The sequence below is a fragment of the Glycine soja genome, chromosome 1 (assembly GCF_004193775.1).
Source record: "Glycine soja cultivar W05 chromosome 1, ASM419377v2, whole genome shotgun sequence".
Classification (NCBI taxonomy): Eukaryota; Viridiplantae; Streptophyta; class Magnoliopsida; order Fabales; family Fabaceae; genus Glycine; species Glycine soja.
The window spans coordinates 1614653-1686741 of NC_041002.1; the positions used below are offsets into that span (position 1 = coordinate 1614653).

Sequence of the window (72089 nt, forward strand, 5' to 3'; positions counted from 1 at the left end):
TATTATTAATTGAGAATTCTAAAGAAGTTGATAGTGTATCTGACATTTATGTACAAGAAATCTACATGAAAACGAAAAATTAAGAAAATGCAACACCCAAACCTTGATTTTAAATGGTTTCCCTATTCATTTTCTTAGTTATTTTCCTTATGTAGGTACAGTCATAGTACTAAGTCTTAGTCACCGACTCATCCAAGCCCAATTCAACTTATTGGAGCCTACATGCTTATATATAGCAAACTCCAACAACTCTCTCTCAATGCAATTTAATGCAGAGGAGAGAGACAGAGAGAGTGAGTGTGGATTTCTATGGCTTAGCTGCAAAAATCACAGCTCATCAGTATATGAACCAGTCACGCAATGACCCAAGAAAGAGCTAAGTTATAACCGCAAAAGAATCAAACACAGAAGCAAGTTTTAAGCTGACTTCAATAAATATTATTATTATAATTATATGTCAAGGTTATTATCACAATCTTAGTAGTAACTTGAATGTGAACCTTGCATTCTATATCTAATCCTTAATTATAATAAATATTCCATCTTCTTTTCTACCTTGTATATTATGACGCATCCACCACCCCCTACCCCATCATTCCTACCTTCTCCACTCTAGTTTCTTCCCTCTTTTTCCTTCTCATCTTCACTTTTTTGCCTTTTGCAACGTACATTGCAGTTTGCAGTTGCAGGACACCTTGTAGTGTTAGCTGCTACTACCTTTTTTTTTTCTTGTTTTTAGTGAAGGGATTGTTCCTTTTTCTTCTCTTTTTCAGGCCAAAATGTCAGACCGGGGTACCCTCTCCGGTGACTCGGCCGTGGATGATGCTAAGAGCAACAAAAAGGAACACAAAGTTTCTCTGCTGAAACTCTTCTCTTTTGCTGACTTCTATGACTATGTTTTAATGGGTGTTGGGTCTGTTGGGGCAATTGTACATGGTGCTTCTGTTCCCGTTTTCTTTATCTTCTTTGGAAAGTTGATCAATGTCATAGGCTTGGCCTATCTTTTCCCCAAGGAAGCCTCTCACAAAGTTGCCAAGGTTTGTGTTGCAGTAACAAGTAAAAACCTTTTTTTTTTTGTCTTTGTCCACTTTCTAATTGAACTTTTAAGGTTAGTTGGAAAAAAAAAAAATACCATGATGCTTTTTCATCGATTGAAGGGTAATTTTGACTTTTTTCCATTCAAGAAATGCTATTCTCTTATTAGCTGCATGTGCCTTAATGTGGTATTTTTTTTTTGCAATTTTGCAGTACTCGTTGGATTTTGTGTATCTAAGTATAGCAATATTGTTTTCATCTTGGACAGGTATGGAAGTAGCCTAGTAAAAAAAAAATTATATATATATATAATCTCAGCTGATTTAATTTTTCAGTTTTATTATAGCTACTAAAGTATATATTGCTGATGGAGTGATTATATAGAGGTGGCTTGTTGGATGCATACTGGGGAACGTCAAGCTGCAAAGATGAGAATGGCTTATTTGAAATCAATGTTGAATCAAGATATTAGTCTATTTGATACCGAGGCTTCAACAGGAGAGGTTATTTCTTCCATTACTAGTGACATTATCATTGTTCAAGATGCACTATCCGAGAAGGTATGCATTTGCCTTTTGAGAAAATATTTCATATTTTTATATCATCATTAAAGTATAAATTACTAAGATGTTGTGAAACGACAAGAATGTTATTTCCCGGTCAATTTCAACTTTAACCTCGTTAGTTTTCTTTCTAGCTTCTTCAATCTACCTATAATTGAATGGTTTTCATTATTGTGACCTCAAAAATGGTTTTCATTATTATTTGTCCTTCACTTTTGCGCTGTCAATTGGAGTATTAATTTATGGCGCCTTCCCCAATTCTTCATCTTCTCCAAAGCAAGAAAATAAAGAGAAATATTTTTTAACATCATTTTTGTTTACATAATTACATTATGTACTTTTGGTAAAATATTAAATCACCTGACGGAGAATGAAAGAGACATTTTCTTTAATTGATACGGAGGTAGGTAAAATCACCAGCTAAAGAGGAAAAACAATTACTCTTTTTCAATAAATATGACGGTGGATAATTTTCTTAACACTTTTCATATAATTTCTTAATAGTATAATTTTATTAGTTATCTGAGGAAGAAAATGTTAAATGTGTTTAACTTTTTAATTTAATACCACCTTTGTAAAATAGGAGTATTAAGAAAATTATTAAAAATAGTACTCCTTTACAATATTAGGATTACATTACCAAAGTGTATTTACCAACAACTTTCTTGGCATAAGTGATAATGATTAAATGATTTAGAGTTCCAATTTTAATTGACCTTTAGATATGTAATAAATTATATTAAAAAAATATATTCATCTTTTATGTGTTAATAGTTTCCGACAAAAATTAATAATTGTAGGAAGACTATTTCCTATAATATTTTCTATCAATATTATGCTTAAAAAAAAAGACAAAAAGTGTCCTTCAAATATTAATTTAAAAACAAAACATACAATAGAGGCATTAAATCTATTAAATGTTTTGTAGTTATGCAATTAAGATTTACATATAGTCTTAAATGCTCATTCATTATCACGCACACTGGTTTGGGACTCTCACTCGAAGCGGTAAAACAATCACTACACCTGTTGACGTTCTTTATAGTCATTGTTCATCCCTTCCTCTGCTTCTGCCTTTGTTTTGTTTCGTACACCGTAGAGTTGATATATGTATGTATATATAAATAAATATATATATATATATACATATATATATATATATATATATATATATGTATGTGTATGTGTATGTGTAAGTCGAACACAGTGGATTTAATGCAGCATTTGATAGCTGCATTTATAAGTCTGGTCGATATGGTTGCGTTGTTTTTAAGGTTTTGCGCTTTTTAGCTGAGCTGCATGTGCCTCGAATATATGCACACTTACTCCAGGATGCATGCAATTATGATTAAGCATCTACCAACACTAGCTGTGTGACCAGTCAGCAAACACGTACCCACAACCAAAACATTACTATTGAGTTACAAAGCCATTTCAATGGTTTTAGTTTCTTCTCTTAATCTATATGATATAATGTAGCAAGCTCAATGGTTTTAGTTTCTTCTCTTAATCTATATGATATAATGTAGCAAGCTTTTTGTTGTTTTTTTTATCGGCATAAAATGTTAGTTTTTATTTTTATTTTAATAATAGACTAACCCAATATTTATTTATTAAAGATAAATACTAGCAAGTGCTCTTAACTCGTTAGAAATCATTTTTGTGTAATTTTTAAGATAACTATAAAAATTAATAAATTTATTATATATTACGGTACTGAAGGGGAGTAACTTGATGGAATAGAATGCGTATGTTGTTATAAACTTTCGATATTTGTTTTTTATTTTTATGGATAAAAAATATTATACTCCATTAGAGTTTATAATGAAAAATAATATAATTCTATTAATAAATGTGCAATGGCAATAATTTAATTTGTGAGAGAGAGTATGTTATCAACTTTGGTACTAAGATTGATCATTGAAGGTTGGTATTTACAGGTGGGGAACTTCATGCACTACATAAGCCGATTTGTAGCGGGCTTTGTTATTGGGTTTGTTAGAGTGTGGCAGATCAGTTTAGTGACACTTTCAATTGTACCCTTGATTGCTCTTGCTGGAGGTCTTTATGCATACGTCACAATTGGGCTCATTGCAAAAGTTCGAAAAGCCTACGTGAGGGCTGGTGAAATCGCTGAAGAGGTAATTCACTCAAATTTAAGAAAATATGTTGAACTTTCTTGTACATAATTAATCAAATTGTATCTTGCTTACGTAAAAAAAATTGTATCTTGCTACCTATGGTTTGATATTTAGTGTGTTGCCAAAGTTGATTAAAGAATGATAACAACACACTATTTATATACTCCCCCGCCCTTAATTATAAGATTATTTTTAAAAATTTATTTGTTTTTTTATAAGATTCTTTTTTAATTTCTAGATGTATTAATTATTTTTTTCTTACATATCTTACTTAATTATTTTCTCTCAAAAAATTAATGAGAAATAATTAAGTGGATAAAGAAATAAGAAAATGATAATTTTAGAATGATAGTATAATTAATTGACAAATTTAATAATTAAATTAGTAATTTTTCTTAAAGGACGTGAATTAGTTGAAAGTGTATTAGGGACGGTATATGTTATTTGACACATTAAAGAATGCTAACAACATACTAGTAATTGACATTGACTTTCACTACATTAAGAGTGAAACCTGTCTCATTTACATGAATTTCAAAATGGCAATATAAACAAGAAAATTGTTAGCCAATATTCTAAGGGCATTGATAAAGAAACTTAGAATAATGTTTTGTTTATGAGGCGTAAAATTATATGGTTCGTTATCTTTTTTACGCTTTCATATGATTTACACATTAAATATTATTTTTTTTAGTTTCTTAACCATTGTACTTTTTAGTTAGCATGACCCTATAAATAATGTTTTGCTAATTCTTTTATACATGATCCATTAATACTTGATTTTATTAAGTGAATGAGTTGCACTTTTTGTGGGTTTCAGGTGATTGGCAATGTTAGAACGGTTCAAGCATTTGCGGGAGAAGAAAGGGCAGTAAGATCATATAAAGCTGCACTCATGAAAACTTATGTAAACGGTAGAAAAGCAGGTTTGGCAAAGGGCCTGGGCTTGGGCTCAATGCACTGTGTCCTTTTTCTATCATGGTCTTTGCTTGTTTGGTTCACTAGCATTGTTGTTCACAAGAATATTGCCAATGGAGGCGAGTCTTTCACTACCATGCTCAACGTTGTGATCGCTGGCCTGTAAGAACTTACTATCTTTTCTCATATTTGGCCAAAGCTATTTCATTGTATTTTACAAGGCATACTCTGAGAGTTATTTATTGTGCATGATAGAATTAGAATAAGTTGTGTGTTTTCTTTGGTTTTAATTTTCATGCAGAAAGTGCCACATGCACACACATGCAATGAAGATACATTGAAATTCAATGATAGTACATTTTGCTGTTCTTCACTAGAGTAAATTACTTACTATTAGAACTTTTGCTTTTAATCTTAAGAGTTTAATTTCTATGTATTGTTACAACCAACCAGAAATCATAATTTTTAAGATAATTATTATAAAAATCAACAAATTTTTCTTACTTGATAGTTTTCGATTGAATAAAAATGTAAAACTTATTTCGATTGAATAAAAATGTAAAACTTATTTACATAGTCTGTGCATAGACTATTTAATTTAACACTTCCTCGCCAATTGTTAATCAACCGGACTATAACTGACATTGCACTTGTGGATTTTATCTAAGTGGTTTAAGGTTGTATTTCTTGTTTTAAGATTACTTTTTCCTAAATTAAGGTATGTATGTGAAGGTCATGTTTTGTTTCTCAGGTCACTGGGGCAGGCAGCACCAGATATATCTGCATTCATTCGAGCAAAGGCAGCAGCTTATCCAATTTTTGAGATGATAGAGAGGGACACAGTGAGCAAAAGTAGCTCAAAAACCGGTCGCAAGTTAGGCAAATTGGAGGGTCATATCCAGTTCAAGAACATCTGTTTCAGTTACCCGTCTCGTCCAGATGTAGCAATATTCAACAACCTGTGTCTTGACATTCCTTCAGGGAAAATTGTAGCCCTTGTGGGAGGAAGTGGTTCTGGAAAGAGCACTGTCATATCATTGATTGAGCGCTTTTATGAACCACTTTCTGGTCAGATACTATTAGACAGGAATGATATCAGGGAACTTGATCTCAAATGGCTTAGGCAGCAAATTGGGCTGGTTAATCAAGAACCTGCGCTTTTTGCTACAAGCATCAAGGAGAACATACTTTATGGAAAAGATGATGCCACTCTTGAAGAACTAAAACGTGCTGTGAAGCTTTCAGATGCTCAGTCTTTCATCAACAATCTTCCTGATAGACTAGAAACTCAGGTAAGATATTTGATTTGTGCACATTGCTTATATATAACAGCATCCAAAAAAATTCTTAAATATGTGGCTATACATATATTCAGTAGTGTTTTTTTTCCCGAAATGTAATGTAACATTGAAGGAAGAGCTAATTAAGGAAAAATCAGAATGATTGATGATCATACTGGTTTGATAATAGTTGAAATTCCTATTGGAGTGATTCCAACAATGAATTACAAGCTGTTGAAGAAAAATATCTATAAGTAATCTATTTTAACATGTAGCAACTGTAGCTAAGATTTAAGTTCTTTGAAACAAATTACAGGGATGCATATTGGAATATAGAAATAACATTTGAACAAAACTATATGGTAGATACGAGTGTTTCAAGGGCTGAAAAATGGTTTCTATAACAAAGTAAAATATAGTGGATCCTTTCTTTTCCTTAAGAGGTGATACTAAGTCATTTTTTTTTCAGGTTGGTGAGAGAGGTATACAACTTTCAGGAGGGCAGAAGCAAAGGATTGCAATATCTCGTGCAATCGTGAAGAATCCATCAATCCTTTTGTTGGACGAAGCGACTAGTGCTCTGGATGCTGAGTCTGAGAAGAGTGTGCAGGAGGCTCTTGATCGTGTGATGGTTGGGAGAACAACTGTTGTAGTGGCACACAGACTCTCTACCATTAGGAATGCAGATATGATTGCTGTTGTGCAGGGAGGGAAGATTGTGGAAACTGGTAACCATGAAGAGCTCATGGCCAACCCAACTAGTGTTTATGCATCTCTTGTTCAACTCCAGGAGGCTGCTTCTCTACAGCGCCTCCCATCAATTGGTCCTAGCATGGGACGCCAACCAAGGTTCTTCATTCTCATTGTGACATTTAGGTCCAATTATTTTATTTAAGTTACTTCAGTTAGCTTTTTATTTATTTATAAAAGCTACTTTTCCCCTTTTCCTTTTATGAAATATAAGCTCTTTGGTTTTTTAAGAGTTTTTCTCTAAATGTGTTTGTCCTAGATTCTGAGAAGAAAAGCTAGAAAAAAGTTGGGCCAAATTACTATCTTAGTACACATGCAATTGTCATTTACTCAACTGCAATTATCTGAAATGAAATTTATTACTTATGTCAACATATGAGGTATTGACCCATACATTAATAGTATTTTTTGGAAAATGCATGTTTATCTGTCTAACTTTTGTGTTTACTGAAGTGACTATAATGAATAAATCAGATATTAGAAATCTTTTACATTTGCTACTTGGTACAATTCCATTAACATGCAGCTTATGATTATATTTTTCTTGTGATTGTAGCATAACCTACTCAAGAGAATTATCCCGTACAACAACAAGCCTTGGTGGTAGTTTTCGATCAGATAAAGAATCTATTGGCCGGGTTTGTGCTGAAGAAACAGAAAATGCAGGCAAGAAAAGGCATGTTTCAGCAGCAAGGCTGTACTCTATGGTTGGTCCTGACTGGTTTTATGGGGTTGCTGGGACCTTATGTGCATTTATTGCTGGAGCACAGATGCCACTTTTTGCACTTGGAATTTCTCACGCACTTGTATCATACTATATGGACTGGGAGACAACATGTCACGAAGTTAAAAAAATTGCATTCCTCTTCTGTGGAGCCGCAGTTATAACTGTCACTGTCCATGCCATTGAACATCTTTCTTTTGGAATCATGGGAGAGCGACTAACCCTTCGTGTGAGAGAAATGATGTTTTCTGGTAATTTTGATCAACTGATTATTACTTTCTCCATCACATACTCAATTTTCTTGCTATGAAATATTTCCTTCCAAGCTTCTTACAATCTTACTCAGATCAATTTTACACTGCATGTGAATGTATGCGAAAAAATTGCATTATTTTGTAAATGGATGTGTATGCTGTGTTACATATTTTAAGGATTCATTATGTTCATGGTCTATCAATCTTCTGATGAATTCTATTTTAAAGGTGCTTTTGCACTTGCTGATTATTACTTCTCTTGTTCATCTGTCTGCAGCTATCTTGAAGAATGAAATTGGCTGGTTTGACGATACAAACAACACAAGTTCCATGCTTTCATCGCAGTTAGAGACTGATGCAACATTATTACGAACTATAGTTGTTGATCGTTCAACAATTCTGTTACAGAATATTGGTTTGGTTGTTGCTTCATTTATTGTTGCCTTCATCTTGAACTGGAGAATAACACTTGTTGTCATAGCCACATATCCTTTGATCATTAGTGGTCATATCAGTGAGGTGAGGTTCCTTGCTCCACATTTCAACATTATGGAACTAGCATACCTGTTTGCGTTTTAATACTTCCCTAGGATCATTTCAGAAACTTTTTATGAAAGGCTATGGTGGCAACTTGAGCAAAGCATATCTAAAAGCCAACATGCTGGCTGGGGAGGCTGTGAGCAATATACGCACTGTTGCCGCATTTTGTTCTGAAGAAAAGGTCCTTGACCTTTATGCTAATGAGCTCGTTGATCCCTCCAAACGCTCACTTCAACGAGGCCAAATTGCTGGCATATTCTATGGCATTTCCCAGTTCTTTATTTTCTCATCTTATGGCCTTGCCTTGTGGTAGATGCTTTAACTTCATTTTTATCTTAAATAGGTTTCTTATTATAGGATAAATGACTCATCAAATGGTGGTTACCCATGTGCTGAGAGTGTATACCTTTTGCAGGTATGGATCTGTTTTAATGGAAAAGGAGCTTGCTAGCTTTAAATCAATTATGAAGGCATTTTTTGTTTTGATAGTAACAGCACTGGCCATGGGGGAGACATTGGCCCTGGCCCCAGACCTTTTGAAAGGGAATCAAATGGTTGCATCAGTTTTTGAAGTGATGGATAGAAAGTCAGGAATATCATGTGAGGTTGGAGAAGAGTTGAAGACAGTGGATGGAACAATCGAGCTCAAAAGAATCAATTTCAGCTACCCTTCAAGGCCAGATGTAATTATTTTCAAGGATTTCAATCTAAGAGTTCCTGCAGGCAAGAGTGTTGCCTTAGTGGGGCAAAGTGGTTCTGGTAAAAGCTCGGTGATCTCCCTTATACTCAGATTTTATGATCCAACATCCGGAAGGGTGTTAATTGATGGTAAGATATTTGAACTATCACTACTTCATTCATTCAATCCATGACTAGTTCAAAAGAACGAAGAGTAGCATAAGTTAAGTTTTCCAAAGTAAAATGACTAAGGCTCAACATGCATTTGCATGCATAAGTCAACCATTCTAGAGATGGCTTATTGATCACATTTGCATTCATATGCCATGTGCATGTAACATATTTCTAAGTTCTATCAATGATAAATCAAATTCTTACAGGAAAAGACATCACGAGACTTAATCTGAAATCTCTTAGGAGACACATTGGTCTTGTACAACAAGAACCAGCTCTTTTTGCAACATCAATTTATGAAAACATACTTTATGGAAAAGAAGGTGCCTCTGATTCAGAAGTGATTGAAGCAGCTAAGCTTGCCAATGCTCATAACTTCATCAGTGGTCTTCCTGAGGGTTACTCCACCAAAGTAGGTGAAAGAGGAGTGCAACTATCTGGTGGCCAAAGACAAAGGGTAGCCATTGCAAGAGCAGTTCTAAAGAACCCTGAAATCTTGCTTCTGGATGAAGCCACTAGTGCACTTGATGTTGAGTCAGAGCGTATTGTGCAACAAGCATTGGACAGATTAATGCAGAACAGAACTACAGTTATGGTGGCACATAGGCTATCCACTATAAGAAATGCAGACCAAATCTCAGTTTTGCAAGATGGAAAGATAATTGACCAAGGGACTCATTCAAGTCTTATAGAGAATAAAAATGGAGCATACTATAAATTAGTCAACCTTCAACAACAGCAGCATCAATTATAGTATATTGGAAGAACATAACAAACGAACATGGATTTTTTATACTGATTTTGTATTTTTTTAGTTTTTCCCCCCACGTTTATAGAGAATGATGTGGGTTGGGAAGCTGATGTCGGATCCGAATAATTTCATACTATATATATATATATGTTTGTAAGTGCTATAAAAAAAGTAAAATGGCTTCATGTATCTAGTTCATGATCCTCATTTATTAAGCATCACATCTGGTTATTATAGCATCATAGAACCTTTGTTTAAGTGTAGAGAAATCATATTAATTCGGACAATAAGGTGTATACAATTTATTTTACGACCACGAGAGAAATAGGAAGAGAAAAGAAAAATATAAGATAAAATGAGTGATGATGCAATAAAAAAAAAGATGAATAGAAAAAAGGATTATATTATAAAAATAATATAACTCTTAACTTTATTGCTTAAATATTATTCAAAGTGTTAATGATATCATACATCCACGTTCAAAACATAATTAAAATTATAATAAATATGAACATTATAACTAAAATGTTTGTTAACATTACCTCAAACAAATGGCATCCTCATGCTGTACTGTAGAACTGCTGTTACTGGACTCTCACGTGAACTATGCGATATAATTTTGTCTCGCTATGTCTGAAATATAACTTCAAGGATCAATAAATTTTGTAGCTCGTGTTGAGTTTTCTCTCTGTAAATTTTCTTGTAATCAGTAATACATTTTTTTGTTAATTATTATTTTACTTCCTGTATCCGATGCTATTTTTTCCTTTAGTTCCTAAGTGATTTTTTTTCCAGTTTGGTCTTTACGTAAAAAGTTAATTACAATTCAGTTTCTACCGCTTATTAAAGTTATAACAATGTTAGAGTTATTTTCATTTAGAGCCTAAAACGAAAAACTATATGTCAAGTGTAAAGATTAAAAACCAAAATATAGTGTTTTTTTATGACTAAAACTAAAAATAGTGTCACGTAGGACCAAATATAGTGTTGTTTTAAATCCGACAATTAACAGGGATCAATTCGTGAACGATGTTTTTATGTAATTCTAGGTTGGCTTGGCTTAGTGAGAAATTTGAGTAATTTGCATGAAGTCTCAGATTTAAATTTCATTACCACTATTTAGAAAAAGAAAACTTTTTTTTTATTCAAGAACAAAAATGTATATTTTACAAAAATTAATTCAAAAATGAGGACCAAATTTTTATTTTAACCTACATTTTTTTTTGGGTATATGATTACAGTAACACTTAAACACTTTTGTTATCACTTTCTAATATTCAAAACACACTTCACAAAATACGCCCTTTACTTCCGGGTTCTTTTTTCACAACATTTTATGTGACAAAATGTGTTCAGTCCTTACATTTGTCGCCCAAAATATTTGCCTCCGAAGCCCAATATACGCCAGCCTTGCACTGCACAATGGTCCACACTTGGGTTGGGTGTTCGCTTGACATGACTCTAATTCATAAACTCAAAACCTATTTAAATAAATTTCTTCATATATAAGTAATTAAAAAAGAAGAAAATGAAATAAGTTTCTAGTAAGTTAAAACTAGTTTATGCAGAAATTAAATTGTAAAAGTTCTCTCATATTAGCTTTTGCGAAAACTTACTTTTAACTTATAGATAAACTTATTTTATTTTATTTTCTCATTTTCTTCTTTTACAAGTGATTATAGAAAAATTTATTCAGATAGACTGTTTTTTTTATCATGTTGTTTATTACTTTGTATTTCGTTGAGTAGAGTTGAATAAACAAATTATATTGTGGTTTCCTAGCTCAATTTGGGGGGTAGGCATACATAGAACAAACAAACCATTTGTAATTGTAAATTTAGATATTACCATTGATATATTAATGGCAGTACCATCCAAGTAAAATTGCAGTGGCCAAATTTGCAACTCCAACAAAGATAAACAAATTTGAAAGGGTCAAAAGCAAATTAGAATACTTGAGCATAATTTACTTTTGAGTGTTGAACTATTCAACTTCTTTTGGTATATCAAACCTACCATATCTATCTAAATTTCCACTCACCCATAACCACCGTAGAACGCCTATGTAATGTGGCCAAATAATCCAACTTTAAGAACACTACCGTACGTACTCTGATATATAAGTTACTATCTTTTGATTCACTTATTCATTCATATTCACTTATTTCATATTCCCATGGTTAAATAATCTCAATCGATGGCAAGTTCTAAACTTCCATGTCCTGAAACATTCTATATTTCCATGATTTGTTTGACTTTCCTTTTTTCCTGTTTCAGCATGATTTTCTAATAAAACAAGAGAAAAAGTAAAGAACTCTCACAAAAACTTCTAGCTCAACAAAATTATATAATCGTCAGTACAGAAAATTTCATATGCTAATTAATTGTGGTTAATTTCTGAACGTGCTTCTATCAATATAAACTCTTAAAACTGTTAACATAGATACTATAGGTTTATACTGCAATATAATCTTCTTTTAACATCACACTTGTTGTGAAACAGGTGAACGGGATAAAACAGGAAAAATCTAGCCACGTCAATGAATATGTTGGTGGTAATGGTTATGCTCTAGAGGCTATTATTGTATTAGTACTCTTACATGAAAAAGACTTTAGCTTGAGAGAAAGTTATCATAAAAGAGATTAACACTTAAGGAAAAGATAATTAAAATTCAGGTGTAAAAGTGAAGTTTCACAATAGATAAAAATATGCAAGTTGAATTACATATAAGTTTAATTAGTCTTTATAATTTTAAAGTGAGTAAAAATAATTTTTCTTAAACAATCATAGTTTTTTATTTTACAATACAATTTTGAATTATTTTTTTTATTTAAGATGTGAAACTTATCTCATTAAATTTACTGACATGAAAACTACAGATTTCAATTGATGTTTGAACTTTAATGGCTATAAACATTATAAAAATCACATGGGCAAATGAGTCTCTTGGACAATTAGAAAAGAATATAATATTAAACTTTTTATTTTTTCGGTAACTCATTGGATTCATTTTTCACGCAAACTTCATTATGTTTATGCCAATTTTTTGTTTGAACATTAGTTAAGTTTTATAATTTTTATGTATGTGAATCTAATAATTAGACAAGTTTCACATCTCAAATAAGCTGAACAAGGGTTCAAAATCATGTTTGAAAATTAAGAAGGATGATTGTTTGCAAAGAATTAATATTTTTGATTCATTTTAAAAACATAAAGAACTGAATTAAACATTTTAAAAAATAAGATATTATACGGAATATAATTGAAAATATAAAGCACTAAAAGTATATTTTATAGAGAGAAAAAAATAAAAACATTGAAAGAGAAAAAGGCAACAAAGAGGGATTGCCTAACTTATCTTAAGTAAAAACGGATTAAACGATCTCAGCATACTTAATTTGGTGCAATACTACTCTACGGAGTTATTTAACTCCATTTTTGCATTGAAAAGATTATACAACTTCGAAAAAGGAACAGGGTAGATAAATGTCATACAATAACCAATGCAATTGCCCTAGTTGGGGAAAAACCATTGGCCCTCATTGGTTTTAACCGATAAATATCATATTTGAAATATTTGATAAATGCATGTGGCCGGCTAGATATAGATTACATAGAATGACTGCTTAAGTTAGTAGTAACAAGTTTTTGTAGGACTTTATAACCTATAGTCAAATGCCTAACCAGTATAATTAATTACCTAAAAATTATAATACTGAAGATGAATGTCTTTCCTATAGCTAGCTAGAGTCGTCCAACCATATGTGGCGGCACTAAGAAAAGTTCGAGCGCCACTTAATCAATCTTCAATTATAAATAGTTTAATTTATAAATATTATACTATTTTATTTTTACTCATGTTTTTCTTCACTTTTTTTTTATAATTTTGTTATCTCATTTTATTTCTACTATATCACTTGTCTCGTATTTTTCTCTATTAATTATAAAGAGACAGCTATATAAAACATGCACAAGAATAGAATTTTTTTTTTACTTTTATTTATAGTATAACTAATTGGTGGGTCTGAGCAGCCTATTATGGTATGTCTATATATAAGGAACTCGGATTCTCCTATGCTTTACCAACAGCAGTCAAACATTTGACCGTATATTACATTCTTTCTTCTTTCTTCGGATTATTGTGCAACAATAAGATAATGTTCGAAAAATTGATGCAAAATAACGTTTGATATAAAAATAATTTTACCAAAAAATCAAAACTTTCAATTTTATTTTATTAGTTGAATCTACATTTAAATATATACCATAACAATTTTAACTATAAACCAAACACATGCATTAAACATGTATTTGTATTTCCATCCCTACATCTCAAACCTCCTTTCATTTCAATCCAACTAGAGACAAGTTTTTCCATTTATTTGCATTGGAATGTGGGCAGACTGTTATTCAAACACTGCCTAAGTGATACCTTCAAGATATTGACCGGAGAAAAACTCAGCAAAAGAAGTTCGAGATGGAGGTCTATAAAGTTTAACTCAGAAAGAAAGAAAAAGAACTAAACACTTTTACTTATACCTTGTTTTTTAAGACCACAAATATTCTTTTACAGAAGATGTCCGGCTGAAATTGGACAAAATTATGAATGACAAAAAATTTCTATGAATATTGAATATAATTACTATAAAATCTTGAACTGCAGATATATTTAATTTCCTTTTTCACTTGCTCAATTATTTCTCTTGCAATTTTCACGTAAAAATTTATCCCCCTCTGTTTCTGATAAGTATAGTTGCTTAAAAAAGCAGGTTTGCCTCCCTCTCCCTCTTCATGTTGCATAAAAAATATTGTTTTATAAAGGTATAAAGAAATTTTACGTTAATATAACATTATAACACACTTGTTTTTTTTATCGATTAATAATGTTAATGGTTAATTTTTTTTAATGACTTCAAATTTACAATATTTTTTTCCTTTATATTTTTTTATCATCAAATTAATCTTATGATTCCGATAATATAACGCACTTAATATATTTATTTGTATAAGTGAATTCTAACTATATGGGAAAGAAATTAAAAATCACAAATAATGGATAATAGATTTGCGAAAACTTGTTTTAATTAATTGATCAGATGCCTAGCTCCATATTCTCTTGTAAGTGAAATCTTGTTCTGAGACTCTTCTTTCATACTCTTTTTAATATTTTCCTTTTAATACTGTATTACTGGATTTTTTTTTTTTATAACTTGTAATATTGCATGTATTACTGGATGGAATTTTGTTTGAATATCTTTACTAGTAGGATCTGATTGAGATATTATCTATATAATAACAAAAGTATAAACACGTGTTGTTAGCATTTTTGTAAGATATATTATTTGAGTTGGAACTTCATACATTTGCAGTTACTGTGTACTTGACTTTAAGGCCCTGAGGTTTCGCAATCAAAATAAGAACAAGGAGTTACAGAGAAGATATCTGCCAAAGAGTCGCTCAATGCATAAGAATTTGACATTCTCCTATGATAAAAAAATTACATTCTCCTTAAATTAGGTATATACCGTTATATATATGATTTTTTTATTTTTGACCGAATTATCTATATGATTATATATTATTTAATTAAATTAAGACATACCAAACCTCGGTATTGAGCAGTGCAATATTTAGAGAAAGCTTGCGTTCATGCGTGGGGAAACACGTTACCTACCTAATTTTCCAAGTTTCTATATATATGTTCTCTTCGATCGAATTCTCTTGTTATTATGGAAAGGGACAAACAAAGCACAATATATAATGTAGCAAGTGAAAACCTTTTTTTATTATTATTATTGTAAGAAATTGAAGTCGTGTGTGCATTTTTTTGACTTTTTTTAAAAATAATCTTAAGTAATTATATGATTATTAACTAACTTTTAATCTTAATCAATCAGATATGGTTATGCAAAAGAACTCAAGTAAAATAACTTTTGAAAGACATTTTATCAGATTGATAATGTTAGTTAACATAATAAAATGGATGTCAATCATTTACATAATGATAAATAGTTATTTTTATCTTTTAATATGCAAAGCTGTTGATAAATTTATTTCTAAAAGATAAAAATTCAAATTTTAATTGACGAAAGTAAAAAAAAAATGCAACAAATTTATTCGGTCATTAACTTTCGTCTATTAATGAAAGAGCTTACGTGATACTATGATATAAACATGTTATAAAAATAATTATCTACATAACTCTTGAATAGATTTGACCAAAATATCGGTAACTTTTCATTGAATTAAAATGTCAATAAATTTTCATTGAATTAATTTTTCAAACTCTAAATTTCGTTTCACTTAAGGGTAAAATATAATTTAATCTTCATCTTTTCTCTTCTTTTTATCGTTGCAAATATAACATTATAGTAAACACTTATAACAAAATAAGAAAGCAAACATTAATCAGAATAAACATAATAATAGGCATAATCTATTTTTTTTTCTGAAAATTTTATTATAACAACGTTAGATAATCACGAAATCAAGTTAGATCTTATTTATTGTAAAAATTAACTCAATAATTATGTATTTTTGTGATTGGTGTTAATTATTCTTATGGAAGGAAACCAAGTTTGATAAGTAGAACAGTTCATAAATGTCTTTAAAAATGTTGGCAATCTATACTCTGTAGCTTCGTTTCATTGCTGCTTAATTTCAAAATTGTTCTAGCTGTTGAGTAGTGTACGGTTGGTCATCCAAATAAGCGTAAAATAAAATTGATTGAGTAAATTAATGAGGTAAGAAGTTGAAGCATTGCCGGCATATCTTACCAAGTTCACAGTTTTATGGTTGACAAATCTAGGTTATGATGTCACTCCCTCTTTGACGATCATGTCAACCCTGGACATTATGATTTGAGAGGTCAGAATCAAACTGTTATCAATAAAATGTCAAACATTTTAAATTTTCATAAAAAAAAAAGATGTGGGTACGTGTCCCTCCAATTCGATCTCGTATCCGTAACTTCAATGACATTTTATCTGTTCGCAATTATTTTCTACCTTTTTCCTAGCTACCTTAGTAGTATGTGTTATGTGTCTGAAATGGATACGTGTTTTCAATATTTATGCAGTACACGGTGAGCACTTTTCAATTAATGTTGAACTTGCATTGGGTTAATTAGATTGACTTCATGCGTATCAAATCCATCATTGGTAAAATGACGTTTTGAGGTGCGCAATTTGATTCTTGTGTAAAATAACCATATCTTCTGTAAATAATTGTATGGGGAAATGTTATCCTTTCTGGTTCTGGCTAGCTAATCTCGTGCCCTTTTATACGAAAAAGGAATAAAGTAAAGAAAAGTAATAAAATTCTCGCCGAAAAAGGAACAAGATTGTAAATTTCGTATTCAATGAAGAAAAGTAATATTAAAAGTAATAATTGTATGGGGAAACATTATAATTTCAAATATTTCCTATTCATGTAAAAAAAATCTTCTTGTTTTTGAAAATATTTTCCAATTTTATTACAAACTAATTTTTTATTCGGCAAAACGAGTAACTACTACTTGTGCGTACAATTTTCATCCCTGGTTAAACTAAAACTTATAACTTTATGCTTACAGTACCCAAATTTTCCACTAGGACCCTAGCTAGTGGTAATGTGATTACCATAGAACATGATTTGATTACAAATTACTCTTATCTTAAAAGGGTTAGCTTTGATATCATTTGGATAATATTTATTGAAAATCTCCTCTCTTAATTGCTTTTAATTTTGTCCTTTGACTACGTGCTTAATGGGTAATAAATTTTGTTCAGTAACAGGATCGTATTATCAACAAAAACCCAAAATAATAAAGAAAAGTATAGTACTAAAAGAGGATCATCTTTACAATATCCTAATGAATATAGGCAATTGGAGAAATTTTTGCACGCGCCCTCTTCTCTTTTTGTTTTAAAGTAGATATTTTATAACGTAGTAACTGTGGAGAAATTAAACACTACTGTTCCGTCGTCTGAGAAATTTGAATCCTTGAAACGAGTACAATGAATGAGGAGCAGGTGGAGAATGGTTCTTGCTTGAGAATTATTATCAAGCAGACGTTCGTCATGACAACACGCATGCTCGAGGGCATGCAAATATAAGAAGAAAATGACAAAGTTGATGACCACGCTGATGAAGAAAATGAACAACGACCTCAAGATATATATTGTGACTGAAGAAGGAACATAGGAAGCATCCATGCATGTTACTTACGACAATGATTTTACACCACCTACGCACTCGGATGGACCCACGAGGAGACCTTATTTGCTAGGGGATTTTCAACTTCAAGCTTCAAAAAATTTTCAATGTCATAAAATGCACTTCTTCTTTTTTTGTTTCCCCAACATAATTTTTTTACTCTTCGAACTCTTATCCTGATAAATGCTACTCACCACATCGTCAAATATGAAGTTTGGATATATAGAAAATTCCATCATAAAAAAAGATATTATGGTCTCAGGCTAGTTCCCAGCACATGCAGCTTGCAGGACCGAATATATAGATATAATTCTAAGATCTCTTTACAATGTAATAAATAATTTAACTGCAGAATTAATATCGTGTGTATGTATATACATGCAAGACTAGCTAATTTTATTTTTTTTATATTGAAAGGAGCAAGACAAAAGCTAGTTGATGGTGCAATTAATATTTCAGGTAATTTATACTACAATAAAACTTCAGAATCTCACTGAAAAGGTAGGGCACACTACAGGGTCATTAATTTTGATGACAAGCTAATTAAACAACAAAAATTCATTTGATTACACTGTAGAAAAAAGGCACTGTTCCATTAATACAAGAGAAAATTGAGGCATCGATCTCATATTTATACATTTAACTAGCAAACAATCAGATAAATTTTACCTACGCTAGATTTAAATTGGATGCAGTTTTGTAGATGTTTTTAGTATTGTTTTTTAATTAGAATTGGATCGAGTTTCGACTCGGTAATCTGCTTAATGAAGATTTTTATTAAAGGTTAATGTAAATTAGTAAGATAAAACTCTAATTATAGGTAGAGGATAATACCAACAACACTTGTAATCGTTTTAAATTCATTTGGCGCTAGCACACTCTTTTTGCATGGTTAAACTTTTTGTTTGTAGTAGTCCCAATTCAACTGTAGTATATCATAAGACATAACCCCCCAAATTAAGTGCCAAACACCCCTCCATTCATGGGCTATCCTACTACTTAAAAAAAAAAGGTTTTTCTGTTATTCCCATGTCTCGATTGTATCGAAGATCTTCAAACGCTGAACCAACAGGTCAAATGCAAAATAACTTAATGAAAAAACAATGGATATTTCAAACCGGATTCAAACCTTAATTATATGTATAGGTACTTTAGGAAATTCAACGAACTTACCTTATGCTTAAACGGCACTTGCCCTACCTAATCCTGATTTTCGTTATAACTTATCTGACAATAAAGTTCTCCGTGTGGCGGAAAATTGCCAAAGGGTAATCTCTAGGTAACTTCTTTCACACTGCCAAACTAAGCCATTTCCCTGGTATATACATGTTTCCCATTTGGTTTCTCAATTCAAAAAAAATAATTAAACCTAATTGAAAAAAACAATAATAATGATGACATCATTTCTTGAATATGCACATCCCCTCTGCACCTATAAAACCAAATATCACGAGCAATTAACCTATGCTATACGGTCCTAGTTAACTTAGCTTTTCCCCAAGAGCATACACTTGCTAATAACTGCTAACTATTCTTTGCCTTAGAAAATATATTCGCTGTGCCACTGCCTTATGGGAAGGTCACCATGCTGTGAAGAGAATGTTGGTGTAAAGAAAGGGCCATGGACGCCAGAAGAAGATGAGAAGCTGATTGATTATATCAGCAAACACGGCCATGGCAGTTGGAGAACACTTCCAAAGCGTGCAGGTCTCAATAGGTGTGGTAAGAGCTGCAGATTAAGGTGGACAAACTATCTGACGCCTGATATCAAGAGAGGCAAATTCAGTGAAGAAGATGAGAGGATTATCATCAACCTTCATTCAGTTCTCGGAAACAAGTATGTACATGTTTTCTTACTTTGTATATATACATGATAATTATTATTTAGTTGGAAAAAAAGCGTTTTCTATTTTAATTACTTACATAATAAAAAGTTTACCTTATTTTTAAAGGATATTCATATGGGAAATAATGAAACCAAATCTTTATTTGAAAATAAAAAATAAAATGAAAATAAGGTAGTGTTTTTGTAATTATTTATCAAAAACATCAAATGAAGGAGAAAATTTTCTGAAGCTAAAATGACTATATATCCCTTAACAAATTGAAAACTATGTAAGTAATATTTTTGTTGTTGTTGTAGGTTTTTTTATTATCAAATGTTAGTTTATTATATTGGTTAGAAATGTTAATCGAAAGAATTCGAACATGTGATTTATTTTTTTTTTTCTTTCACTCTTCTTCAATTACATATTAAATCAATCTTATGTCTGTGTTGTTGTTTTTGTAGGTGGTCAAAGATTGCAACCCATCTGCCAGGACGAACCGACAATGAGATCAAGAACTATTGGAACACTCACATAAGGAAAAAGCTTCTGAAGATGGGTATTGATCCAGAAACTCACAAGCCAAGGACAGACTTGAATCACCTCATGAGTCTTTCTCAGTTGCTTGGCACGTCAAACTTGAGCAGTGCCATGAACACTACTTGGGGCAATAACCCTCTTGGTTTACAACCAGATATCACTCAGCTAGCCAAAATTCAACTTCTGCAAAATCTGTTGCAACTTATGAACAACTATTCATTTGTTAACGTGGGTAATAACCCTTACCTCTTATCCAATCCCAACCTCAACCCTTTATTTCTGAACGGCACAAACCTCTTCCAAACTAATAAGGAGCCTCATGTGGTGTTCAGTGGTAGTGAAGAATATGCTAACCCTGGTTTATACTCTCAAGCACAAAGTGAGTGCTCTCAGCAGGATGTATCAAAATCATGGGCAGATTTAGAGGGTGGATCTATTCCACAAGATACTGATTACAACAAAATTAGCAACACTACTACTTCACGTGAAAATCAAGCAGAAAACCCTCTTCCTGCATTAGTTGCATTCTCTACAAAGATGGGAACGGTCAACCAAATGGACAGTAACATAGCTCAAACGTCCACAGAGTCACCTTCCAACACTTTCTTTGATGATTGGGAGAAGTTGCTTGATGATGAAACAAGCGGTCGTTCCTATTGGAAAGAGATTCTAGAGTAAAAAAGACCCTATTCTCAACTGCTTTTTTTTTCCAACTTTTGTCTTAATAGCTCTAGGTTCTACACATGCTTCCATGCACCTTATGAGAAAATATTTTCATGAACACACATGTTTATGTGATACCTAATTTAAAATTTTTAATTTGTTAGAAAGAATTAATAAAAAAAAATTACTCATCGAGTAAAGATTGATAAAAAAAAAAACTATGATAATCTTGACCCATATAATAATTTCTCTATAGGTTATCACCAAAAAGGGAGATTGCAGCTTCGTCAAAACTAATATATGTATTCTTGGCTAATTTTTGTGTGAGCACAATTCTTATAGCTACAATCAATTAGAAGCTCAAGACAACATTAAAATACTAGTTATTATGATATTCTTACACACACAATTTTACAGATTTACTGCACTTTTTTATAATTTATTTTTTTCTTATTCCTTTTATCGCGTCACATACCAACCTTATTAATTATTAATCACTTCTCCCTTATTTTCTTATGTCTCTCCTAACTGTAGAAAAAGTTATACAAATTATAGATATATTTTTTCTTTAAAAAATAATACATCCTATAATATTATATTATTTTAACACATTTTGAGCTTTTGATTAGTTATAGTATTTTTGATAACTTGTTTTCAGACTTTTTTTTACCATTGATCTTTCTCGGTTAACCTGGCATTTTCCTTTTTATTTTGCAGCTTGACATCCACTTCTGCGTCACCAATTTTGTGGTAGAAGAATCATCGGTTCATCTCTTTCAGGATAATCCCATCAACTTATGGATATACATCACGTACCGAAGAAAATAGTTTTATTCATTCATGGTTTTTAATTCATTGTTTAGAATCATTTCTATTTTTATACATGTATACAAAACATATACTATAAAAGACACACGAACATGCATATTTATATATTTAGTTTTATGTATTTCTAGAAACAGACTTGTACTTAACAAGATTTGATTCTATTTTCTCAATAAGACATCTTTTGTAATTACAATTCAAAATTCTAAGGATTTCTTTTAATATATCTTTTAATATATGTATGTACGTTATTTTTTTTTTTGCTGCTATTGAAATGTGACAAACTCAAAAACCTCTAGATGTTTTCTACAGTGAGATAGTCTAATTAATCCATGAAGTTAAGCTTTTGACTTTTTTGTATAAAGTATAAGTCAACCTTGTCACCACAATTTCTCGCCGACTAAAGAAATATTGGGCTGTTACTTAAGTATCACGTCAAATAATGAACATATATATAGAAGATAGAAACTAATCCAAATGACAATTTGTCGTTGGAATTATTAAATTTGTCCAGATTCCAGACCAACTGTTAGGTCAGATTAATTAATTGTTTACGTCTGGAACAAGATAAAAAATAAAAACGAAAAAAAAAATATGCAAAGGGCCACATCCAATGCAACCACCCATTTGTTTTCAATTACACTAAAGAAAACTGTCTCCTTTGAGATAATGTTTTAGGTAGGGGATTTGATGCAAGGAGAAGTAATTAATCAAGGACACGACACGACACAAGTTATTCTCCCTTCAAAAGCTTTGTTTCTAGAACAATCGTAACTTTATACAGTGTCCAGCTATTTGATTCTAAGAAAGTTCATTTTCTATCTCATATTCGTTTAAAAGTAAAATATAATGCTATGAACACTATTTGATATGATGGCGAGATCTTAAAAATAGATAACTAAAGTAGACTAATTTGAGCATAAATATTTTTTACATGATACTGTGTATTATCTATATACATCGATAACCTTGATTAGATTATAAACTTGAAAAATAAATCCATCCAAACATAGGTAGTAGATATTATTGTCTTAGTTATTAATTGGGTAGGAAACTCTTATTTTTCTTTTCCTTCTTCTTACTATTATAATTTTGAAATGTTTTTAGAATGTGATTAGAGTATTTGATATGGCACATATTTCGATAAGAGTTGATGTTGAAGAAATAGGTTTAGATATTCTAATAGAAAGGGTGATATCTTTACAAATTAATGTATTAGGAGTTTGTGGTCTAGATATGAGGTTTATATATGTGTTACTTAGGTGGAAAGGATAAACAAGTAATTCTCGAAAATTATGAGATGTTTTGCGTTGTCAAAATTGTCTCAAAATTCCAAATGCTAATATCATGAAAATGATACTTTATTATTTCATATATAAATGGTTTTTTGTTTTTAAAACCAATGTATATAAATACTTTCTTGTAAATGAGAAATATACAAACGGTCTTGGATTTCTAGCACCTTATCGAAGAACTAGATATCATCTTAATGAATGGGTTGGAAATACCCCTCAAAATTATAAGGAGTTGTTTAATTCCTGTCATTCAACGGCAAAGAATGTAATTGAAAGGTCATTTGGTATATTGAAGAAAAGATGAAGTATATTAAGAACTCTTTCTTTTTTTTGTTATAAAAATTGATATAATTATTAATGCCTGCTTTGTGCTACACAATTTCATAAGAGATGAGCAACAAAGTGATTCAACTTTGGAGGTCCAAGGTTCAGAATGTTTATCTGTTTTTGATGTCGAGTTAACCAATCAACAAGGGAACAAAGTTAGAAACAATAATGTAGATGAAGTCACAATTATCCAAGCAACTGAAGAATGGACAAGATTTTGTAACACTTTAGTAATGAATATGTTTGCTAGTTATCAAGCTACAGAAAATTTTATTTAGGGAGAATTTTTTAGTAGACTTTTGTATGTTGGTTCCTTTTATGAATAATTGACTCTATACCTATGTATCTGTGATACTTTGGAATTTGGATTTTACTAGACAAAGATTGCATAGTGAACTACCAATTTGACATGTCTTACCTTTATGTTTATGCAATTATATATTGGTGATTATTTTTCTTGATCTAGAGAAATAGAGCCAAGCAATGTAAAGAACAAGCCAATTGGAAAAGAAAGATAACAAGCAACGACAAAAGGGAGGACACATGAAGTTACTTTTCATGGAATTTGGATATGAAACATGTATTAGTTGAAGTTCTTATAGACCAAAGGAATAAAAGTAACAAAGGTGACGGAAATGGGAAAGCAATAACATACAACAGTGCAGCTCAAGTTTTGTCTAAGCGTTTTGGAGTTCAACTCATAGGAGATAATGCTAAGAATCACTTTAAACTTTAGACGCAATGGTATGGAATTGTTAGTGATATTCTTAGTCAAAATGGGTTTGATTGGGATAGTACAAAATACATGATTAATGTTGAAAATGAAAATGCATGGAATGAATATGTCAAGGTAATTATCTTTTTAATGTTAATTATTATTCAATTGAACTTACTTTGTATTATTATTATTATTAACATGTTTTCTTTTATTTTCAAGTCACGTGATGAAGCTAAACAATTCCTATTCAAGGTCATTCCTAATTGGGATGATATTGTAGGCTTATGTGCCAAGGATAGAGCTACTAGAATTGAAGCAGAGAATGCATTGGATACAAATGATCTCATGAGCAAGGAAGCAAATGAAGATGAAGGAATTCATAGTATGAGTGTTGACTTAGAGGAATCAAGTTCTGCAACAAAGAAAAAGACTTGCACAAGTAGGAGTGGAGAGAAAGAAGGGATAGTTGCCTCAATAAATGAAGTAGCTTCATCATTGAAAGTTTTTGCAAAAGTAACTATGCAAAAAGTGGAGATTAAAAAGCAAATGGTGATAAAAGAAGCTAAAGAAATGGTAGAGGAAATGCATAATGAATTAAAAAATGCGCCTTATCTTGAAAGTGGACTTCGACAAAAAAAAAATCATTGATTGATTGATAGAAAATCCCAATAAATTAGTAAGTCTAAAATCTCTTCCATTGGATGAGAAGGAGATATACATCATGAGTTTTATGTCTTGATGCCCACTTAGAGATGATTCTAAAATCTACCAATTGCTTACTTAAAAGTGTGCAACTAACACAAATTATTTTGGTTGTAGGATTATATAATTTAGTAATATTAGGGGTAGGTTGAAGAATTTTTATCCCCTTCATTAACCATATCTAAATATTTTTTAACATGTCTCCCCCCTTGTGGCTTCCCTCTTGACATGGCTGAAGAATTTATAATTTTACAATCCTTAAATGGCAAATCTTATGTATTTGAAATTAATCCAATTTTTTTTGTGTGTAATCACAAAGAAAAATATGTATTTGTAGAGCTTAACTAACTAGCCAACATCTATATATAATCCTGCATAAATAATGAACAAGTTGCTTGACTATAATTGTTATGACTTTCTTTTTGACAATTTATAACTTTAAATAGTCACAAAGTAAATAAGGGTTAACTAATGACAATAGCTTTAGTTTAATTTTTTTGACTGATTATAACTTTGAATAGTTACCAAGTAGATGAGGGTCAACTGATGACGACAATTTTAGTTTAGCTTTTAAACTTGTGACTAATTTTGATTATATAATTGAGATCTAAACTAATTTTTAATTGTTTATCATGAACTCAGTTACATGAAAGTTTATTGAGAATGAATATTGGAAATGAGTTGGATCTCATATTTACATATGTGAGCATTTTTTCATTTTTGTGATTTTTAAAATGAAACTAATGATGAAAAAAAATGATAGAAGTTGCTTGATTTATTTTTGTTTTTCTTTCTAGTTGGAAAGTATACATTTTTTTATGTTGTAGTTCTAAGTTTTATTTTTAATATATGATTGGGGAATATATATATATATATATATATATATATATATATATCCAAAATAAAATAATTATCAAAAAATTAATTACTTTATTTAAATAATAAAATTTATAAGTGAAAGTTTTAAATATTTTAGTCTAGGTAAAATATTTTATAAATGAAAATTTTTAATTATTTTATTCAAATACAAAATATTAAAAATATTTTCATCATTTTATCAAAAATAAAAAAATTAGAAATAAATAAATTTAATTATTCTATCAAAATACAAGATTTTGAAAATATAAAAAAATAATTTTTTTATCCAAACAACAAAATATAAAAATGATAAAATTTAAATTGAAGCAATTAAAATTTTTGAAATTTAAAATTTCTTAAAATTCTAAAATTCTCCCTCCAAACACAACATAAGATAAATTGCAATTACTTTCTGTTTTCATACATCTGGACATTACAAAACATTTACATTTATGTCCATTCCAAATCCTTACAATTTTTCTCTAGTGCTTATGTCATCAACGACTACTATTCTCATGTTCAGTACTCAATTATGTCCCTGATTATAGATAGTATATGATTACAACACAATTAGAAAATCAATGGCAAACACTGACATAATTGAGTACACCACAATGCACAGATCAAAATGTAACGCTGCTATTTTCCCATGCATAATGGGAGTCTGATACATGAGCACAAGAACACTTAAACAGATGCACATTGCAATAGTTACTAGAAAATAAACTCAAAAAAAATCTATTTTAATATATCCTTTTATGACAAGTCATCAATATAGTCTTTACTCATTAATCAAAATCTTTCACCGATCTTTCCTAAACAACCCTTTTCGAGACCTTCACAATCAGCTTTAACACCACTCGACTTGTTTCAAATCATCAACTATACCTACAAAGTAATACAAAATTTTTCAGGTACTTTGTCCTCACTCACTTTTCAAAAAACTTTCTAGAAAGTCACTCGTTTCATAATTATTCTAAATCAAACACATTTATCCATGTAGTTCTTATATGATGGGTTATCAAAAAATAAATACATCTTGTTGGTATATCTAACACTAATTAATTCCTTAGTCATTCTCATTTGTCTAGTCTCATACCTACACAGCTTCTAGATCTTTCTTATTCCGATGTGATTCATCCCGGGTGTTACATGACTCATCATATACTCAAGTTGAGTCATGTTAAATGAGAATCCAAACACATCCTAAGCTTCCAAAAATGTATCATATAATCTATACATGATGAAAATTTAAAATTTTACATTATTGGACATCTCTTTTAAAATGCAAAAAAGATAGAGATTTTCCTTTATTTCATTTATATGACAGTTAATTAGTTACCAATCCTAGATCAGCGGGAAAAGCAGCCAACCCCAAAAAACTTTGGCAGGACAGCACAATCAGACATACACAGAGAGACACAGTGACAAGTCAAAGACACAGAGACAGAGATACACACGCAGTTAATTAGTTACCAATCCTAGATCAGGATAGCGCACACAGACAGCGAAAAAACACACACACATAGAGAGACCTGTGAGCTGTTAAGCATGAATAGAGAGTGTGAATATCCAGTATCTTACAAACATTGAATCTTAGTTGGCGTTGCAGATAATTTGTGAGTTTTCAACATCTTGTGTGCCAAGGATTCTCCTCTTTTAATTAGACTTCGGACAGAATTAGTCAACATCCTGTTTTCCTTATTCTGATAATGTTATTGAATATTCATTAACAACTTTTTTATTTAGCCAAGAAAAAATATTCATTAACAATTATGGAACCTCGGGTCAGGATAGAATAAACCAGCAATCAGGTATAGTTACATCGCGGAATAAAAGAAATCATAAACAAATAATGAAATCCTAAATGAGAATAGATTAATAGAATTAAGGCATCATTGAGTGAAAAGGCAAAACCACAACTTTAAAGAGTTTCCAGCTTGAACTTAAACCTCAAAATACAACTTTCCTAAAGTTTCAGGGTATCTGAGAAGCGCCTATATCCAAAAGCAATGGTATAAAAAAAATACATGATAAGAAGTTAAATTAGTCACAAACAACCATCTAATCTCAGCACTGTCTCGACTAGAATGTGCAACTGATGCCTACCCAGTACCCACCAATTGGCTAATGAGTCCATGGAGCAAAATCTGGTTACCAATAAAGCACCATTAATGACAATATAGTAGAATGAGATACACACTCAACACAATTTTAAACAAATACTAATAGTACCACTTATGCAAAGGCACCAGGTTTTCGTCCATGGCATCTAATATAGGAACTACAGTCAGTTTGGTCAAACAAAAACAATTGAAAAAGTATATATGGCTTTCACCTGTTCGTAAATAATAACATCAAGCATGTGTCCTGTCTCAACCCAGGAACAGGAAACAGAAAATAGACACATGCAAGTCAGGGTTTTAAATATTGCACTATAGCACTGCTATAGCGGCAGAGCGGCCTCTACCCGCTACAGGGGATGCTGTAGCAAAGCGGTTTAGTGTAGCAGTAGTAGTGGACCAAATAGCAGTTGTAGCAGCACTGTGTGCTGTTTCCAAAAAAGCCTTCTAAATAACCAGAGACATTAAGCTTTTTAGGGACTCGTATTTGACTTTTGTTGGTATTTACTTGCATCCTTTGTTTAAGATACCTATGACTTTTTATTGTTAATTATGCCATTAATTTTGAGTAATTTTTATCATTTATGAGAATTTATACAGTGTATAGACTATATAAAAAATTTCAAAATAGCGGCCATGCGGCTATGCCACTATAGCATTTTCGGCCGGCTGCTGTAAACCGGTATCCGGGATTTAAAACACTGATGCAAGTCCAATTTTGTCAGTTAACCATATCCTAGTCATAGTTGCTAAGCACATTTCCTTCATTGCCCAGCAGAAGACAGTTTTCTAAAGAACCTGTGGGTTTGCATTTTAAAAAGACAGGCTTAAACTAAGGCTTCCAGAAAGATATCATATTCAATCTGACAATGTTTACACTTTACATGTTGAAAATTTTACATTATTGGACATCTCTTTTAACATGCACAAAAGATAGGAATTTTCCTGTATTTCATTTATATACTCTAGTTACCAATCCTAGATCACCGCGAGGAGCAGCCAACCCCAAAAAAACTATTGCAAGATGGCATACAGAGACAGAGAGAGAACACACACACACAGACCTGTCAGATGTTAAGCACGAATAAAGAGTGTGAATATCCAGTATCTTACGACATTGAATCTTAATTGGCATTATAGATAATTTATGAGTTTCATCGTATTGTGTCAAATCTTTAAGCATTCTCCTCTGTTATTCAGGCTTCAGACAGCTTAAGAGGTGTGGGCGGCAAAAATAGTCAACATCTTGTTTTCCTTATTCCGATAATTTTACTGAATATTAGCAACTTTTTCATTCAGCCTAGAAAAAAAAATTCAATAGCAATTCAAAATATATAAGAAACCTCAGATCAGGATATACAAAACCATCAATCAGGTACAGTTATATCGCTTAAAAAGAAAATCATAAACAATCAATGAAAGAAAAAAAATACAAGAATAGAATAACAAAATGAAGAATTAAGGCATCATTGAGTTAAAAGGCAAAACCACAAAGTAAATGACTTTCCAGCAAGAAGTTGAACCTCAAAATACAATTTTCCTAAAGCTTCAGGGTATCTGAGAAGCACCTATCTCCAAAAGCAATGGTCTAAGGAATATACATGTTAAGAGGTTAAACTAGTCACAAAACAACCTTCTAATCGACAGCAGCCTAAATAGAATGTGCAACTCATGCCTACCCTGTACCCACCAATTGGCTCATGGGTCCATTTAGCAAACTCTGGTTACCCAAAAAAACACCAATTAATGACAATGTATCAGAACGAGACACACATTATTCAACACAATTTTCACACTTGAACATAACTATCTTTCTCTTCCACACTGAGAGGAGAAACCTGGAGACCACCCTCATCACCATCACCACAACAAGTATTGCTCATAATCCGCCTCACATCTTTGTTACCCATCACACTATCAAAACCAACATTCTCAGAACAATCCTCACCCCATTGCTGTTTCATGCAAAACACATCACAGAAAAAGTCTGTCAAAACAGTCTCATAGCCGGGCATTTTAGCGTACCCGGGGAAGTAATTGATATCAACAATAAGGTAACGATTCCCGCATCGAGAATCCTGAATAACATCGAAATTAAACAGGTTCAGCCTCATCACACGTCTTAATCCCCGAGCTATCTGAGTAATGAAGCTCAGGGGAGGCATTTCGGTATCATCCAAATGCATCATCTTATAATACCTATCGTCAGTTCCCTCATCGGTGGCCAAATTCGACACCTACGAAAACCTCCGCAAGTCCTCCGAAGCCCTTACCAACTCATCCTCTCCGACGTCCGGTAGGGACTTCCGCTTCACGCACCTCACGCGCTCGCCGGTGACGTACACCTTGAAGATCACGCCGCCGTGGTTCACGAACTCCTGCACCACCACCGGCGGCTTCAGCGAATTCAACCCGTCATGGTTGAAAACCAGCGCCATCTTGTGCGACTTCGCCCTGCCGTCGGCGACCAAGGGCTTCGCGATCACCGGAAACTTCAGCGCCTCCCAGTTCCGCCGGTCGAAGAGCGTATCCTTGTTGTATATCACAATCTGCTTCGGAATCCCGAACGTCTCGCTCCGGTCGTCGACGTTCAGCTCCGATACCACCTGCAGCATCGAAATCCGGTTGTGGAGCCTCGATCGATTCCGGCGAGTCCAGAACAACGGCATTAGGGTACTTAACGGTGAAATCCGTTAATTGACGCTTCCAATCGTCGTCGTAGAGCTTGTGGAGGACGCAATCGAATGGACCTTGATCCGTTAGGCTCCGGTTCAGGTCGACCCGGATCAGGTCTATCCCGCGAGATCTCGCGAGATTCACGAGCGAGTCTCGGATGAAGCTGTTTTGCTTCTTCGGCAACAACGCGTACCCTATTCGGAACCGTTTTTCCTTCGCCATTGGATTTTTTTTCTTCTCTTCTAAATGTCACGAACGAATCGCATTTGCGAGGGAGAGAAAAAAGAGACGAGCTGCGAGGTTTTGGTGAAATTGTTGGATTAGGGCTTTGTTACGATTCGACGTCGTTTTGGTGACACAGAAATATGCAGAGTTTGGAAAAAAGAATGAAGAATGAAGAATGGAGAATGGCAAAAAGAGGAAAAGTCGAAAGGATATGTACGGAGTGGTGTGGATGGATATATATATATATATAGCTTAGACTAGGGTTAGAGCGGGAGGGGGTGATAAAAGGACCGGGTGAGTTTGAAAGTAGAGGATCGGGTACACGTGGCGAGGTTCTTTGGGGCGTTACGTGGATTCACGCCGCTTAATGAAGCGCGTGGGGGTGCTGAAACGACAATGGAACTGGAGAGTCAAAGTCAAACCGGGATAAGATTTTGGTGGTGTTTGGTGACAACACGAAATAGATAGGAATGGAACCAACATAACGGGACATTTTTGTGCTACTTTTTTTTTTCTATCTTTTTATCTTTATGGGATGATGACCCAGACAGTGTATCTGTGTATGTATTTTCTTAAAAAATAAATAATGTAATATATTAATCCCCTTCTTCCCCTTATATATTATATAAAAGTCTAAATTTATTTGTGCTTTTGTTGAATCTTCTTTCTCTCTCTTATAAGTATTTTTTTATTTGAATATTTTTCTCTCATAGAGTAGTGAACTTTTTACTCTATAGTTGAATATTTAAAATATTTTTTTATATTATTGTAAGGAAAAAATGTTTCTTATTTTATAAAGGCTAATTATTTGTTTTATTTGTCCACCTTTGTGTTGGATATAGTGCTTGAGACTATTATACTTTTAAAGTTTAATCTTTGATAGTTTGTTATTTTTTTATTTGATAATAGAGGAATATTCAACTATTTTAAAATGAAACAATTTTCAGGCTTAATCCCATTAAATTGGCACTTATTTTTATATGTCAAATTGTCATTTTTAAACCCTATATAATTAAGGTGAACATATAAAAAATTTATTATTCTAATTACTTTATTATTCATTAAAATTTTAAGAATACATATTTTTTTCTCAATAGTGTGACTATTTTAAAATATATGTATGATAAAGGATAAGGTTTCTTTTTTTTGCATATAGGTATGACTAATGTAACTTGTTTTTCCTATAAGATAATAGTGTTAAGAATTTTCTAACAAACTCCTTTAAACACATTTTTTATAGGTAGCTTAAATTTATTAAAATTTATACAATCAGAAGAATAAATTGGTAAATATGATTTAAAATTCAAAACTTTATCCTTTTTAAAAAATCTTAACCAATAAAAGAAATTATGTTGAAAATAATATGTCGGAAAGAGAGAGTATATTCTTATAATTTCTCTTGCCTAAAAATATTATTTAATTTCCAAATGTCAAAAACAAGGATTAATTGTGGAAGCATTAATGGAATATTGGAATACATAACCAGTTGTATAGGGTGACTATTAAAGCCTCGAAAGGACCAACTACCAAATATGAGTGGGCCTGCTCAATGCTCTCATATTTTGCCAAAGATCGTAACATTAGCATATGCAAATAATGCTTCCCAACAGATGCTGGTTCCTGAATTACTGGTCCTATGATGTGAAGAGTGAAATGAGGTTGGTCCTTCTAATGTTTCTATACAAAAGATTAAATCCCTTTACTTTATGGCTGCCATTAAAGTCTCCATCACTTGGACCAATCTTTGTCTCCCGATCACTTGAAAAGTTTGAAAGTAACCAGAGATTCTAAGTATAATTCTTTCCTAAAGCACAGTAGTCTTTGCAAAATTTGCCTTCGGTTTGCTTGACAAAATAGGAAAGGAAAAAGTAAATAAAATATATGAATAAAGGAGTGAAAAAAATATATTAATATGCTAGCTATATATTATTTCAACATTAATTTTTCACTATCATATTTAATAGTAGTGCATGTCGCTGTTGTCACTGAGCAACTTGAGAAAGTGATTTGTGAAGGATATGTTCATTGTATATTGAATTTCTCATATCTAGCTAGTCCCCATACCTAGCTTCATTGATGTTGTTCTAGGATTGGCTATGCACCTAGCTAGAGTCTCAAACCCTAAGGAAAAAAAAAATAGAACATCTTTATCATGATTTAGTTCAGTTTTCAATTCCTGTTATTAAATTTAAACTAGACTAAACCACATGTTCTATAAAATCTCATTATCTTAACTTCAATCACGACTCGATTTTATTAATAATAATATTATGTGACAAGTGGACTATGGAATGATTTGTAATATATTTAAAACAATAAACTCCATTATCACTTATCAGTATGGCTATCACAACTGAAAATCTTGAACCCGATCACTTTACTTGGAGAATATTATTGGCCTGCGGCCCATTTTTCCTCCGCGTGAGATATATTGTGATCCCAAAAATTTTAAGATCCTTTGAACCCATTAAACAAACAAATGTTGGACCAAAGAAAAGAAACATGCCGTTATCTCCAAAATTCCCAGACTTAGAAAGGTTAAAACTTCCTTCACTCCTCCTCCTATTGTTTTATGTATTTTTTTATTATATTTTAGAAAGTTCATTTTAAAATATAAATTTGTATTTCATAATGAACGTTGTGAGATATAATACAAAGTACATGAAGCAATAGAAGGAGTGTAAGAAATACCAGCCCTTAAGAAATCCATGAAACCGTGCCCAAACCGATTTATTAAAATAAATAAGCTTAAATATAATTTGGGTCTTTTTATCTTTTTATTCTGTAAATTTAGTTCATGTATTTTAAAATTGAAATATTTGATCCTCCTATTTATAAAATCTACGATTTTAATCTTTCCATTTCAAAATAGAGATTTTTCTATTTTAAAAAATTTACAATTTTGGTTAAAATCTCAATTTTGTCTATCTTTTATTTCTTTTGGTTTGGTTTTATTGAACCCTAAACCTAACATGTTCATTTAAGGTATCGTTAAAAAATTATTTAATTAACTATAAAGTAAGAAATAAAAGAAATAAAACACAAGCAAAATTAAATATTAAACCAAAATTATAGATTTTCTAAAATACGGGAATCAAAAATTAAGGATTTTCTAAAACATGGAAACCAAATGTTTGTATTTTAAAATAAAGGGACCAAAATTATGAATATTTTAAAATAAAAGAATTAAATGCCTCAATTTTAAAATAAAGAATCAAAATTAGGATTAAGTAAAATTGAAGAATCAAAATTACATTTAAATCAAATCAATACTTACTTATGTCTTTACTTTCTCAAATTGGGAGGATAAAAATTATAAATTTTTTAAACTTATATAAAATTAAAGCTTAAATCAAAATTAAATATTTTAAATTTGGAGAACTAAAATTGTGGAGAAAAAAACAACTAGACAAACTAAAATTATATCAAGAATTATAGGAAGATCGATGTAATCAATCATTTAAAAACATAACATGCATTTAGATAATAATAATTACTATTTAATAATAACATAACATGCATTTAGATATTTGGTATACATGACTATTTTAAGATGATATATGACGTGAAAGGTAATAATTACATGCCATATTATTACTAAATAGTTAAAAGACTGTTATAAAAAATTTACAAATTTATAAATAACAAAATCAATATTTTTTTAAAAAATAAAACTAAATTTCTTCTTGACTAAAAAAAATTTAATTGTTATATTTTGTCAATGTAGAACTTTTATATTATTAGCTAATTGCAATTCATGATATTATAACTTTTAAGATAATTAAAAACAAAATCCGGAGTTTTTAAAACATTTTATAATTGATTGATCGTATAATTTTTTAGATCATCAGTTAATGTAAATTAGATCCAAAAACATTCTTTAAAAAAAATCAGATTAAAAAAATATTACACTATTTTCTTTTTTCTTTTCCAAAAGAGCCCATAATACACTTTATGTTGCCATCGTGCTTCGTTTTAACCGCTAAACCAGACAAGACTTGATGTCATGGAGCGCATCTTACTCTACATGTTTTAATTATTATCATTGCAGTGGACCCCAATCATGATAATTGGAGCAAAATTTACTTATTCCATTTGAAAGTACAAAGTGTCATCAACCTTAATTAAAAAATAACGACCATGTAATATGATTTAATTGGATGTACCATAGGATAAAAAAAATATACGGCGTCACATAACTTGTTTGTTGTATTCTTTAAAAGCTTGATATTTCATTAAGTTATTAATAGAGAAAAGTGGTTAAATAAAAAACTATAGAAAAAGAGACATCAAGATAATTTTTAAGTATTTTATTTTTATTCAATCTTTCATAATGTAAAATAATTATTAATTTATCGATTAATTAACTTGACGGCTAAATATATGTAAAGAACTAAATTAATCTTTTTTTAAAAGCTAAATTAATATTTTTTATAGTACTTGAAATGATAAACATAAATGACATTCTAAATCATAAAACACCATTGATATGTTGGAGAAATTATTATGAGCTATTGAGCTAGTCTAAGGAATATTTCCAGATCTAAGTTGTGTGGTAGAGATTATTAGTACTTTTATAACATTGATCCCAAAAAAAGGAAGGGGTGTGCTTTATAAAACAATTTATGTAAGTTTTGTAGAAGATGGTTATTAAGATCCTTGTCCAACATACACGTTCTTTGATGGGAAAGCTGATGAGGCATTATCAATCTAGCTTTAATTTATCTAGACAAAGCGATAATAACATAATATGTCTAAGAAAAATTTCATTTCATATGAAGGAAGAGTGAACAAATAAGATAGACGATAATTAAGATTCATCTTAAAAATGAACTATGATATGTTAGGTATATGTTTGAGATATCCTAATAGATATTGGTTTTCTTCCAACCTATAATAGATATTGGTTTCCTTTCAACCTATTTAATCTTATATAATACTATATTTATTCTTTTACTATAAGAGTATGTTTGGATAGAATATTTTAACTGAGAAAAGTAATTTATCAGAAAATTTAAATTTCTGTAATTTAGAATTCATTATTCGGATGTTTTTTTTTGTGAAAAATTTAAAATTTTGGAATTTTAAAACAGAATTTTAAACAACTAAAAATCTGGAATTTCAATTTCCTTTTAAAATGTGAGAAATTGAAATTCTCTTCTTATCGTCTTTTTCAAAAATCACCGTATGATTGTGAAACATCGATCGGGTATGAGCGTAGAGGAACACATATAACTAGCACACCAATCATATATTTTCTTTTTTTTCATTCATTTTTTTTTCACCTCATAATTTTAACTTTTTTTATTCAAACACAAAATTTTAAAAATAAAAAAATTTCAATTGAAATATTCAAAATTCTTAGAATTTAAAATTTCTTACCCAAACACACTGTAAAAGTGTTATGGAATTAGGAAGGGTTGAATGAGTTCAAGCCTTTGAGATAGATTAAATACGAATCTCTCTTTTCTTATAACTTTGTGTTGTACATTAAGTGATTGTGAGTTTACATGGTTTTTAATGATTTATCCGCTTGATGGATAAAATCTCCCAAGATATAGGTTTATTCCAACAATAAAAACTAACAAATTATGATTTAGAATGACCCACAAATTCACACAAGAAAAAATGAGTAAGAAAAGATGTGGGAAAGATTTTTACCAAAATCATATAAATTATAATATAACGAAGAAGATAAACTTTCTAAAACTATCAAAGATCAAGTCAAATAGACTAAATCAAATAAAGTCAGCTAATGATCCAAGCTAGTCTTTGCTTAAATTTGTTTATTCTGAAAACCTGGATATTTTACTCACAATAAAGTCAGCCATCAAAAAGTGAACAATAAAGTCAGCTAATGATCCTTTATTCACAATTTATATCCACTGAATATATTGAACCAAAGACTAGCTTGGACCGAAATCAATGAGAATGAGCACCTTGAATAATAAATAAAATCCGTCGATATATCTCTTCATTTATCTTATCTTATTATTTTAATATCTTTCTTTGAATTTTTAAACTTCGAGTGTGCTTTTATATATGTAGTAGTACTATTTTCTTTTAGGATGATGATGTAAATGTTTTACTTTTCTGTGATAAATGCTTAATTTATTATTCATTAATGTAAAATTATTATTCGCTAATTTGTTTCTTGTTTTTTAATGCTTATTAATGTTGGACCTAAAATTTCCACGGTTTAATTACTCCCTCCGTCCTATTATAACTATTGTGTAAAAAAATATATACTAAAATAATTATTATTTTAGATTTTTAATATTAATTAATTTTTTACTTATATTCCTTATAATGTTAAAATTAGATAACATAATATATAAATAAATTAATGATAATATAAGATTAATTTTATAAAATTATTATTCTTTTTTATCTATTTTTTAATATGTATAAAATAACATAAAATGACAATTATAATAAGATGGAGGGAGTAATTTATTAGGTGAATGATTCAAAAGATAAACAACATACTGTATTTAGTAGAAATTAATTTTAAGGATAAAATTTCTTATTTGTTTAAAAAAGTGTCTAAAAACATAACATACCTTAATTAAAATATTATTGGTAGAGTAAACTTTTTATATTGTTATCCACTTACAGATTATCATATAATTAAAAATTACTAAATTTTATAATAACCATTTTAAAAACTACATGTAAAGTATTTTTTAATTAATTGACAATCTATTTTTTTTTTAACTAACATTGCATCAAAATAAAACTCATGAAATAAATAATTATATTTTCTAAAAGAAGTTATACCAAAATATAATTTCAAAAATCAATGAATTATACTCTAGACATAATAGGAACTCCTTATTAATATTTGCCAATATGATAATAATATTTAATGAGAGGAAAATATAAAATAACTAAAAATACCATTTTTTACATAATGTTTTATTGTATTTTTTTATAATAAACACCATACATGGGATATTCTAAATCTCAAAAGTGAATATGCTTTGGAACATATAAAACTTCGACCACAATAAATAAAACAAAAGAAAGAGTGTTACGACAACAAAAAAATTTAAAAATAAAAATTAGAAAACGTTTGAGCAAAGAGACAAGATGAAGGGAGGGTTTATTATGGGGGGCAAGAGGTGTGAGCTGTTGCGTGAAGAACCCCGAAAAGCACGTTTGACGTTAATTATGCCGCATTGGACCTTCTTCAATAATTAACTTCCTCTACGATACCACGCCTTTTGTTTATTTAGGATAAATTAGTTCTGAAAAATAAAAATTTTAAATTTTAAATATATAAAAAATGAAAATAATAATAATTATATAAATAATTTAATAATGAATTAATTACTAAAATTTACATTCAAAATTATAATTTATTATCAAATTAATTCTTAAATATTATAATTTCATGATAAAATGATTTAAAATTTAACAATAATATTAATTTATCATATTTTTATATATTCAAAAACTAAATTTATATTTTTTATTTTTTAAAAATTATTTTGTTACGGAATCACACCTTCATAGATATTTATTCTTCATCTTCACACTCCCCACATTCTTATTATTGCGTGGCACTTTCACCGCACAAATTAAATCAACACAACACTCCCATCGCATAAACAATAAAACCATAAATAAAACGCGGCCATGTGGGGTCGTTTTATGGAATCCACGCCCACGCCATTCACCTGCACAATATAAATCTCTATTATTATTTATTAGTGTTTTCTTTCCTTATTTTTTTTTTCTCAAACTTACAAGTCACACATATCAATTAATGAATTCAATACTATAGCTTTTGGTCCAAAAGATACGTCGCCTAAAGAATTACCCTATTTGTTATTTCAAAATAATGAAAGACCTTTTTTTAAGCTTCACCCTTATCCAAAACCTTTCTTAAATAAAGTAAAAAATTATGAAATATTTATAAAAAATAAATAGTTTTAACATTAAATAATCTTATTTTGTTATATATTTTCTTAACTTTTATTTGTTTAAAAAAATATTAAAATAATAATTATATTTAATGCGTATTTATTCTTATATTTTTATACATTTTAAGATAACTGAACCTAATTAAAAAAAGACTAAATTAACAATATTTCAAATAAAAATTTAAAAACGCCTTTAATATTTTGAAAATATAAAACCTACTACTAATATTTACTATATGAAGAAAGTAAAGTATGATTAACAAAAAAATGTAAAAAGATTAATAAAAGAATGTTAAGAATTTCAAATTTTGAAATTATTCTTTATATTATTATTTAATTATGGATTATATATATATATATATGATATGATATGATAAGTTTGTTAATTTTTATATATATAATCCATAATTACGTGGAAGATAAAAAAACTTTCTTTTATTTCAATAGGGTTCCATTAGTGACAATAAAATTGGGTTCCACATAATTTGCAAGTAAATTTTTATAATTGGCTAATAAAGTATAATTTTTTACACCGATGAAGGAAAATTAAATTCAATGAGTATTTCCACTCAAAATTTAATAATAATTTATTATTTTGAAAAGAAAGAGAGAAAAAAATACTAAATTGTGTGGGATCTGATTTTTTTTTTTTTAAAAATCTGTTTTGATTTTTGTTATATGTTTATGTAATTTAAGAATAAAAAAAGATGAGTTAGTTGATTGGTTCCTTTGATACATATACTCCTCCAACCACCAATATTCTTTGTCTCTGTAAAAACTCTTGTCTCTCTCTCTCCTGAAGGTAAGGCAGAGAAGAGAAGAAGAGAAGGAAAGAGGCTTGTCCCTGGAGAAAAGAGGAGGCAAATACATGGAGAACGAGGGTGTAAACACGGTGGTGGTGGAGCAACAACCTGTGGCATCCACGTCCAAGTTTCCGTTGAGCTTTTGGGAAACCACGGTGGCTTCAACGGTGGCGCTGGTTTTCGCGGTGGGCCTTCTCGGCGTCTACCTCACCATGCCCGATTCCGATTACAGCTTCCTCAAACTCCCTCGTACCCTCCAAGACCTTCAACTCCTACGGTAATGTTCCAACCAACATTCCCCCTATTTTGTTATATTATTATACGTGAATTTGAAAGAAAAAAAAAAACAACCTTGGCCTCGTTATCGCGTTTTGGGGTGATACCCACCAACTTTTCACGATGATTATTTCGTTTTAAATGTGATTGATGTTTAAATGAATGTTCTAATTGACAATTTGGGTTTTATTCGGTTGAAAAGATCTGACTTTGAACCGTGGTTCTGTCAAATCATGGTGATTGCACAAGATCGTGATTTTGGGAATCTGGTACATAAGGGTTCTTTGTAAATAGGATTTGGCAATTTTAATTTGGGTCTTCCTTTTCTCTTTTTATCGCTTGGAAAAGCAGATCTGGAAAGGGTATTTGAGTTTCGGGGGGATCCAGCAGCTTGGAATGAGTATGAGAAAATTGGGTTTGTTATTATTCATAGGTGCTAATCTGTTAGTAATAATTAATTGAGGATTTTGCTTTGAGTCAACAAGCTGGCATCTTTTACTTGCAACTTGCAAGTGTTTATTGGTTGATGGCTCACGTGCTATTTTGATAGGGTTCCATTAATGACAACTTGTATAGTTTACAGTTAGTCCTAGGTTCTAACTTGTTTTCATTTTTTATTTTTTTTGAAAACTTGTTTCCATCTTTAATAAATAAAATAATAGTTGCAAGTTGCAACCCCAACCGACTCTTTGTGCGGCTGTGACTGAGATCAAGCGATATGTATTTTTACGGTTCCATTGTGTTTGACTTGGGAGTATGAGCCTTGGTGCAAAGGTATGGTTTATGCCTTGTGACTTGGAGCCATCTACTCTCCCCAACTCCACCATATGGGAGCCTTGTGAACTGTTTCAGTGTCACCCTTTTGTTGTGTTTGACTTGCTTCCTATTGGGTAATAATACACACTACACAAGTCATGTGTTTTGCTTCAAATAAATGCTACTCATCATGGGGTGGTTAAATGGAGAATAAAAGAGACTATATGACTCAGCCTTTTAAATTTCGACCAGATTTAACAAACCTATATATGTTTTCTCAATCATTTGATCTACAGTGGGAGCAGGTTTAAATGATGGAATCTACCATGACTTTGCTTTTCATTTCAATGTGTGGAATGTGGATATAATTTCTCCTGCCTTGTTTTTTCCTTTCAAGTTTCAAATGTTTGTGCTTATGTAGAAATGGGAATGTAGTTGATCTGGGAAGTTGACAAATGACAACATAAATTGTGCAATGCTTTATCTATCTTTCATTTACTTCTGTAGGGATAACCTTGAGAGCTATACAAGTGACTACACTGCACAAGTCTTGGTGGGGTACTGCGTGGTATATATTTTCATGCAGACTTTCATGATTCCAGGGACTGTGTTCATGTCATTGCTTGCTGGAGCACTCTTTGGAGTCTTTAAAGGTGTGGCTCTGGTTGTTTTCACTGCCACTGCAGGAGCTTCTTCATGCTATTTCCTGTCTAAACTTATTGGACGACCTATTCTGTCCTCTCTCTGGCCTGAAAAGTTGAAATTCTTCCAAACCCAGGTTTGTTTTTAACTTCCCATTACAATGGATTTGATTTAATCTAAGCATGGAATTAAATTTCTAGTTTTATCCTCCAGGTAGCTAAAAGAAGAAAGGGTTTGTTGAACTACATGCTTTTTCTAAGACTGACTCCGACCCTGCCCAACACATTTATTAATTTTGCTTCTCCAATTGTGGATGTGCCTTATCATATTTTCTTCTTGGCAACTGTTATTGGGCTGATACCTGCTGCCTATGTCACAGTCAAGGTATGTAGCTATGGAAAAAACAAATCTTATTTAGAAATTATATTTGTAAAACAAATTTTACAATAATGGGAGAAAAAGAGAGAGGAGAGAGAAAAGTGTAAAATTTAATTACTAATTAATGATGTGATAGTGATAGAGAGAGATAGAAAAAAAAATGATATACAGATTGTTGTACAAATAGCTAACTCGTTTTTATTATTTTTTTTGCACTTCAGTTTTTGCAAATTGAGTTGTTGTGCTAACAGCAGATTAATGCTCTCAATTGGAAACTGAAATGAAGTTCACACTCTAGTTTCTGCTATAGCTTTCTGTAAATACTCCGCATGTTGGATAATTTCCTCTGCCTTTTCCCTTTTGAAAAGGGTCCTATTATCCTAATGAATCATACACATTTTTATTTCAACTGTTACTGTGATTGTATTTGAGTTTCTGGCTGGTTTTGTTATGCAGGCTGGGTTGGCTCTTGGAGAGTTACAATCCGTGGGTGATCTCTATGATTTCAACTCAATTGCTACTTTGTTTCTCATTGGTGTAGTTTCAGTCACACCCACACTAATGAGCAAGAACGAATCATAGCATTTCAGAAGCCAAGAATCTTTGTGAATGAAGGAAGCCCTTGTTCTCCTGACAACTAATATCAGCTCAGTATTTGTACAGATCTCCAAAACAAAAAGAAAAAAAGGAAGAAAAAGAACAATTGCATTGTGATTCTTTGCTATTAGATTTATTGCAAAATGCTGCAGTAGTTCAAGACAAGCATATGATTGGTCGGATCTCTGCCAGTGGCAAGTAACGACGTTTGGCTGAATTAGTTATGTACATTGTTTATGAGTTGATTTGTGTAAAGCATTTACTTATTCAATGGTAGTTGCTTTGTCATGTTTTTTACATGCACAAAAGATGTTTTCCCTGATCTCTCCTATCATTTGGTAACTTTGGTTACACAGTTACTTTTCCACTTTCTGTGTTTCCTTTTATAATATTACGCCCATAGGAGTTATAAGGACGATTTAATGATTGAAAAAAAAAAAATCGTGGATTTGAATTCCTTTCACTTATAAAAACTAAGAACTGACGTTTGCGGATAAAAAAAAAACATAGAATCATCAGTGCACCATGTGCAATGGTGGCAGGTGGGATATGGAACCTACCGTCCCAGCTAAGTATACGAGGAAAATTAAGTAAGCATGCGAGTTGCTTAAGTAGTTTTTACAACTAAGGACCACTTCTGAGTTGGGGCACCATTAGAGTTGTAGTGGGTTGATTTGGCTGTCATGTGAAATGGTTCTCATACATATTTAATGAAGCAATTCAATTAAGAGCATGGGAGTTGTTACACTATATATTTCATGTTTTTTTTTTTTATTTTGTGATGTTATACCACCTTTCTAATTTCGAGCAATTCAATTAAGTTTTTTCTTCAACTAAGGGACTCACGAAAGTTTTTAAATGATCTCCATAATATATTTCCTTTTTTATATTTTATTATTCATCTTATTTTTTAATTTAATATATTAATTGAGATTATATTGATTAGAATTTATAAAAAAAGTATAGAAAGAGAAATTGAAAGATTATTGTGTAAAAAAATGTTATAAAATTTAATTTTCCATATCTTGAAATTTAACCGTTAGTATATATTGTGTATTGTTTATAACATTATTTTCACAGTATATGTAACTTCAATTTTTAATGTTAAAATTTGTTGCATTTTGAGAGAAAGAAGACGACAACTGTCAGTTGGACAAGTGAAAGAAATGGTAACGTTCATTTATACATATTGGAGATGACATCTATGTGAGAAAAATGCCAATGGTATTTATAGCAACAACAATAAAATAAGCTGGTCCACACAATTGCTCTCTAATAATGCAAAATTCACATGAGTTGTCATGTACTGTTGAAGTCAATACAGAAGCTCTTATTGGAGATATCCTAAGAATCCCTTCTTAATGAAGTGAAATAGTAGTTATTAATTTGTAAGACCTATTTTAAGTTCTTAAGTAGTTTCATTGTCGGAGTGAAAATGTGCTCAAGTTCTTAAATCTAATTTGTCATTCACCAAAAGTGATATAAGAAAAAAAAAAAAAAAAAAACCACCATCATGCTCTAGCTTCAAATGATTTTGCTAATCATTACCTTAAGGGTTACATATTCTGATATAATGACATCCTACCGAGTAATGTCTTGTAAAGTAGAAAAATGTTTGAATAATGATACATAAATATTATTTAATAAAAATGTTTAAAGGACACCAACTAACCTATCCAACATCTAAAAAAAAGATAAAAGTAAGGAAAAAATATACGTATTGGTTTTGTGATGTCATAGAAAGAGAGATAATGAGGCATTAGTAGAATGTTTAAAATTATAGAATATTTATATATTATTATTTTTAAAGAAAGCCCTAATGCCTTGTCGAAACTTACGTTTGTAGCTTGGAAGCTTTGATACACTTTGTGACAATGTATTCATTCCTCATTGCATATTTGCATATAAGCATCACGTACTATGTAAGGGAAAACACAAGTAGTATGTAAATCACTTATCAATAGTATTACTAAAACTGTTCGGCAACCACCATGTGTTGGCTGAAAAGTTTTTTGAATTTTATTTATTTTATTCAATTGCTCAATTTATCATTCATTCTAATGTTTTTTCTTCCAAAATCCGTACAGCACGGATTTCAATGCCAATAAATATATATTGTAAAACACTCACAAATATGAAGTGAAACATTTTATTCTCAAAGTACATAGCTTTCACTTAACTTTTGTAAAGTCCATGGATTTAGGCAGCCCTAAACCATCATTATTTCGAGCTTCCAGAGAAAACAACTTTCTCCATGTTTCTTACTTAACCATCGTCCAATTTAATGTAATGACCATAGTCTGTTCCTTCAACCACTCGTAAAGTCAGCAGCTGTTGGTTCTTTAGCATCCAATAGATACTTCCCTTACATCTCCCAATGATTCCATGCACTATTAAATATAGGTAAGTATAGCTGTTGGTTCCTATCATTTAGATTGCACATCAGTTATACTTTCATTTTTTCAATACAAAAAAACTTGCTGAGCATTTTATCTTACAGTGTTACACGCTTCATGTACAAGTGTCACCGGTATGAAAATTGGAATGGGCCCTATGCATGTATCAGGAAAAGCAAAGAGTTGATGGATAGTTGAAAAGTCCCTTGCGTAACTCAATTGATTAAGCTCTAAAATATGAATTTTACATGCTTGAATTAATCCTTCGCAATAGGCTATCCCTTTAATATTTCTTCATCTCTGTTCTTCCTTACGTAACGTTTACCACCTAGAAAAAATAAATAAAGAATACAAGTAACTGAATTATAGGTTTAGAAGATGAAGTTTTTTGTCGTTGCCTACCAATCCATTCAGATGATAAAATGAGAAAATTAAATTCGCCTGAATCATTGTCATATTAAAGTACGAAACGATATAAGAAAAAAGGTTAAGGAGAAAAGAATTGACGAATGCTCCTTTCCAAGGCAGGAAATGCTACAAGCCTTAACAAGGCCCAACAGTGGAAGTTACAACTTACCAATAAGAGCATACTATAAACTAAAATTACACATCAAATTTAAAATAAAATGAAGAGCAACGATAATGTTAAATCCTTTTAAATGAGTAAATTGTATCCCAGTCCACTGATTTTTCTTAATTCTTTAACCATTCGCTGCCAAATGTGCCTTTAAGTCTGCTGAGAACATTGTTGAAGAAATCTCCCATTGCCTTAAAGCCATGCCAGTGTTGACAAATTCTTTTCTCCATCAACGATTAGAGCCACATTCTAACCAGAGCTAACAAATCCCTTACATAAGAAACATGCTACCTGTTCTTTTTTACTTTCCTATTACGTAGGGTGCTGTCTGGAGTACGACTATCAACCTTGCGTTTCATCCCTGCTTGTTTTGGTAGATCACTCTCCTTGACCAAGTTTGCTTTAGCCTTTCTGGCAGCTACTGAAGGTCTTTTTGTCTTGCGTTCTTTTGGTTTTTCTCCTCCTTGGATTTTATTGTGCACATCAGATTTGGTTGCACGTAGACCCTGATAAGATGTGTTGGTTTTTCTGTTTGACTTTGACATGTTATTACTGCTTGATGGAGACCGTGAAGCCACGGAAAACTTCTTTGCAGGGGTACTAGGAGCATGTGCTGATGGGTTTGGCCTTTTTGCAGGGGTACTAGGAGCATGTGCTGATGATGGGTTTGGCCTTTTAGACGGGGTAGCATCTGCTTTGGCATGACAGAGTCTCAACTCTCGGTCACGAAGCTTCAAGTTCCGTTTCTTAACAACAAATTTAGCAGCTTCCTGCATTTACAAGACATAACTTTAATAATATTTATCAATAGAGTTACTAGGGATAAGTCACTCTTTATGGCGCTTTTTCGTTGTGCATGCAGTAAACATTACCTTAGTTAACAAACCTAGCATGTCTCGATTAATACCCAGTCAAACACCATTTTGAATATTAACACAATATGGTTTTATGCCAGTAACAACTTGAGGAGTTAACAGTGTAAACCAAAGAACAATTTATTGCATAAAGAAAAGCCATCACAAGTTAGAAATCACCATATGCTACCCTAAAATGCTCCTTTTGTCTACAGTCACACGAACACACATTAAACCACACTTCGGACTTGAGCTAAGAAAGCCAATTGAGGGTCGTCACTCATCACCCCAAGTTAACCTATATATAAAATGGAAGGTGTATTGAAATTATGCTTATTTTGCAATAAGTAACCAGTTTTTCTCATTATTTTTGTTTTCTCCTAATTGCCCAATCAAATTGTAAAAACTGGCGAGTGGTGAGCATGAATATGTAAGCACGTAAAATTTATTCCAGATACAGATTAATAAAAGAACTAACAATTACAGTGGTTTCAAACCCTTGCACTGCAAGTCCAACCACACCACTTTTTTTAAGTTCAAAAGGTTTCTTCATTGTAAGAAAATGTCCTAATGGGTGTCACTCATTGTTAGGACTGTTAATAGTTTTTAACATTTGCTAGTGAGTAAGAGAGTTGTTGATATCTGTTGGTTTGTTGGGCTGAGATAGAGAAAAATTAATGCAGATTGCCTATAAATTTGAAGGAAGGTTGAGAAATAATCTTGTCATTTGTGAGAGGGTTAGGGGCTTAGGGCACTGGGAGGTGCAGACCGTTGGAAGTTCTGCAGTGCTGTAATTAGGGGAGACTTTCCATACTTTATGAGTTAACAAGAGTGTGGAAACGTGGACTGAAGTAATCGGACAGGGTAAACAGAGGGCCTAAATCATATGGATTTAAAAAGCGGTGCACAACAGCCAGCTCCAAAACTGCTAGGGTTTATACTATAAGCTAAGCACACGAGCTAACAGATGCCAAGGAACATTAAGGAAAAAAATCAAAGTAGTGACCTCTTTCAAAAGTAGGGAAACACCTTGAGAAAACAGAACAGGTGAGGCTACACTGCCACATCAGAAAACAAGAACAGAATGAAACAAAGAAGAGAGAAAACACAATATAGAGATGCTGAGGTGGAAAAAAGAACAGATGCCTCTCATGAAGAGACCAAAAGGAAGTTGTGGAGTGATGCATAAAAGAGGTTGGGTCAGAGACAACACCGGACCAGAGTGCTGCAAGCTGGCCAGAAACACTGCTGGAGAGCTGGGTCAGTGTAAGGAGTCTTCTCAAATCAGAAAAACGTGCTTTCTGATGTAAAACATCAGGAAATGGCTTCTTCAATGATGCATAAAACAAGATGGCATGGTAAATGGGGGATTTTGCCGTGTGAAAGAACAGGGCAGAAGCAGCAAGCACCATAATTTTCCAGGATAGCAGGAATGATTGGAAGCTGCTTTTCCGACTACCTCAAAACACTCTGCAAAAGTAGATTAACAGTGGCCTGAGGCACTCTGCATCCTTCCTCCGCAACAGTCGCAACTATGATACATATTGGTCTCTAAGTAGCCAACCCATAATACCAAAGTACAAACAATCAAGAACAAGGAAATCAACTGTCCATTTTAATCCTTATGATCCAGCACAAAAAAATATCTCCTTTTCAGAAATAGATAACATGCAATTATAAAAGTAATCAGACAAATACAATGGTTTCTTTTCTTCATGAAAAAATTAGGCCTTTTATGGCCTTATCAATCACAAATAGCCTCAGTAATTTCACCAACAAAAGCAAAGCACGTGATAACATCAATTATAACATATATTTGAACTAAATATAGAAGAGCCTATAGTAAGAAATTTCATGAAAATGTACTAGTCTGGCACCCGAACAGCATACCTTTGTTTTAAATAGCACATAAGCAATACCCTTTCCAACATTAAGATGAGGATCTCGAACAACTCTGATAGCTTCTATACTTGATTCCAGGTTGGATATACCACAAAATAACTTGTAAAGCTCTTCATCCTGCAGAAAAGGATCACATGTAAGATCCATTAGACAACAGTGATGCAATTCTGTGACCTCAAATACAAAAACTATCTATCAGAAGCACACCTTCACATCAAATGGGAGGTTGCCCACAAAAACAGTTCTCTTATTATCATAAAGTGGAGTGCTCTCCCCTTTATGTTTCTTGCGGGGTGGGCATGCCCTATCAACACGAATGTGATTTCCTTCAACCTATAGCCAGATGAATAAACAATAATATTTAAAAACTGTCAACAGCAAACCTTCACAAAAGAACACCATATTTAATTGTGATCCAATCCAACCCAACTTAGAGAAACAAGGGAATACCAGTGACATGTTGTGTGCCAAAGAAGCCTGTGCCGATTGCTCTGTTTTGAAAACAATGTACGCATGAACACTGCAAAGATCACAATATTTGTCAATTAGAAACACATGAAAAGGTATCCTTTACACGGAAAAAACTCCTATTCTTATCAAACTGACTACAAGTCTCTTGACCACTGAACAAAAAACCATATTTGCAGAATATAATACATGAAATGAGTATTTACAGCTCTCCTTAAAATGAAATAAAGAAATAAAAGCAAACGTAATGATTTCTCCAAGCCCAAAACGAACAGGTTTTACCTTTCTATTGAATCCATAGAATCATTTCAAATCAAATGACATATACAAAATAACCGCATTCTCTACAAACAATTAACAATATTCTCATTAATCATTCGATTCAGAACCATTACCTATCAGCAGCATCATTTATTTTCTTCGCAAGGATAGCTCCCTTCCTAGGTTTCTTGGTCTAGTTCATCACGTAAAAAGGAACAAACAAACATGAAATTATCATCCCAAAAATAAAGAAGTAAATCCAAACCTCATTAGTACAAAACACACAGAAATAAAGGAAAACCTACATCTTGTATAGGGACAGAACGAATCCTCACAGACTCAACCTCACCAAACTTCTTAAACTCCTTCAAAAGAGTCTTCTTTTTCACCTTGAGGGGCAAATTCCCAACGAAAACAGTCCTCAAGAGCTTATCCTCGTCATCAAAACCCTCCTTTGAAACCATCATATCAGCTGGGTCATCCAACGTCTTCCTCTTAATCCCAACGGTTTTATTCTCAATCCCTTCCTCCACAGCCCCATACTTCTTCTCCTCCCACTCTTTCTCAACTTCGTCCCTTTTCCTTTTCCTCTTCCCTATCGCTTCTGCACCCACACTAAGGTCTTTTCCTTCGTCGGAATCGCGTTTCCTCTTCTTCTCCGGTTCCTCCAAAGCTTCGATTACGGAAACGGTGTCGGGGGCTGGGGCTGAGGTTTTGTCTTTGGTCCTCTTCCGCTTCTTCTCCTCGCTGGAATCGGTGTTCACGGGGTGGTCGCCATTGTTAGGGTTTTGAGTGCGGTTTGTTGAGTAAGAAAGTGGAGCGGATTTTCTTCGAAAGGGATTGTCATCGGAAAATAGAGAGGCAGCGGCGGTTGCGGTGGTCTGTTCCGGCGCGTTGGCGAAGAGTTTGCTGAAAATGCTGGAAGGGGTTGAAACGGCGTCGGTTTCGGAGGATTGTTGCGGGTTCTTTTGCTTCTTCTTACCCATTTCGTGAATTTGATTGGGACGAAGGAATTGGAAATCGGTGGTGGAGTTGTTCACAAAAACGGAGTTTTTGAAAGGCAGAAACCCTAGAATCGGTTTAAGGTGGAAGGAGGGAAGGTAAATGCAATTGTCAGGTAGACAACTTCAAAAATATATTTTAACCAAAAAAAAAACCTTGAAAAGAACAAAAATATTTATCATTATTTTTCTACCAAGTACCAACTAAGGATGTCTTAATTATTATTTATTATTAAAAATATTATCTATTATCAATAAAAAAATATTATTCATTAATAAATGTATAGATTAATTCACGATTAAAAAACTTATCAACAAAGTATAAATAATATATGCATTTATTATCATTTAATTATAAATTATTTTACACCATAAAAAATATTTTTATAATAATTATTTTAAAAGTTATATTAAATTTGATTTTATTGTTTAATAATATTAAAAAATTTACATAATAATACATGTTATTAACAAAAATAAATAGCAGGATATGCTATTAATTTGTGTGAGCGTGAATTATTACAATAAGTTTAAAATATCATTAAACAAATTTAGTTACAACTTACAAATAACCTATTTTACGGTAAAAGCAAACGCAGCACTCCCAATTAGGCATCAATAGCAAAACAATAATGTATAATGTTTATTTTAAATTTGACGAGTACACTGAGTGTTACTGAGAATCATAAATTCTACAAAATTATAGTTATTTTTTATATTTTAAATACTACAAATAGTTGCCTTAAAAAAACTAAATTTAACATGTATTAAATAAAATATTTTTTAAATTATCTCAACTTTCAACGTAACTAGTTGTGAATTTAAATATTAAATATATAATTACATCAAATATTTTAAAAAATAACTATATTATCTATGGTAGTCCTATTTAACATTATTTTTTTTAGTTAAAAAAACTTGTGAATTTTAAAAAAATAATGTCATTAATATATGTTATTAATTTCATTAGAACTTATTTTGGTTAATGTATTGAGTTTGAGTTTTGTGAATGAAAAAATATGATTGATCTCATTAAAAGTGAATTAGTCAAGTTCATCCAAAACTATTCATCAACAAAGCTTGTGACACTTTTTTTTGGAGAAAAATGTAAATTATATTAAACTCAAAATGATACAACAATAAACGGGGCATACCCCGCCGTCAGAGAAAATCAAAAATCTCCCTAATATAAGAAGACCTAGATCAAGATGCTAAAATAAATACAACATGTGTGCTTGTCTATACATAAGAAACTTAATCTTGCTAATAACCTTTATTACAGAAAATTGATAATCTTCAAATATCAATTTGTTCCTAGACAATCAAGTTGCAGTACATTGTAATCGCTAATAAGCTTGAGACACTTTTACATCAATGTCATGATGATCTAAATAATAATATTTCCTCCTAAACTAAGATTAATTTGGTGCTCCAAAATAATAGTAGTCTTAGGTTGTTATTTTAAAAAAATAATCTTTGATATGGTAGATCCTTTAATCGTTTAATATGGTTATTATGTTTTAAAAATTATATAATCTTAAAAATTTTAAATTATTTGATTCATGACTTCCTTATAAATAAATTTTGCCTGCGACCTTGTTCACACCAAGTGTTGGTCATTGAGTAGGAATTTTTCACTTCTTCGGGCAAGTTTGCCTAAGACTACAACATGAATAAGACAATTCACAATTTTCTTACATCCTACTTCATTAATAGGATACACGACGTGTTGTTGATTTTTATCAATTTCATCATAAATTATGTTAACTCTTCTTCATTAAAAACAAAGGCACTGAAATGTCTACCAGCCGAATAGTCTGGGTTGGTCAAGAATTGACTAGCTTCATTTAGTCATTAGGCTCAGTCGAATGACAAGCAAAGAATATACAATCCCTCGAGCTCAAATGCTTAAGCATAAAAACTAAAAGCAAATCAGAATGAATAAAATAATCACTTTTTTGGTTATTGTAATTGACCCAATAAGAACCTAAGGGCGTTAAAAAATAGAAGTGCTCTATGTGGAATCAGGAGAAAGAGCAAAACAAATTCAGATTTTCTTCTTCATCAATGTCCTATTACAACAGGCAAGGGAGATGATAATAAAAGAAAAAACCCATCAGCCGTTTAGGGTAAATTACCACTTTGGTTTTCAAAAATGTAATCTATTGTCAGTTGTGTTATCAAAATGTCATTTAAGTATGTGAAAGTGCAATTCGTCTATTACTTCAATCAACTGTTAAAAAATAACTTCTGAGATTTAGAAGAAAAAAATCATCACAGAAACGGTTTTCTAAAAGCTGAGACAAACACATGCATATCCCAATTGATTATGTTGGTGATTTCCTTCAATTATTGTTACAAATTATACGCTTCATTTATCAAATGGCATCAGAGACTCAAACGGGGAGATGCAAGTGAAATAAAACAGTGTGTGTATGCTGTCATCCATTACATTGGATGATTGAAATATAGCATTCCCTTTCCCCACTACTGGAAATTATATGCGACGAATTAAAAGACTGGACAATCATGGAAATTTATGGTGTGGCTCGCTTTATTTTTGTCTGCAATAAAAAGGAAGCTGAATTGATAAAGATAAAGACAGATATTTTTCTAAAAGGTCAGACGGTGGTATAATTACTTTTTGAATAAACTCTTACTTTCTTTCTTAAATGCATCCTAAAATAATACTTAAAAAAAATATATGAAATTATGATAAGTAGTTTTTATATATTGAAAATACTTTAAATTAGTATCTGAATTGATAAATATTTTATATAATTTTATTGCTTTGGGGACTAAATAAGAGGAAAAATAGAACTTAAAGGACTAAATTAGTGATTTGTTTTTCATTTTATACCTAATTTCGTCTTTATCTCACATTTATTCCATTATTTTTCTCAAATGGTTTTATATCTTTTATGTCTTTATTTGTTTCATTTATCAGTATCGTTTCCTTTATTTGTTCTCTCTATCGCGTTTGTTTGTTTTTTCATGCACCCAAAAATAGAGGTTACGTACGTAAAACATTTTCCTTAATCTACTCTACTGTAGCTGCAATGAAAGGAAAGCTGAATTGGGAAGATATTTTTCTAAAAGGTCAGCATAGCATGGTCGTATAAAATTAATTACTTAATCTGCTGTAGTTTGATGAGATGTTTTCTGTTCAATTGGGGAAAAGGTAGGCCCGATTTAATCGTTAATACTTGATATTTGATAGGCATATTGCTGTCTCTATATTAGTAAAGCAGCTTGAAAGCCTAATCCAAAATTATATTGGATTTCTACTTCCAAAAGGGACTTCCAAGTTGCAATTACGCACGCTAAATATGTTCAAAACAATAGGCATCGAGTCATTAACAAAACAGAGTTTTAACATGAGTGCGCCCCCGCACAAAGGAATTAACCGTAGTAAGTAATAACTTATGATTTCTATCAAAAGAAGGTTTCCACTTTAATTCAATCCTACAACAAAATTAACGCTTATATAAGGTGAAAATTATATAATTTATCTCGATATTACTTTTATTCAATGTAAAATTTAATATGTTTCATTTTTCTTATGACTATCTGGACGTCATGTGAAATTTTCAACACACAATTTCCCATTAAATAGGTTTGGTCATCTAAAGAATTCAATTCAGAAACACAAACTTTAAAACTTATTTTCGGTCACTAACTAAAAACACTTATCTCAACACACCACAGAAACGTATTAAGTAGATTCAAGAACGAAAATTAACTATAATAATATCATCAAAATACCGCAAAGAGTTACATGTACAAACAAGTTACATTACATGGTACAGGCTGTAGAAGGAACAAGAAGGAACGAAAAGGACACACAGAGGTTTCGCTTTCAGTTCAGTCTCTCATCTTCTAGTGGTATGGCCTTTTTGTAGCTTACAGTTAGATACATCAAACAAAGGATACCATTTATTATAATTATTATTATTATTATAAAATATTATAATCGTGTAACGCCAGTTAGAACTATAACACGCATGTGACATTCTCGAACCCCCTAATAAGTTAACTAAATTAATAAATTAAAAAGCAACGATCATCTCCGTCGCCGTTATCTCCGTCGCTCCTCCGTTAACTTCTTCTTCCTCCTCCTCCGCTTCCCACATGAAGTGCGCATACGATCCCAGCACCGTACTGCATATAAAATTAATAAAAACAATTATTAATTATTATCGTTATTCCCTGTTTGGGTAAAATGTGAGATTGATTAATTCAGATTATAGATTATAAAATACCAATCATTAGGAGCGGCGTGAATGGCTTGGTCAAAGTAAGATTTGGCTCTATCTTCGTCTCTCTGCGTTTCCCAAATAAGCGTTCCGTAGAGAGAAAGCAATTCGCCATCGCCAGGGTTCGCGAGAATCGCTCTTCCGTAAAATTCCTCTGCTCTGACCGTGTCTTTCTCCACCTGTCAAAATTCAAATCGTTCACTCTCTCTCTCTCTCTTTTTTTTTTCTTATTCATCCAATGATTGGTTTGTTGGAGGAACGGTTTAACGCACCTCGTGGAGAAATTTGCCGTAGTTTCTCAGCAGAAGCGCGTCCGTCGGATTAGACCTCAACATTTCCTCGTAGTACGCGCCGATTTTCATCCTCTCGCCGCCGTTTCCGCCGGTGAGAGGCGCACCGCGGTGGAATCCACCGTCTCCTTCTCCGAATTGTAGATCCTCCGGCCGGATTCCGAGCTTGCGCGGAGCGGCGTCGGAGAGGAAGTCTTCTTCGTGAGGTACGATTGGTGAAAACGAGGGCGATCCGGTTCGGTTCAGATCCCGGCGAACGCCGAAATTCTCGTCGTCGCGCTCCGACGAGGATCTGCGGTTGTTGGAGTGGGAAGAATGGATTGAAAACCTGGGAGAATGCGCGTGGCTCTTGTCGCCGGAGAAGGAGGCTTGGCGCGTGAGTGAGACTCGCGGTGAACCGGGGAGAACCGTGTTCTGGACCGGCACGGAGCCGGTTCGGATGAGAGAAGCTTGCATAGTTTTTTTTATGAGACTCTTTAGGTTTGAGTGTGGAAAAGATCGATCACCCCTCACTTCTATAAAAGTGTTCAACGAACACCCTTTATGCATTGGGTGGTTAATGGTCATGGCTAAACACACGTAATTTTCTAAACGAATATTGGCCGTTGATCCGCTGAAAAGGTTGACCTTACTGGGCTCTAGATTACGACACGCGTCGGGATGCACGTGCACTTCTGAATTCTGATGCCAAATTATAGTATTTTTTGGGTACAGAAGTATTTAATTATTTATTACTATACAAGTTTTATTATCTTTTCAGTGTGAGAATTTAAGAATGTGTTTTTTGTAACACAAGCGTTCGTAGGAAAAGGCCCCTTTAAAATTGTTTTATGAAGGAAAAATTCGTTTTATTTTACTTCCTGCTTAAATTATAATTAAATGAAACAAGGAACAAAATACTTGAATGAACATTATAAGGTTATAAGCAGTGAATTGATCATGTAAAAAAACCCTAAATTGATTTAGTAGTTGATAATTTGATTAAAAATAATACAGGTTTTGAAAGTGGCTTTTCTATGGGAGGGAGGTGCTAAAACCACGGGAAGGGTGATTAAGTTTAGATATTACGCCACGTTGATAAAGAATCGCGTCATCAAAACAAGGTGAGGCTACCACATTACAATTTGCAAAAATTTACAGTGCAATTTACAAGTCTTATCCACTTTTTGTGAATCTTGTGAATGGGGCAAGCAAGGTAGAATTGTCAAACAAGTGACAAGAGTTCTATTTATATGATAATAATAATAATAATGAACAGATTAATCATTAAAAAGTGTTCCTATGTTAGTTTTATATTTGTGTGTATGTTCTTAGAATATATAATGTGAGAAACTTAGATAAACATCCATCATTTATTGTTCACGTCTTGAACTCAAGAAGGACTTGGTCTGAGAAGTGTGTTAAAAATAATTCAAGCCCCACATTGATTAAACTCTCACCCCTTGAATTAATTTTTGGGGTTCAATTAGGTCTCTCATATTATTCATTCTAAGATATCAATTACCCTTACCTTATCAATTCTATCTTAAGATTATCTCATGTCAATATAAGACTTGCGTATTTCCCAATATATGTTTTATTTTTTTCCGTGTTAGATAAATCACAGACAGAAATGCAGTAATGGTACGGTACAAGTGCTTTCCTTTCCTATGTTCTCAAATGGTTTTTCTAGCGAAAATGGTTTCGTCTGAAATACAGACAAAATCGAGTTGAAAAAGTCAATTTAGAAAGGAAATAGAAGGTTGCTTTTCTAACAGTGAACCAACCGGATAAGGTTCATCTCATTTTTGCTATACTCTGCCCTTGCCAGTATGGCAGTATTGATTATAAGCCAAGATGACATAATTTAAATTTTGTAGTAATACAAATAAATACACTTCATTTTTCGTTTTTGTTTCTGTAGAGAAGGAAATTTATCCTATTTCAAGTTAGGTAAATATATTACTAACTATCAATTAAAATTTATAATAACACTAACAAATAAATTTGAAGATGTATATTAATTTGATTTAATTATTTATACATGCAGAAACTTCTTTTTCTCTCTTTTTCAATAAAAAAAGATATATGTTTGGATTTTTATATAAAATACGATGCACGAATTTTAAGAAAAATTCAAATAGTTCCTAAATTTAATTTTGTCCCAAAAAAGTCTGTTTACACTATAAAACAAATACCCAGTTGCTGAAAATTTTAACAATGCATAGCCCCGTTTTGTCATGGGTGCACATGCATTGCATCTGCATGAAGTTACTTGGAAAGTGAGTCTGATATTTCTCCATTTGGGTAACACGTGTACTCACTGGCTCATGTGAGATCACATGATATAACATTCTATAAGGCATAAGCCCAACGAGTGCCACTTGGATATATTCACGTCGATTAACTTGATTTGAATTTTTTTCGACCAAAAAGCAAAAAACATTATTCGAATTTCATATACTCGCTTGGAAAAAAAATCAGCATATTTTAGAGTATTAATTATTAAAAAAAAATCAGCCCGAGTTATGTTTTAGTTTTGTTTTAAATACAATTTTAGTTCCTTAATAAATTGTGTTTTTCATTTGGATTTTCTTAAAATTATTTTTTATTTGGGTTCCGATTAAATTTTTTAGAGTATTAATTATTAAAAAAAGTAATACATATTTAAGAATTAATTATATCGGCATAAAAATAGTATTTTATAGTATAAAATAATATATACTATAATTTATCACTTTTTTAAAGACAAAAAAAATCAAACCAAATGGATTTAGTCTATGCCATAGTAAAAAAATATATTGATTGTAATTTTTATAATTCAATTATTCCTTGATTAAACTATGGGCCAAACGAAGTTATTGCATCGCTACAGGCCCAATCAAGTCATAGTCATCTGTTTAGCCCACCATAACCAAAAAAGGGAGATTGATTTTATTTTACGCACATGCGGCCCAGCGCATATAATTTATAAACCCTCAATTTATATTTTACAGTAACTTCTATTTTAAGAGTTTAATGATTATTATCTTCGCACATGATATCAGCTTTTCCTTTAGATGTTAAAAAATATATTTACCAATTATGAATATTTAAAAAAATAAAGAGTAATTATTTGATAAATTAAATCAATTTATTAAAAGTAATTAATTTTTTTAAAAATAACTATTTTTTTTATCTTATTACGTCTTTCTTCAGTATAAAAATTACTAATTATCTTACCACGACTTTTACTATGTTATTTTATATTTATAAATTCTTCCTCTTATTCTATATTAGTATAGTTTAGGTTTTTGTAAGTGTGTGTCTGTTGCTGATGATGCAATTGGGTTTAGAGAAGCCCATTGAGTTGGGCTTTTAAGAGTTAGTTCGGATAATAAATTTTTTATTTGTGATGTATATAATATTGAGTATAATTGAACATATTTTAAGAGATGAAACATCTTATTTTAAAATGAAAAAAATTAAATTTGAACCATATAATTATATATGAAGAATTAAGATTTAATATTAAAAGTCACATGATTTTTTAAGTGAGGACATGATATTAAATTTTGATTATTCATATTTAATTATATAATTTAAATTTAATTTTTTTTATTTTTATATAAGATATTTTTCTCTTGCATGATATCTTTTCGAGGGTAGAATGATTTTCTTTATTTCATTATATAATATCATAAGGATGGTGAATATAATAATTCACGAAATTTCATAATATAATAGCATAAGGATGGTGAGTTAACGAGACTCACTTTCACACCTCTACTTTTTAGCTTAGTTTTTACTCTCTTTCCGGAAAAGAAAAGAAAAGAAAAAAAAAACTGGTTGAAATGGAGAAGACTTGTAAAAAAAGGGGCTAGCCACTAGCAAGTTGCCGGTTTTGTCTTTCCTAAATACGAGGCCATCACAATTGAAAGATGCACTTTAAGGTTATAGTCCATTATGGACTGAGTTGTTGCATAGGTTATTTTTATTAAGATTTCAATTTCAATTAGGAAAAGGGAAAAGTTCCATGATGGCTGCATAACGGACCAAAACTTGCTTCAACATCTTCTTCTTTTTTTTTTCCACTTTCTTTTTGTAACCCTCTTAAGAAACGTTTGCTATTGTAATTGAATAATAAAAGTAGTTTCTAACAAAACAAATATCCAATAGTATAATGTGGTCAATATTTCCATGTACTTGAAAAATGTGATATTTTTATATGCAGTTTCTTATGACATGCTGTTTTCTCCAGAGTAATATTGATTATAGAACTTTTTTTGACAATATTTTTAATACATTTTTTTATTGAACCACGTCACTTGTTTTATTTTACACTTCGTCTTATTTCTCTATCTTACATATTGTTAAAATTTGTTGCGCAAATAACATTAGTCTTTTGTTTTGATTATTTTACTTGGTAACTGTTGGACTATTGGCTGCTACCTAACACACCTATTTTTTTTCATGGAACACCATGCTTGAACATACAACTCTAATAATTCTATACAAAATTAAAAAATACAACTCTAATATTTTCTTGTTGTCTAACGAATGGTTTCTCTTGTCGTAGGCGGGTTGTCGTATTAAGGACAGGCAATATGGGAAATTGAACAGAAAGAGAGTAATGTGTGAAGTTTCCTAAAATTTACTTCTTTCAATTAGATTATAAGAAAATATATATATATATATATATATATATATATATATATTGTATTTATTAAAAAAATTAATTAATTTTATTAAATTGTGTGATTTTTAATTAAAAAATAAATATTTTTCTTAAATTATCCTTGAAACTTGATACCAAACATAAAAAACTTTTTAATCTTATTAAATGTAAGGTCTTTTAAAGATAATTTCACTAAATAAGACACAAGTAGTTAAGATTTGAGATAAGAAAAAGAGAAATTTTTATTACTTATATTCAAGAATGAATGATTTATCGAATAGTTTATTTGACCATTATCTCAAATTTTTAAAGGAAGATAGAAAGATAAATTATTTTTATATAATAAGATTGTATACAATTTTTTTATAATCATGAGAGATAAAATGAAAAAGAAAAAAGAATTGTGTTATTTTTTTTTTGTTAGAAACCACGAGTATTTTTCAACTCATTGGTTTAAAGATTAATCTTTCTAGCCATACGTAACTATCATTAATTCAAGAAAATTTTGCAAACAAAGGATTTTAAACACCGAATCTTTCGCAAAATAAATCTCTTATATATGAATACAATATAATCTTACACCACAATGCTAACTTGAGTTCAAAGAATTATGGTATAAAATGGACAATGTGAGGAAGAAACAAAATATTTGCTAAATCTATTATTTTATTAGAAATAAAAATGTATTATTTAGAGAGTTAGATTCTCTCAAAGAAGATTTATCAATGGATAAGATTATGGCCATTGAAATATTTGGGCTTAATTAAGCATTTTACCATTCAATTATCATAATTTTACAAATTTTATTAATTAGGTTTTTTTTGCCAAATTTTATCATTCAAATTTTCAATTTTTATGCATTTCACTAGCAAAGTTTTTTCTTTTTAATTTTACCATCTAAGTTTTCATTTTTTGCTTTGTTCTATTATCATATAGCTAAGAAAACAACATTGTTTCACAAAAATTGAATTTTTTTTAGTGATTGGTCAACATTGGTAAAATGCACACAACTTGAAAACATAGGTGGTATAATTTGCAGAAAAAAAGGTTGGGGGATAAAATTTACAAAATAATGAAAATTGAGTAGTAAAATGAACAATTAAGTCAAATATTTAATGTTTTATAAATTCAATAAGAGCAACTGTCATTTTTAAAAGTTTTTGTAATCATGTATATTGTTCTTTAATCAAAAGAGTAAGAAGATAATGTTTAAAATGTACCATTAAGTGTTACATTTGAGAAAAAAATATTTTAAAATAAGTGTTGTATTTGACTTTTTAATGTAATATTAATTATTCTTTTTGACTAATATCTCTAATAAATGTCACTTTATTTTTTGAATCTAATATTTTATTATGCGTTCTTTCATCTATTTAATAAGGTTAATTTTATAAAATTGTTATTGTCTTTTTTTTGTTTATTAGTTTTTCATGATCTGACTAAAACATTTAGGACAACACTTATTTTGGAATAAAGAAAATATATTAAGATGTTTCATATGACAAGTGCTTTAAAATTGTGAACCTATTAAAAGGCTAAAACACACAACACTTACATGTTTTGAATAAAATAAAGGTTTAAATATCTTTTTAGTCCTTATAATTTATTATTTTTTGTTTTTCATTCTTAGAAAAATATTTTTTGTTTTGTCCTTGTAAATTATGCTTTTTTTCACTCTTCAAAACATTATCTAAAAATATTTTAAGGACTAAAAATAATAATTTTACAAGGACAAAAAACAAAAAAATATTAAATTACAATAACTAAAAAAATACTTAAATCTAGAATAAACAATACTCCCTCTATTCTTATATATAAGATCAAAATATATAATTCATCGAGATTAAGAAATGTAATTAATTTAATTGATTAAATTTATAATTTTTAAAAAAAATATCATTATTATATATATTTATCTCTCTTTTAATTGTCTGTAAATTTTCTTCCTTAAATTAGGACTATTTGTAATCTTAAAATAATCAATAAAAAAATTATCATAAATTGAATCTTATAAAACCTAACAAATATTATTTTAAATTTAAGTATTTTATATAGGAACAATAGTATATGTATTTTTTTTTAATATTTATAGGGATCAAAGACAGATATTATTCATTTATAATAATTTATGTACATTATTCAATCAATTGATTTAGACCTGTTTAATATAAATAATATCTTATGTCTTTTATAATTATTTTATAAAATTTTGATTATACAACGATACACACTTCATTTTAATTTTTAACAAAAATAGACCCCCTCTTGTATGCTGATGTGTGCACAGCCAAATCTAATATTTTATTATGTGTTCTTTCATCTATTTAATAAGGTTAATTTTATAAAATTGTTATTGTCTTTCTTTTGTTTATTAGTTTTTCTTGATCTGACTAAAACATTTAGGACAACACTTATTTTGAAATAAAGAAAATATATTAAAATGTTTCATATGACAACTGCTTTAAAATTGTGAACCTATTAAAAGGCTAGAACACATAACACTTACATGTTTTTAATAAAATAAAGGTTTAAATATCTTTTTAGTCCTTATAGTTTATTATTTTTTGTTTTGTCCTTGTAAATTATGCTTTTTTTCACTTTTCAAAACATTATCTAAAAATACTTTAAGGACTAAAAATAATAATTTTACAAGGACAAAAAACAAAAAAATATTAAATTACAAGGACTAAAAAAATACTTAAATCTAGAATAAACAATACTCCTTCTATTCCTATATATAAGATCAAAATACCTAATTCATCAAGATTAAGAAATGTAATTAATTTAGTTGATAACAATAAATTTATCTTAAATTTATAATTTTTTTAAAACTATCATTGTAATATATATTTATCTCTCTTTTAATTGTCTATAAATACATTCTCTTTCTTCTTTAAATTAGGAGTATTTGTAATCTAAAAATAATCAATACAAAAAATTATTATAAATTGAATCTTATAAAACCAAACAAATATTATTTTTAATTTGAGTATTTTATATAGGAACAATAATATATGTATTTTTTTTTATATTTGTAGGGGTCAAAGACAATATTATTCATTTATAATAATTTACGTACATTATTCAATCAATTGATTTAGACCTCTTTAATATAAATAATATCTTATATCTTTTATAATTATTTTATAAAATTTTGATTATACAACGATACATACTTCATTTTAACAAAAATAGACCCCCTCTTGTATGCTGATGTATGCACAGCCAAATCTGTACATTCTAACGCAATTTAAATTTTGTTGATACTCTATTAATATCTTTTAGGCCAAACACCTAGTGTTGAAACTTTGAACTTTTATTGTAGCCTATGTCTTCAAACTTTAGAGTGAGGAGACGCATACAAGTTAATTAACTCGTCAAGATCAGTTAAAAGTGAGCAAATAACAAGGCTAACGTGCCTAAAAAAAGTCTTAAGCCTTAAGATGAACAAATTATGAATTTTGATAAAAATAAATTTTATTAAAAAATTTAATTCGATGGTATATGTTTTAATAAAACAATTCTTATCTCTCAATTGAGATTTTCTTCGTGAAGAAAAAAAGGCTAAAAAATTAATCTCAAGAGTTTTTTTTTAACATAACATAGTTAAATACTTTCTCTAATATTTTTTATAAGTAGTATTAAAAATCACTTTTTTTCTCAAATATAAAAACACTAAATTATAATTTAGATTTTATTATAACTTTAAATTAGTGATTTTGTTTCCCTTATTTTTAAATTGAGATATTTAGTCTGTTAACATGATATTTATGTTGTAAGATATTAAATAAAATATTTTTTTAATAAAAATTGAACTCATGAAATTTTATTTAAAGATAAAATAATAAATTATTAACACATTTATTCATTTAGTTAAGTTTATAAATACAATTTTATATGTATCATTAATCAAGAATTATTTATTTTTTCAATTATAAATTAAAAAATATTTAATATACAAATATTTTTAATTTTATACTATTTTATATATTTTTTATTTTGAATAATTTAATTATTTTAATTTTGATTTTACACATTTATAATTAAATTTCAGAAATTAATATATAAACTATTTACATAAATTATTTGTAAATTGATTTTGATATACAAATTATTTTTACTCTAATTATATAAATCAATATAAACGCACCATTTAATATTTAAATTATATAAATTATGTAAATTTATTTTAACATGTAAATTATTTTTACTTTAATTATATGAATCAATAAAATTTTAATATTTAATTTTTTAAGAAACTTACAAATTGATATTTTAAATTTAATTATAAAAAATTATTTAGCAAATAATTTTTTTTATTTAAATTATATAATTCAAGAAAATTGGATAAATTATTTATATAAATTATTTTATGTAATTTATAAAAAATATGTAAACTTGTTTTTATATATAAATAAAAAAATTTAATCATAGAAAGTAATAATTTTTTAATTTTCTAGATTATTTAAATGTTATTTTAAATTCACGTAATTTTTATAAATTGCATAAAATAATTTTTGACATAATGTATATATTAGTTTATGTAATTGTTTTTAAAATTATAATAAAATAAGAGCAAATTTTTAATGTAATATTTTATTAATTTATATTAAAATACAATTTTGTAATAAGAATAAATACATGTAAAATTAAATGTTAAATGTTTTTTAAAATTTATATATTTTTATATTTTAAAAATAAATAACTCTCCAGTGATACATGTAAAATATTATTTATAACATTAACTAAATAAAATAAGTATCTTAATGGTTTATTTTTATTTTTAAATAAAAAGGTCATTAGTTCAACTTTAAATGATCAATTGGTGAAAGAATGAAAATAGTTTATTTCGAAAAATATGAATTTTAGAATAATTTATACAATCTGTTTAATTAAACTTCCTTAATAATAAAAAGTAGTTTAGGAAATAATTTTTTCATTTTAAAATAATTCAATTTAATAAAATTAACTAGCTATTTTTTAAATAAATGTGAAATCTATTTTTTTTATTATGATGAAAACTGAAGGCTACTATATCGTTGAAAAAATTGTGTTTGATTGCGTATTCCTATCAATAATTACTCCTACATCATTATGCAATTAATGATAAGAAAGATAATGATAACCTTCCGAATAAGTACATCATTTTTGTTTCTTTGGGATACTATGCTGCCTGTACAATTTAAATCCCTTATTTAAAAGTATATTTAGGTTTTTGAGTGGTAGTTAGATACTTAGATTTGTGTCTAGTCACGCACACTCCCAACAAACTGCATTTATCATTGTTCAAAAAATGTAAATTATATCAAATTCAACGTGATATATCAATAAATGGAGCATAGTTCATATTTAAAAAAAATTAGAAGTCTTTCTAATACAAAAATATCTATATCAAGATGTTAAAATAAATACAACAGGTGTGCTGATCTATACATAAAATAACCAGATAATTTTACTAATAATCTTTATTATAAAAAATTAATAATTTTCAAAAAATCAACTTGTTTTTAGACTATCAGTAGACTCTAATTACTTATCATTATTGAAAGAGCATTTAAAGGCAAATTTCTTTTTTAAACAATTAATTAAAAGAGCATTTGTCTCAGGGGTGTGCGCGTGTCCATCTATCAAACTACAGCTACCTCCTTCCTACTTATCTACCCCCCACACTCTTTCAATGCTATTTATAAACACAACTCATTCCTTTCTCTCTCTTGTCTTCTTTTCTCCCCTTTCTTTCCCTAACTCTACCAATCACTACATAAACTCTTCATACTTCACAACACAACACAACACAACACACCCAAATCTTCTTTCAAGGTTTTTTTTTTTTTTTTTTTTTAATAATTTCTCATCGTATCTGAAACAACGAATGATCCATGGCCCCTTCATTCGACACAAGTACTCATACGGTATGCGTGATGGATGCTTCGGGCCACTTGGGCTTCAGCCTGGTCCAAAGACTCCTCCAAAGGGGCTACACCGTTCATGCCTCCGTTCAATCATATGGTAATTTAATTATTTTCCAATTAATCAATTACCTCTTTAATTCTTTATGCTATGAACTATGGTCCCTTTCCTTGAAATTGATTTTCTTTGGGATTGTTTCTCAGGGGAAGAAAACCTTTTCAATGGAATTTCATCTGATCCCGATAAGCTTAGGGTTTTTCGATCTGACCCATTTGATTACCATAGCATAATCGATGCTCTCCGAGGTTGCTCTGGTTTGTTCTACTCATTCGAACCTCCCTTTGACCAACCAAATTATGATGTAAGCACCATTTTTCTTTTTCGTTCTTAATCTGCGGTCTTTTTTCCCGTTAATTTGGAATTAAATCATCTATATATAAGTCTCATCTAAATAATTAAAAGTTAAAATCAATGCCTACCTTAATTATTTTTATATTTTTTTATACTAAAAAGAATCTCGCTTGATTTTAAAAAAATTATATAGAACCAACCTCAAAAGACTTGGAATACTCCTCGTCCTGGATATATACCAGCTAGCCTCGCAATAAAAAATAAAATAAAATTAATGAAAATAGCTAATCCATGAGTTGTTTTCTTTATTGGGTATGGTTGTTGGGTTAGAATTGAGAAATAGCAGAGTTTGTTTACGTTAATTAACTTAAAGTAAGTAACTCGATGTATTGGTGTATGTGGTAGGCACAATTTGCCTGAGTTTCTCACTTGTTCCCTGGTTACTCCAATTTCCCTACTTGTCCACGAGTTAAGCCCATGACAGCGAAGTAGATAATTAATACAATAGTTGTAGTTTTTAGCTGGCTAATTAATTAACCTTGTAGTTGTAGTTTTGATGTGGTTAACCTTCGTAGTCGATCGATAATTCATTCACATGTCATAATCATTTGAGCTGGTTCATTTTCAAAGCTTATTTGCTTAACTCATCAATGGTAAGATCTTATCAATATTTTTATTTCCTAAAGTATTGGCAATCATGATGAAAATATTAATATTGAAAGGTTTACACGCTATGGGAACGCAAATACAATGTTTCAAACTTTGTTTAAACAACTTGATAATATAAATTTAATTTTTGTCTCTAATTGCAGTATTTTTTTTAGAACACTTATTGTAGTATTATGATTAGTTTATTTAGTGAATTGCAACCGAACAGTGGAAAAGTTTTATGCAATATATATCATTTTTTTTATTTTCTAAAGAATATTTTATTACGTATATTTGCATTATCTTATCAGAATCTTTTTGTACATAGATTGATAAAACAAATTTTTGTAGGACATCTCTTCCAAAACCTGACAGAAAATTTCAATTCCAAGTTATTTGTCCCATGTGTTTAATTAATGGCCAGCATTTTTTGACAGTCTGTTTGACCAGAAGCTAAAGTTTGGCGGAATAGTTATTACGGTTTAATTGTTACCAGTGTTGACAAAACACGTTATTGGATGTTCTTTTTTTTTTTTTTGTTGAAAAAATTCAGATGTTTATTATATATTTCTATCTTTAAGTTTTTACAAAATTATATAAAAAAATTAATATCAAACAGTCTTAACAATAAGATGTTTTAAAATCTATATTACTTAATATTTGAGAATTTAAAAACAAAAAATTGTCAAACATTTAATTTACCTTTTGAAATTAAATTTGTGTCTCAAAACTGATCTCTAGTGTTGGAAACATACAGGAATACATGGCAGACGTGGAAGTAAGAGCAGCACACAACGTGCTGGAAGCATGTGCTCAGACAGAAACTATAGATAAAGTGATTTTCACTTCCTCAGCTACCGCAGTTGTTTGGAGGGAAGATCGCAAGACCATGGAACTAGATCTAGATGAGAGACATTGGAGTGATGTTAATTTCTGTCGCAAATTCAAGGTACTACTCCTTACTCCTGTGTCTAATACAAAGAAGAAGAAAAGTCTATTCACCCTAATTAAAAAAATTAGTTAATTTTACATTTAATTACACAATCTTAAATTAAAATTAAGTTTCTTTTAACTTATCTTTTATTGAAATCTATTATAAGAAATAAAAAAGAATCATCAAACTAAAACTTCAATTAAATAAAGAATATTTTAGAAATAATAATAAATAAGATAAAATTAAATAATTTTTTTTAATACTTTTGAGTAAAAAAAAAAATATTTTGTCTTTCTTAAAACCTAGACCTAGGAAGTACTCTTTAACTTTTCACATCTGGGTACGTTGCCAAATTGATAAATAGTAAATGAGAAAATATTTAAACATGAAGTTTCCGAATAGAAAAAAGAGATAAAAAAAAAGGAAAATATGAATGGTTTAAAATAAAGGATGATTTTTATATATTACTGTAAGAAATGAAAGTATGTGTAAAGTGAATTATAATTGATGGGGGTGTGCACAGTTATGGCATGGGGTGTCAAAGACAATGGCAGAGAAGAGCGCGTGGGCCTTGGCAATGGACAGAGGAGTGAACATGGTGTCCATCAACGCAGGCTTATTGATGGCGCATGATCTCTCCGTCAAACACCCTTACCTAAGAGGAGCCGCAGAGATGTACGAGGATGGGGTGTTCGTGACCGTTGATTTGGGCTTCTTGGTCGACGCCCACATCTGCGTCTACGAGGATGTCTCATCCTACGGTCGTTATTTGTGCTTCAATCACATTATCAACACCCACGACGACGCCGTTCAGCTCGCCCGCAAGTTGACGCCTGGTGCCTCTTCCTCCTTGCAGCAAAGGTTGTTCAGAGGGCGTTTTTGGTCATTTTGACTTGTGTTTTTCGTTTGAATGTTGACTCTTGACATATTCAACTCATTTTCTTTTTTTTGGCTTTCTGCAGTGATGACTACGGGAAGAGTTTTATCGAACAGAGAATTAACAACAAGAAGTTGAACAAATTGATGGTGGACTTCGAGGCTTGATTTCGATGGTGATCTTTTTGAACGGTGATTAGAGCAATCAATCACCTTCACCGTTTTTCTGCGGGAAAGTATTTGTGTACAAAATGTTAGCAAAATTTGTACCTATACCCCCATATCATTATTATTATTATTATACATTACAAATTAATGTATTTTCAATCAAATAAGCATTTCTTTATTTATTTCAACATTAGATAGTGCAAAATAATTGTCTGTTTTTAAATTTGCTTTTCCCCTGTATCCTACTAATTTTAGATCCAACTATATTTACAATGTTACATCTTCTTATAACTAAATAAACATCAAATTCATTTTTCTAGCAGCAGCGCTATTAGTGCGAATGAAAACATGGACGAAACTTACGAACAATTACGTGGAAGGCTATCCTTTTATTAAGGAGTAATGATACATGAATTATTATTTATTTTAAACACTTTACTAGTATCAATTATTATTTATTTTTTTTTCTATCATATCATAAATTTTGTCATAATTATATATATTTTTTCTCTCAGTTAGATGTCGAATAAGTTAGTGGGTGTTCATCGGATATTTTCCTTTATTAAGTAAACATTATGTTAATTATCTGATAGAATAAACGTTTGTGTAAATTTCACAAAATCTTTTTCGTGCAAATCAGCATTTTTCTTTTTCTAATGTGTCTCTTAGCACCTTGTCCTAAGACTGAATATCTTAACCGCTGTCAAGGAATCTGACTATTAAAATGATAGTACTAAGATTTACAATTACAAGAGAATCCCCTTGGTATGGCTAATCGCCAATTAATTCGAGCTTAAATCCTCTTGACTTTTGAAAAAGACGACGAGAGAACACTTTTGAATGATTTAATCACAAGTGATCTCCCGGCGATCATTTGAAAATTTTCTGCGATCAAAACACAACGAAAATGGAATAAAATTTACGTGTACCTAGCTTAATCCCAAAAAAAGAAAGAAAAAAAAAAGAAGAGCAAGTACCATTACCATTATTAGTGATAGTGATAAAGAAAGTTTGTTCATGATTTTTCAATAAAATAAATGTTAAAATATATTTTTATACATTTTTTGTTCCTATAAAATTTTCATTACATTTTTCATTCTCGTAAAATAAAAAATACACGTTCTTTGGTCATGTCAATTTTTTAGGAGGTTTATTGTTCTGGTAAACTTGGATGTGTTATTCTATAGTCTTGAGTAAGATTCGATTGTATTCAAACATATATAGGATTAACATTTTTTAATTAGTTATACAAATAAATGAACAATTTTTTACATTTATTATAATTTGTGGCTCATATATTTTTCATTTAGAGTATTAACGTGTACTAGTATCCTAGAATAATTAATGACATCACATGGGAAAGCTTGCTAGTGCAAATGTGCCCTAAGCCCAGAGCAGGAGTTAAGGACCCAAAACAAAATAGAAAACTGGAGCTGGAAATTAACTGTTAACGGAAGACTCAGCATTGGACCAACAAATGCTTTGCTGGATTATAAATTCAAGTCGGTGGGCAGAAGTAGAGGGAAGACACGCGAGTGTTAAGAGTTTGCTTCTTTAGAATAAAGATATAATGCAATAAGAAAGCTAAACCTGTTGTTGCATTTTTCCATAAATGCAATGCAATACATAGGCGATAAAATAACCATTTCGCATTTATTGAATAACCCATTTTTCTCTTTTTGAGCACGATAAAGAAATGGCTTTGTGAACATACTAATTAAATAAGAAAATAGTGGTAGTACTTTAAAGTTTACTTCCTAGCTCCAACTGTGTTGTCCACTGTCCAAGTGCCTTTTGTCCTTTCATTCAATTAAGGTCGGCCTCAACCCGTTCTAATGTTGTTGATAGGTTGCCCATACCATTATTTGATGCAAACTTCAAAACTATTTTCTTAAAACAATGGAGTTTCGCTTCTTTTTCCTTTTCATTTTTTAAAGTGTGATTTGTTCAATGTTGAGTAATTAATTAGCTTTCTCTTTCATCTTCCTTAAAATTAATCTTGTGGTGTTTGGAAAAATCATTTGAACTACGGTTGTGATGGCTCTTAATGATATTGTTGCTTTAATTTCAATCATTTAATTAATTAGTGAACAAATCTAGTTTAACCTGTATGATGTCATGCACATGTATTGTTGAGAATATTGTGGATTGGAATTTCTCAATACATTTTGTTGAATCCCTATATACTTCTGACTTGAATGATTATTCTTTAATTAACTGGTGATGGATAATTAACAAATTAATCACGGGTAAGATTGTTCTTTTGATGTTGTGAGCAAACTTATACATGAATGAGACGATGAGTTTTTTTTTTCCTCTCAGTCATGCATTGAAAAGAATTCCGATATGACGCCTTCTCTTATCCTTAAAGAAAATTAACCCACGTTTGTAATGATTCTCTAGCTATTTTTTTTCTCGGTTCTTCCCCCCTAAACATAACCCGTCTCTATGGGTGGAATTATTTGAACGGTTTGTTCATTTACAAATTGATTTCATGCAATTATATTTGGAATAGATTCATATAAAAAAAATGACTAGATCAAGAAAACATAAAGAATAAGAATAAGAAACTTTTAGAATTGTACGAGCAATTTCTTTGGCTACGATGAGTTTCCAGCTAGGGCATAATATTTCAATTGAAGAGTTGCTATCGCACAAATTAATAAGGCTTGTCCAGTATGAGCTGTGAAATACTTGATAATTGTTCGTCATGTACTTTATCATTATAATTTGATAATTCATTAAATATGATCAGTAAACAATAAATGCTTGACAACTCTAAGTACGTTTTAGACAAATAAATACTAGATCCTTATATACCAAAATAATGAACACTTGCTTCTTTGGCCCAATCCTTGAAAGTTGACAGTAAAGATCCAAAAGTTGGAGTAGGAATGTAGGATGAATGGGCATTCAGTAACAAAATCCACCCCCTCCTTTTTATAATGTGAATAATAAAGTTCCACGTTCATGAGGTAACCTAAACCCAAACATATATTTACCGGATGTTTCAATAAAGGAATTATACCATTACTAAAAAAAGTTTTTTTATGATCGGTTGTAGAAAAATGTCATTGTATTAATTGCAGTGACAATTTTATAAATACTGTTCACATTTAAAAGACGATTTTGGAGAAATTGCCTTTAAAATATCAAAATGACGATGATTCGCGAAAATCATCTTTAAAATGTGGGTAATATTTTTAGATGGTTTTGCGAAAACCGTGTTGTTTCCCTCTCACCTATATTTGGAGTTTCCCTAGGGTTGATAAGGCTGGTGTTCGGTTAGCCATCTATAAGTTTCACTCTTAGATTTGGAATAGGCTTAAGTCTGATTGTGGGTATTTGTTGATTGCTTGTTCTCTGTGTAATGATGATAATATGATATAGAGGACAAAAAGTTAGAGATACATGTAAGAGAAGTGTAGACTCAGGTGAAAACAGGTCAATATAAATAATAAATGTAGATATATGTGCAAAAGAATGTATTCGTACAAAAAGGGAAACAGAAGCAAAGTGAGTGTAACTTACTATCTAATAATGCTCTGTGGAGTACTTAAGTTAGTTAAGTGACTTTGTTCTAACTTCTATCCCCTTGACTTTAAGGGAGATTTTCCCAATTGCTCAGGTGCTTATCAATATACTTCAATTATAACATTATAAATACAAAAAGGAGAATTTCCCCATAGATAACTATCCACATAGAGATGTTTAATTTCTTTTAATATGCATGTAGGGTGTGAAACAGTGCATTAAAAAACACTTTTAAGGACTACACTGTCATCATTCAGAATAAGGAGCCAAAAGGATCATAATTCAACTTACATGAAATGATAAAATAGTAAAGGGTTTACTCATTTCTTTAATTTTCATAATGCATCCCATCCACGTTGGAATTATATAAATTCAAAATACCAAGAGGTGCAATTAAGTTTACTTAATAGGTCTTACATTATTAGAGTCCCACATGCAGTTACTACTGATGATCATATTAATATTGTTAAGACTTTATGAAAGCAGCTCTGTTTTTTCATTATTAAGTAAAAATGGAAACTTGTTATGCAAAAAAGGAAGGAAAAAAAATTAAATTAATAAACCTGCATTTCTGTTTTATTAACTTGAAGAGTAATCTGAAACTATCAAATTGAAGGTCAGGCCCAGTTAGATACGAGAGGTAGAGAGATGTCAGCAATTCACAATGAAACATGCTCATCCTTCAGCAACTATACACAATTAACAAAAACATGTAACTGGCCACATTTAAAAAATAATTAGTCAAGCATCTAAGTAAAACTTCAAAATAGGTACCTTATGTCCTCCAGTATGGTAGAGTTGTTGCCTCGCACATTCAAGGAAGATTGAGTCTCAAGCTGTGATCTGTCCTTGTTTTCCAGCCAG

The 72089-nt window shown here is 30.6% G+C and overlaps 6 protein-coding genes and 1 pseudogene across 7 annotated transcripts; 4 read left to right on the forward strand and 3 right to left on the reverse strand.

Annotated features, from left to right (window-relative positions):
* The first annotated feature begins 286 nt into the window (after positions 1–286).
* LOC114408687 (ABC transporter B family member 2-like) lies at positions 287–10029 on the forward strand. Of its 2 annotated transcripts, XM_028371831.1 has the most exons (13): positions 287–462; positions 774–1037; positions 1249–1303; positions 1420–1595; positions 3539–3739; positions 4560–4819; positions 5409–5949; positions 6407–6786; positions 7244–7662; positions 7943–8184; positions 8267–8514; positions 8621–9033; positions 9264–10029. In XM_028371831.1, the coding sequence occupies exons 2-13, from the start codon at positions 780–782 to the stop codon at positions 9809–9811; spliced, it is 3741 nt and encodes a 1246-aa protein (XP_028227632.1). In that variant the 5' UTR covers positions 287–462; positions 774–779; the 3' UTR covers positions 9812–10029. The 2 variants fall into 2 exon arrangements, with proteins under 2 accessions (XP_028227632.1, XP_028227623.1); XM_028371822.1 differs by lacking the exon at positions 287–462 and having other exon boundaries at positions 497–1037.
* A 9427-nt stretch (positions 10030–19456) lies between these two features.
* LOC114408700 (transcription factor MYB39-like) lies at positions 19457–22037 on the forward strand. The gene is made up of 3 exons (XM_028371844.1): positions 19457–19842; positions 20296–21045; positions 21752–22037. Exons 1-3 carry the CDS (start codon positions 19577–19579, stop codon positions 21786–21788), a joined length of 1053 nt encoding a protein of 350 aa, XP_028227645.1. The 5' UTR covers positions 19457–19576; the 3' UTR covers positions 21789–22037.
* Positions 22038–29322: 7285 nt separating this feature from the next.
* On the reverse strand, positions 29323–31005 carry LOC114408708 (annotated as a pseudogene).
* An 8416-nt stretch (positions 31006–39421) lies between these two features.
* LOC114408714 (uncharacterized membrane protein At4g09580-like) lies at positions 39422–42485 on the forward strand. Its single transcript, XM_028371866.1, has 4 exons — positions 39422–39791; positions 41054–41324; positions 41402–41572; positions 42023–42485. The coding sequence occupies exons 1-4, from the start codon at positions 39580–39582 to the stop codon at positions 42146–42148; spliced, it is 780 nt and encodes a 259-aa protein (XP_028227667.1). The 5' UTR covers positions 39422–39579; the 3' UTR covers positions 42149–42485.
* A 2489-nt stretch (positions 42486–44974) lies between these two features.
* Positions 44975–49757, reverse strand: LOC114408724 (RNA-binding protein 34-like). The gene is made up of 6 exons (XM_028371877.1): positions 48927–49757; positions 48756–48814; positions 48343–48412; positions 48100–48225; positions 47881–48009; positions 44975–45906 (listed from the first exon to the last, which is right to left on the reverse strand). Exons 1-6 carry the CDS (start codon positions 49605–49607, stop codon positions 45424–45426), a joined length of 1548 nt encoding a protein of 515 aa, XP_028227678.1. The 5' UTR covers positions 49608–49757; the 3' UTR covers positions 44975–45423.
* A 3585-nt stretch (positions 49758–53342) lies between these two features.
* LOC114408734 lies at positions 53343–54705 on the reverse strand. The gene is made up of 3 exons (XM_028371888.1): positions 54151–54705; positions 53885–54057; positions 53343–53783 (listed from the first exon to the last, which is right to left on the reverse strand). The coding sequence occupies exons 1-3, from the start codon at positions 54622–54624 to the stop codon at positions 53672–53674; spliced, it is 759 nt and encodes a 252-aa protein (XP_028227689.1). The 5' UTR covers positions 54625–54705; the 3' UTR covers positions 53343–53671.
* Positions 54706–64502: 9797 nt separating this feature from the next.
* On the forward strand, positions 64503–67940 carry LOC114408743 (cinnamoyl-CoA reductase-like SNL6). Its single transcript, XM_028371899.1, has 5 exons — positions 64503–64813; positions 64918–65075; positions 66471–66662; positions 67171–67508; positions 67610–67940. Exons 1-5 carry the CDS (start codon positions 64684–64686, stop codon positions 67689–67691), a joined length of 900 nt encoding a protein of 299 aa, XP_028227700.1. The 5' UTR covers positions 64503–64683; the 3' UTR covers positions 67692–67940.
* Positions 67941–72089: the final 4149 nt, after the last annotated feature.

Coding starts and splice junctions, on each gene's coding strand:
- LOC114408687 (XM_028371831.1), top strand. CDS start 780: ATGTCAGACCGGGGTACCCTCTCCGGTGACTCGGCCGTGGATGATGCT. Junction 1,304..1,419: donor ATTGTTTTCATCTTGGACAG/GTATGGAAGTAG, acceptor GTGATTATATAG/AGGTGGCTTGTTGGATGCAT. Junction 4,820..5,408: donor AACGTTGTGATCGCTGGCCT/GTAAGAACTTAC, acceptor TTTGTTTCTCAG/GTCACTGGGGCAGGCAGCAC.
- LOC114408700 (XM_028371844.1), top strand. CDS start 19,577: ATGGGAAGGTCACCATGCTGTGAAGAGAATGTTGGTGTAAAGAAAGGG. Junction 19,843..20,295: donor CATTCAGTTCTCGGAAACAA/GTATGTACATGT, acceptor TTGTTTTTGTAG/GTGGTCAAAGATTGCAACCC. Junction 21,046..21,751: donor TATTGGAAAGAGATTCTAGA/GTAAAAAAGACC, acceptor TTTATTTTGCAG/CTTGACATCCACTTCTGCGT.
- LOC114408714 (XM_028371866.1), top strand. CDS start 39,580: ATGGAGAACGAGGGTGTAAACACGGTGGTGGTGGAGCAACAACCTGTG. Junction 41,325..41,401: donor TGAAATTCTTCCAAACCCAG/GTTTGTTTTTAA, acceptor TTTATCCTCCAG/GTAGCTAAAAGAAGAAAGGG. Junction 41,573..42,022: donor CTGCCTATGTCACAGTCAAG/GTATGTAGCTAT, acceptor TTTGTTATGCAG/GCTGGGTTGGCTCTTGGAGA.
- LOC114408724 (XM_028371877.1), bottom strand. CDS start 49,607: ATGGGTAAGAAGAAGCAAAAGAACCCGCAACAATCCTCCGAAACCGAC. Junction 48,815..48,926: donor GTTCTGTCCCTATACAAGAT/GTAGGTTTTCCT, acceptor GTGATGAACTAG/ACCAAGAAACCTAGGAAGGG. Junction 48,010..48,099: donor ACCTCCCATTTGATGTGAAG/GTGTGCTTCTGA, acceptor CCTTTTCTGCAG/GATGAAGAGCTTTACAAGTT.
- LOC114408734 (XM_028371888.1), bottom strand. CDS start 54,624: ATGCAAGCTTCTCTCATCCGAACCGGCTCCGTGCCGGTCCAGAACACG. Junction 54,058..54,150: donor ACGGCAAATTTCTCCACGAG/GTGCGTTAAACC, acceptor GAATTTTGACAG/GTGGAGAAAGACACGGTCAG. Junction 53,784..53,884: donor CACGCCGCTCCTAATGATTG/GTATTTTATAAT, acceptor TTTTATATGCAG/TACGGTGCTGGGATCGTATG.
- LOC114408743 (XM_028371899.1), top strand. CDS start 64,684: ATGGCCCCTTCATTCGACACAAGTACTCATACGGTATGCGTGATGGAT. Junction 65,076..66,470: donor TTGACCAACCAAATTATGAT/GTAAGCACCATT, acceptor GGAAACATACAG/GAATACATGGCAGACGTGGA. Junction 66,663..67,170: donor ATTTCTGTCGCAAATTCAAG/GTACTACTCCTT, acceptor GGGTGTGCACAG/TTATGGCATGGGGTGTCAAA.